This window comes from Cibotium barometz, chromosome 1 (genome assembly GCF_041138505.1).
Source record: "Cibotium barometz isolate CiBa-2024 chromosome 1, ASM4113850v1, whole genome shotgun sequence".
NCBI classification, from domain to species: Eukaryota; Viridiplantae; Streptophyta; class Polypodiopsida; order Cyatheales; family Cibotiaceae; genus Cibotium; species Cibotium barometz.
Genome location: NC_141046.1, coordinates 67354413 through 67426501, shown reverse-complemented (window position 1 = coordinate 67426501; position 72089 = coordinate 67354413). Strand labels below are relative to the sequence as shown.

The 72089-nt window shown below is 43.6% G+C and overlaps 1 protein-coding gene across 5 annotated transcripts; it reads left to right on the top strand.

The window, feature by feature from the left end:
• Positions 1-19169: 19169 nt before the first annotated feature.
• Positions 19170-63522, top strand: LOC147642359 (putative prolyl 4-hydroxylase 3). Of its 5 annotated transcripts, none has more exons than XR_015267017.1 (9): positions 19170-19437; positions 60192-60282; positions 61860-61957; positions 62069-62166; positions 62347-62476; positions 62598-62785; positions 62908-62998; positions 63106-63188; positions 63266-63522. XR_015267017.1 is itself a non-coding variant. In XM_086805638.1 (8 exons), exons 1-7 carry the CDS (start codon positions 19220-19222, stop codon positions 62979-62981), a joined length of 897 nt encoding a protein of 298 aa, XP_086661764.1. In that variant the 5' UTR covers positions 19170-19219; the 3' UTR covers positions 62982-62998; positions 63106-63522. The 5 variants fall into 5 exon arrangements, 2 of the variants coding, with proteins under 2 accessions (XP_086661764.1, XP_086661757.1); XR_015267016.1 differs by having other exon boundaries at positions 62908-63002; XR_015267015.1 differs by having other exon boundaries at positions 62908-63188.
• Positions 63523-72089: the final 8567 nt, after the last annotated feature.

The window sequence follows — 72089 nt, the reverse complement described above, 5'->3', positions numbered from 1 at the left end:
CAGTGTGCAAGTCTATCTTCTCACTCTATCTACTCACTACTTCAGATGTGCACAAGAAAGCACGTTTTGCCATGCAGTTTTAACTTCACATTAAAAAAAGCTTCAAAGATGATAAAGAGTGCACCATGGGGTTAGAATATCAAATCTAATAAAAGCACCCAATGTCTACTTTTGCTATTAATTAATCAAGATGTTTAAAAAAGAAATTATTGGACCTTAGGTGCTTTCAAGTTTTAGACCTTTGACACACAAGATTTGGTAGATTCATGTCATGATGCTAATGTGAAATTCTACATGGGCTTTTTGACACATGTCCCCTTTTCTTTCATTTGTTATCTTGGGTGTAGGATATGATTTTAAAAAACTTGATAAACCTTATATGATAGAAAACAAAAATCCTTAAGTTTGCATGCACACTGCCCCCCCCCCTCTCTCTCTCTCTCTCTCTCTCTCTCTCTCTCTCACACACACACACACACACACACACACACATTCTCATCTATAATAAGCAACTTATAAAGGTTTGAAAACCTATATCAAATGCTTTAAGGACTTTCACACACACACATCCACACAAGCACATTCACACCTTGTCTTCTTTAACCGACTTATCAAAAGGCTAATTTTAGGGATCTTTGTTAAAAGTTTTGCATGTGATTTACATTCAATTCGCTAAAGATCTGCCATTAGTAATAATCTTAGGCATGCTTCTGCAACACCCTTGGCAATACGTGCTAGTGAAGGTATTCATGAGGAGAGTTGGCAGCACCGACCCTACTACACCTATAAAAATAGACGGTGAGTGCTACGCATTAGGATATTTTGGAGGTCATTCGTAGGGCCTTTTGTAGAGAGAGAAAAAGGAGTGCATCCAATCAGGAAGAAGGTAACGTTACGTTGAAAAATAGGTTATTTCATTTTTCTAAATCCAAAAACTCTTCTTTTTCACCTCAAAATGTACTCTACTTACACTTGATAGTCACTTTTTACACCCGAATGCATTAAACACACCTACACTTTTGTAGGGAGGGAAACTTCTATTCGTATCCATGTATTAAATACACATCTTTGCAAAGGAGGGAAAATTCCCTCCTTCTCAAACTTCCTCTTGGGCTTAAACAATATCTCACGCTCTTTTCATTTCCTCTACCACTCCATTTTCTAAAGCTTCAGCCTTTTGTACTCTGTTTCTTCTTGAAAAGATGGGTAGCAAATCTCGTTTTATATCATCCCAATTTTGCCCCACTAATGCCATCATAGATGATTCAATTCCTAGGGCAAGGAGACCAAGATCATCAGTGTTTGTTATACTTGTATCCAACTCTCTCAATGCTATACATCATCAAGGAAGTCCTAGTGCAGCATATATATATGCATAATGAGCTTGTGCTTGAGAATCCAGATGACATAAAATAGCCCTCGCATAGACCAAACTATAAGTTAATCTATCACTTGTCAATCTTTCATTTTCTCATAATGGTCTAATGAACTGTGTAAACTATCTACGTCTATGGTTGCAGATGTGAACCCCTCATAATATGAGGAGTGGGAGCCAGTTCAGTACATCATTGGAATTATGAATGTGGTTCATGCACACATTGGTCGGCTACAGTATGAGGGAAGGAGCAACAAAATCCTTGTAGATGCAGGAATCTTTTTCTATGATCATTTCTACCATTTAATAAATAAGAAACACAATCGTGGCCGCTTGAAAGAGCTACCTTTGCAAGCTAAGTGGAACTACATGGATTGGCCTATCCCAGACCCCTCAATAATAGAGTTAGCAAAGAGCAAGCTCTTTAAGGATATGCAACGCTCTCTACGAGGGAGCATTCCAACTCGTGTAGTAAAAATTATTGTATACCTACTAATTACTGTGTTCGTGGAACTTTTTAGCTTATTTTAGGTGAAGACAGCGAGAACCATGCTCGTCTGCAAAGATTTAGACACATTCCTCTTAGCAAGACTTCTTGATGAGGGATGGCCGAGTAAAGTTTTTGATAATATCCATTGTAACATTGTACTAGTGGAGACAGTACTTGCGAAGTACATGATTGCAACTCAAACTTTTATCTTGTCATTCTGGTATAGTAGGTCCCGTTACATCAATGGAGGTACCAATGGATCAGGAAGCCGCAAGTGTAATGGACGACAAAGTCATAGACATTGAAGTGATTCATAAAGCTTCAACACTGGTGACAATTGTTTCTATACAATAGAAATGCAATTTACAACAGCTAAGGAAGGATATTGTCGAAGAATCCTTGTAAGACACGCCGGCACACTTTAATTTCATTCACAATGGAAGAAAGGTCCTCCTTAGAAGGGAGCGACTAATACAATGTAAAGAATTGTGTAACACGGTCAAGATCATTCCTACTTGACAATACCCACTCCAATGTGCTCTTCTGACATAATTAATCAAGTCTATCTTGTTAATGACACTCCTACTTGACATTACAAATTTGAATGTACTCTTTTAACATAATTAATCAAGAGCCTTTTGTTCGAGACAGTACTTTCAAAAAACAAGACAATGTATACTATTTTCCAAGACACATTACTTGAGTAAGAATAGAACAGTTGAAGACATTACATTACAAAAAAGGATTTCTCATTACATAATCTTGTACAAAGTCTTTTGATTTGTACAGTCCATCTAAATATGGAATCAATTGTTCTTCCAAATAAACATCATCTGCATTACCTTCGAAAGGAAGGGGTGATATCCATGTTCCAATGGGATTATACATAGCCTTCTCTCAGGAGTATCATCAATTAATAATGTATTTGTGGGATTATACGGGTGTTGGATATCCACATAGCGCTTCATAAGAGTAAGGGCACCCAAGGTTTGTTGGGATGAAAAACAACTGGGTCAATGTAACAGTGCAAAGGGTCATATACAAAATACAATTATGTTTCCTCAATCTTAGATTCTCTCAAAACTAGCATGACAAGAGGCCTCAAATTATGCATCATCATTGAGGACCAGATGGCCAATCTAAAGTGCTTAGTTACAAAGTTGATAAATTGATACAGTTTGGGTCTTAGCATGACATGCATTTCCCCGACTTTATAATTCCCTGTAACACTTGGTCCAAAGCTCTTGGACTGTCTTTTGAGCAGTAATCCATTAACATCCAAGATGATAAGCCTCCTCAGTGTCTGGAACCATTATTGGCATGATTCTAATCAGTTTGAATATGATTGAAACTTATAATCATTGTTAAGGGACAAAAACATCTAATAGAAACAATTCTTAAAATTGAGTTGGTTACATTACATCAGGTAAATTAGGCTTGGGATCTTCATCAAGCTTGGGATCATCATCAGACTTAGGTCCCCAGCTCGGCCTCTACAGTCTGCTTCGCATCTGTCTTCTCTTCAGGCTTCGGCTCTGCCTCTTCAGGCTGTTCTACCTCATTAGCCTTGGGATGTTCAATGTTAACCTCCACATTGGACCTTGGCTCTACCTCTATGTGCTTAGAGGGCTTTGGCTCGCCCCCTATAGCCTAAAGGAGCACCTTGACGTCTGCAGGATCGGGGAATTCCAGCTAGTTCTCCTCGGACATCTTTGTGCTATTCTTTAGTATTAATCTTATCATGGTCACTCTGTACCACCGCTCCACATAGTTCCTATCATAATTCTGTAATGCGGTCTGAAAAAACCAAATTCACAATGTCAAACCGCAAATCTAGCTAAATCAATGTCCACCCGATGATTCTTCCACTTACCTTAGGCATGAAGGGATTCATGGAGAAGAGACTTTGGAGAATATATTAGAAATAGAGAGAGAGAGAGAGAGAGAGAGAGAGAGAGAGAGAGAGAGAGAGAGAGAGAGAGAGAGAGAGAGAGAGAGAGAGAGAGAGAGAAGTTTGTGCAGTTTGGTGCGATACGTCTTTTGTAAGGGTAATGGAGTTGCTTTATCGCGCCAAATTACACAAATATAAGAAGGGGTTTCTCTCCTTTTCTAATTTATGCCAGTGTCTTATGTATCAGAACAGAGAAAGCTTAAGCGCGGAGTCACTACGTTGGATCTTGAGTTTAGTGCTTCGGGTAGGAACGACATGCGAATGAAGTCTACAAAGCTGTTGATGAGAACAAAGAAAAGATCTATTGACTTTACTACTGACGACCCTGTTATGGCAAGGATAGATGAGCCACAACTTGTGAGAGGATAGACAGAAGATCAAGGGTTTCCAACTGTGGAGTCGGGAGAATCAAGTTTCCCCCTTTACTTTGTAAAGGATCATAGTGATGAGGAACCCCATTCAGAAGACTAGGATATGGAGGCAGATGAACAGGAGAAAGCAGGTGTTCTTAGTCTAGTGTCCCTTTTTAAGCGACCTGCTTGCCAGAGTCTCTCTGTTACATTTCGATTTCTCAACGGAGGCTAAGGAAGAGATGCCGAAGAGGAAGAAGCAGAAGAAGAAGGAGCAACGTCTTAGTACTGACATGAAGGAAAAGAAGGAGGAAATTTTTTAGAGCAATGATCGTGCTCTAATTGATGAGAAACTTTTCGATTTTGTATGTAACGCAGGAGCTGCTGATGATGACTTTCACATTATTGTTGAGATGTTTAACAAGCCTTTGCCAGTAGAGCCAATTTTGGACTAGCATGTAGAGTACATGTGTCGAAACACAAGGACGGTTTCGAAAAATTAGTATCCAAAGAAAGGCTGTTACTAAATCAATCAAGCTTATGTGCACTTGCTGGATTGTGCACACGAAGTAAGAAGGCAAACAGTTTTCTATACAAGAAGTACCAGGAACTCCCATCCTCCTACAAGCCTACTTGGTGTACCTTGCACTTAAGTTGCTGCAGGCTATTGTATGAGCCATTTGGATTCCTCTGTTACTTACATTGCCTCTATAAAGAGCTTCTTGAAAGGGGTGAAGAACTACTGTATGAAGGTACTATTCAAGATGAAATTTCCCAAGAAGATAAGTTACCTTCTGAGGAGGCAGAAGTTGAAGAAGAGATACAGTTAGTATAGGAGGAAGAGGAGGCAAAGTCTATGGATATTGTTGCTCTTAAGACGTCAATAATACAGAGACCTCTACATGTAAATCTCTTCAAAGTGGACCAGTGTGGTCTAGTATTGCCAGTGCTGCCAGAATTCATTGTGGATAACAAACGTTATGTACTATTATCTGACATTCAGAATATTTTCAGTCTTAGGGAAGATTTGGCTTTATGTGCTATTGTCAATTTTCAGGAAGAGGGTAGTGGTTTTGTCTCAGAAGAGATGATAGTGATGACTTAGCATTGGAGGAAAATTACAATAGTAAAGAGTGTCTCAATATATGTTTGGGCAAAGCACAGAAGTTCAAAGATGATAGATTTGTGCCAGACGATAAAACTTTCATGGAGCTGCAGGCCAAATATGACTTTAATAAGTTGAATGAATCCACAAAGGAGTGGATGAACATAGTAGGAGAAGATACTAAAAGTTCTATTAACCTTTGGCAAGATCAACTGTTGATGATAGATGAGACTCGAGTTCTCTCTCTCTCTCTCTCTCTTTGTGTATGTGTGTGTTGTGTGTTTGTGTGTGTGTGAATGTGATATGTAGACTTATGTTTCCTTAATTATTTTGTTTTGCAGAGTACATTTGAAGTCAATGACGAATTCTTGCAGCGTCATGAAAGGGAGTACTGTGGCCGAGACACAGCTCTCTCTCACTACCTAAGCAAATTGTCTAAAGCAAAGATTATAATCTACCACAATGCCATGAGCTAGGAAAGGAGAGTTGCAAATTTTTTATTCAAGACATTGTCCCTATTATTAGGTGCAATGATTATTCCTAAAAGATATGAGAAGATTATTTTAATAGAGAAGTCTCCTACCTTAGAAATTTTTGGATGCTACCCTGGTTATGCTAGCAACCGAAGGGGTTACTTTCATACATATGCTTCAGTAGTATTGTCTCTAGGCATAGAGAACCCAGAGGAACTAGAAGAGTATAGCAAACACCGTTTGCTAAGGTATAAACGAAAGCCAGAACCACAGGAATTGCCAAAGTCATTAGAATGGAAAGATACATTGTAAAAGACTTATGTGTTACATCTATTTGTCCAACGATGATTAACAAAAATCTTTTGTTCTCTCCATTTGTTTTGTGCTTCTATGGCATCTGAGTTTTTAAATGCTTCGGAACGCTTCAATCTATTCCTTTCCATATGTCTCAGTGTCTACATCAGTTTGGATGATCTCAAGGTTTCTTTTTTATGTGGTTGTTGTAGTATCCTTCTATAGAACCATTGGAACACTTCTTGTAGGCTGTTTGCCTTACTTTTTCCACCACTATGTTGTGTGTGCCTAAAATATGCATTTTGAGCCATATAGTGTGATTTCTTGAGTCCTTGTGTCTTCCAAATAAAGTAAGGCATGTGGTTGTGGAGAATATGCTGCATAAGAAAACATTCAATGTAAGTTAGTATCGAGGGCTAGGAAACAACTGTAAGCTAGAAACATACCATGTAGTGTGTAATGTTGGTGTGTTAGTGCAAGTAGCTCTGAATGCTTGTAAGTTGTCTTGAAAGCTCTTTTTGTCTTGCTAGGAGTAGTTGAATTTCTCACACGTTTGGAACAGAGTAGTTGAATGCCAAACATCTTCTTTGACATTCCTTGAAGCACCTTCATGGTCTTTCACTGCATTATGAAGCTTTTTCCACTGTTGGTATTCAATTCTACTTGTGTAGGTTGTTGTATATTGCTTTCCTAACTTTGTAGGTTTGTGTTGCTGATTATTCATTGGCTTGGAAAGAAATCTTCTTGCCTTAACACCTCCAATGGAGGGCTTCATTGGAACTACCTTTTCATTTGATAACTTTTTAGTGTCCTTCAGAATCTGGACATTACCTCCATGTAGTCTAATTTCTAATAGCACCTTCTCCAATGCACATATGGCTTCTTTCCTCTTTGCTACATTCTTGATCTTCCAAGCAAATCCAACATGGAGATATACCAGTTTCTCTATGATACGACACAAAGCATGAAGCGTGCATATATTCACATTGGAAAGAGGAATCTCAAACACTGGTTTAAAGTTCTAATCCAAAATTTGTCTATTCGGTCTCCACCACTTAGAGTCCATCTCACCCTTGCGGAGTCCATGCAATAAAGGCATGGAGACTTTGCATTGGTCCCTTTGCTGCAATTAAATAAGCACTTGAGAGTCTTCAAGTCACCCACAAGATGCCATTGGACTTGAAATTCCCCCCTTTTCTCTACATGGAGCATCTTGGTTGCATTCATATGTTTTTTGATGAGATTGGGGATATGTGTTTGATGAAATACCCAAAACAAGGATTCATGGTCCTCTGTCTTGACCTCAAATGAACCTAGCCACCATATGTTCGTCTCGGACTGCACACTAAAATACTTTGGATCATCCCTACTGCAATTACAAAGAGCCCTATTCATAAGTGTTATTGTGACCCTTTCCATCTTTTTCTCCTTGATAATCTCGCACTCATCAAGCTTGATGACAAACTAAAGTACACCTCCTATCTCCTCAAATGTAATATCATAAAACTCCACCGTTCTCTTTTGCAAGAGCTCCAAGTCCATGAATATATTGTTGTGTTCATTGTAGAATATGCTGCCGCCTTCTCCCTTAAACTCTCTTACAATGTGGTATGAGTGACCAACATAGTGAAGCTGTTCTGTGTTTAATTCCTCCCTATGTCTCCAAACTTTTGTAGGTGTTGGAAGTAGCTTTGCTTTAATGCCTTTGGCCTCAAGGAGGAATGACACTGACTTTTGGATGGCACTATAACCCTTACGACTGACTCCACTTGAATCCATGGTGGATTGAATATCCGCAGCTGAAACTGTATTGTTGGTTACAAATTCATCCACTATATCTCGTTGAACCACCTTGAACTTCTTCTTTTTTATAATTTCTCTTGCCATTCTTGATGTCTCACGAATGGTTTTAGCTGCTTTGCTGGATTAAGATTGGGATTGATATTCTCTTTGTCAGGATGTATGACAACTCTACTCATTACTAACGTAGAGAACATGTAAATCACAAAGAAGCCCAGCAAATCAAATAATATTAACTGCTAACATAAAAGACATGTGAATGGGAATGTAATCAGTGCAATCTTGCCTTATGGCTTGGATTCTCTTCTTCAGGCCTCCAAAACCGAGCCTTAAGGTCTCGACGTTTTTGAGCTTTCTTTTCCGTATGCGCCATCCAATGATTGTCTTTTTCTCAATATTTGCAGAGGTCACTTCTTAGTTTATTGATTTGACATTCTTGTTCTTCCAATCTAACTTTCCATGTCTTGCATTCACTAGACAAGCTAAGAAGCTCATTTGCTAAGTGTTGTGAATAATGCCTTTCTCTTTCTTGCATGTAAGAAATTGACTTGCAATATCCTAGTAAGCCTGTGGCGCCATCACTTGCAAAACGTAAGAGAGTTGTGGGATTTGAAAAGGGATGATGTGAAGCAGTACGGGGGACAATAGGATAGATGGAGCCATCACACCAAAGGTCTATGTGTTGCTTCCCCAACAACCTCATCTGATCTTTAACATCTGATGAGAGCAATAGTTGTCCACTTCTGCGTTTTTGAATGGATGCATACGCACTATCTAGATCAATGTGCAGATGGTACTTTCTCTTAATGCTTTCATGATTAGACTCTTTAATAGAATGAGCGTGTATATGGTTGTTCTCCATTGGAGTGTTTTAGGAACGCGAGTAAGTATATTATATGATGCAGAGTGAAAGAATATGACTGGCTATGGTGAGAGAAGGCTTGTATTTGTCTTTTGAAATTGAAGATGAAGATTCTAATTCCCTCCAAATTGTCTTCCCTGCAAGAATATCCTCTCCTGAACTAATTTTATTCTTGAAGTTTCGAATGTATCATTTCAAAGAAGGTTCCAACGAACTATAAGACGGCCACCTGGGAGAAAATTTTCCTCTCTGGTTCAGAGACTACACGTTTATGGCTTTTACATTCTCTTTATTTTAATATTTCAAGATTTTTTCTAGAGAGAGGAAATAAGAATCGACTATCTTCTTACAAGGCCCTACGAATGACCTCCAAAATGTCCTAAAATGACACTCACGTAGCCCGTGTCTTGGTGCTTTTCTACCATGTTTATCGTACTTGCATCAGCATGGAGCTCTTCCTCTCAGAGGTAACTCCATAGTGATCATACAGATTAGATATGGCTATATTGTCTATGGGATAGTGACCAGTCGAATGCCATTAATGGATTTCTTAAAGTTCTTGTTTGGATAAAGCATGCGACTCATGATGTATGTGGAGAAGAAATTGTGGTTTTTTAATTAATTAAATCTGTGTGGTCGTTGTGGGTTGATCCCATTTTGGGTATAGATACTCTGATTCTTAATGCATGTGCCTTATATTGTATGAAGTAAAACTATGAGGCTCTGATTATAAGTAGTGGTGGGATAATGACAGTGAGAATCCCATCAGACATCTGATTCTTAATGCATGTGCCTTATATTGTATGAAGTAAAACTATGAGGCTCTGATTATAAATAGTGGTGGGATAATGACAGTGAGAATCCCATCAGACATATATCGATGCTTAGATTTGTTGGAATTAGGGTTGCAGGAATGCACACACAACTTCAAGAAGATGAGGAAGCTTGAGCACAACACAGTAGTGTATTATGAGTGCCAAAAATGAAAGATAACAAGCCCTAGAAGATAATGGGCGTATATACAATGCACGGGGGAAAAAACCTCCTAGTGAGGGAAAAAGTGCCCCGGCGGTCCTAAGTGTGTTCACACACATCACTACTATAATATGGTAACAAATCCCCCCTGGAGTGATGCGGTGAACAAGAGCTAGCACTCATGTATAGGGAAGTGTCTAGCTATGTGGACGAATCCACAAAAGGGAGTAAGCCCAAAGCTTTGCGAAAAGCTTCGAACTTCTCACGAGGCAGAGCCTTTGTGAAAAGGTCTGCAAGGTTATCCTGTGTTGGCACATAAGCCAAACTGATCTCTCCTGCAGAGAGTCTCTCCCTGACATAATGGTAGTGCACCTCAATGTGCTTCGTACGAGCATGGAACACTGGGTTCCGCGCAACTGCCAATGCGCTCTGACTGTCAGTGAAGATGGTGGTGGCAGATGGCTGCCCAACACCCAAATCAGCCATAAGGCGTCTGAGCCACACACACTCAACCGTAGCTGTGAAAGCTGCCCTGTACTCAGCTTCACAACTAGAAGTGGCCACAGTAGGCTGCTTCTTGCTCAACCATGATATGCATGAGCTTCCAAGCATGAAGCAAAAACCACTCGTGGACACGCGTGTGTCATAACAACCAGCCCAGTCAGAATCTGAAAAAGCATGTAAATCTGGCGGCAATGATCCCCCCTTGGGATAAAACAACCCAAGATGCCGAGTACCACTCAAATAGCGAAAGATACGCTTCACTGCCTGCCAATGCTTAATGCCTGGGCTATGCATAAATCTGCTCACCTGTGAGACTGCAAACTGAATGTCTGGCCTCGTAATGCATACATAAATGAGGCAACCAACAGCTGTCTGATAGAGTGTGACATCAAAGTGATCTCCAGCATCATGAAGACTCAACTTCAAACCTGTCTCCATTGGAGTAGCAATAGGCTTGCAGTCTTCAAGGCCAAATCTCCGCAACAATGTTTCAATATACTTTGTCTGACACAAAGCAATACCTCCATCACACTGCTTAAATTGTATCCCCAAATAATGATGCAAATGCCCCAAATCTGACATCTCAAAAGAGGCATTCAAATCAGCCTTAAAATCAGCAATATGACTCTCATTTGGTCCTGTGAGCAGCATGTCATCGACATAGAGAGCAATGATTAGATGTACACCATCCACACGTTTAACATACAAAGTGCTTTCTGTTGGACTATTCTGAAACCCATGTGCAGTCAAATATGCATGTATTTTTTCATACCAAGCTCGTGGAGCTTGCTTTAAACCATATAAAGCCTTTTTTAACCTGCACACTTTGTTTTCCTGCCCTCTTTGAACAAAACCACGAGGCTGCGATACATACACCTCCTCATGCAAATCTCCATTTAAGAACGCAGTCTTTATGTCCAGCTGATGTACATTCCAACCATTATGAGCTGCTAATGCACAGATGCTACGAACAGTGGTCATACGACATGTGGGAGCAAAAGTCTCATCAAAATCAATGCCCTTCTCTTGAGCATAACCTTTTGCAACAAGCCTAGCCTTATGGCGATCCACTGTGCCATCAGGCTTACGCTTCAATTTGTATACCCACTTAGTGCCAATGGCCTTCTTGCCAGGGGGCAAGTCACATAAAGACCATGTACTATTCTTCATAATAGCATCGTATTCTGCTTGCATAGCAGCCATCCAATTTTCTGAACTTTGTGCCTCATCAAATGAAACAGGCTCACTTTCATCGCACATACTAGAAACAGCCAATGCATAACAATCTGACGCATAAGAGGCACCATGAGAGCCAGAACGAGTGCGACTAGACAAAGGGGCATCCAACTTGCTGTCACGCAAAGTCTGCACCAGCCATCTAGGCATGTTCCTAGAGCCCTCAATCTCTTGTCTCTCATCCTCAAGTGCATCATGCACATCTGCATCAGATATAGGCTGATCTGTGCCATCATTTAAAACCTGCATAGGCTGAAAAACTGCCTCATGAGGTATTGCACTTGACTGTGCACCACTGAAAAGAGGCAACAATGTATCATAGACATCACGTGAGCTGATATCTGTCTCCTTAGTACATGAAACCAAGGGCTGAACTGCATCTTCCACAAATACAACATCACGGCTAACCAAAATGCGCTTTGTCTGTGGATGATACAAACGATAGCCTTTGCTCTCAGCACTATATCCAACAAAAATACATTTGACAGCTTTGTCATCCAATTTTCTGCGATGTTGCACAGGCACTAATGCATATGCCAGGCAACCAAAAACACGTAAATGGCCAACAGATGGCTTGCGGCTATGCCAAGCCTCATATGGAGTGACAACCTGTAATGCTTTGGTGGGACACCTGTTTAGTACATAAGTGGCACACATGACAGCCTCAAGCCAAAAACCATGTGGTAGACTTTGACTCTTAACCATACATCTTGCCATTTCCATGAGAGACCTGTTTTTTCTCTCAGCCACACCATTTTGCTGTGGTGTATACGGCACTGTACATTGGTGTTTTATCCCACGCTCAGCCAGAAATGCATTAAATTCTGAAGACATATACTCCCCCCCTCGATCTGAACGGAGGGTGCCCATCTTACTTTCTGACACATTTTCAGCCATAACCAAAAACTGTTTGAAGCACAAAAACACTTCGGACTTTGCCTTCAAAGGATATACCCATGCATGCCTGGTAAAATCATCAATGAAAGTCACGAAGTAAAGGTAGTTTCCAAATGATGGAGTTTGCATGGGACCACAAACATCACTGTGAACAAGCTGCAATCTGCGTTCAGCTCTCACTGATCCATCTTTGGGAAAGGAAGCACGCTGCATTTTACCCAATATGCAGCCCTCACAAACATGCTTGACAGGTGCCTCAAGCTTAGGCAAAGAAGACACCATTTCAGATTTCTGCAGGCGCAGCAAACTTGCAAAATTCAGATGACCAAAACGTGCATGCCACAGTTTTGCATCTGAAATAGCCTGCGTATCCATAATAGCACATGCTGAATCCTCTACACATTTGCCATCCATATTGAGCTTATACAGCCCTCGACATAGTGAACCAGATGCTACAATGATGTCACCACAAGAGAGATCATGAACAGTACATCTGTCATCCACAAATTTTACAACCAAACCTGTTTTGGCAAATGCGGAGACTGACAGCAGATTCTTTTTGATCCCTGGCACATACAATGCATCAAAAAGTGTAAAGGTGTTGCCATTTGCAACATTCAGCACAATCTGTCCAACTCCTTCAACGGGATAAGAGGAGTTATTGGCACAAGTGACAGTATTTCCTGTGGGAGCAGACTCAAGGAAAGTGAATAAACCGCGCTGCGAGGTGATATGCTTAGTGGCACCACTGTCAAAGTACCATACATCTGAATCTACTGCAGACATACATGTGTCATGCAAAGATGGGTCATAACTGCACTGCGCATTGAATGCCCATTCTGTATCTTGAACAACATTAGCAGATTCATTGTTAGAAGGAGAGGCATCTGCAACAGCCATACCAGCCTCTTTCTTCTTAGCCTCTTTCGCAGCCAGCTTAGGACACGCTTTGATGACATGATCATTTCCCTTACAGTACTTGCAAAATGTCTTCTGTTTGTCACCCTTCTTCTCATCTTTGTCTTCCTTCTTTGGTTGCGCAGCATTTGCAGATTTCTGCTTACTAGAAGAAAAGCCAGCTTTACCTTTCCCGCTTCTCTGACTAGCAACGAAAGCTTGATCTGCGACACGCATAATATTCCTGTTTTGCCTTGACTGGTCTTCTTGCAGCAAAACAGAAACTAACTCCTCAAATGATAAGGCATTGGGATTGCCTTTCATCATCAAGCGAAGAGTGGAAGCAAAACCCTGATAAGAATCTGGTAGACCATTCAAAACAGTCTGCACAAGTGAACTGTCTGACAAGATTTCATCTGCAGAAATGAGCTGCTCTTTGAAATCCTTGATCTTTGTCAAAAAGCTATCCATAGAATCACCTTCGTTCATATGCTCACTCTCCAACTGTTTTCGGAGGTAAGCAACACGAGCCTCATTTCTTGCCTGATACAATGTGGCAAGTACATCCCAAGCATCCTTAGAAGTCCTGCAGGAGCGAATATGTGGGATAATGGTACGTTTGACAGACAGCGCAATCAAGGCATGAGCCTGCGCATCTCTACCATCCCAACGAATCTGCTCTGCTGAAAGTGGTGGTTCTCGAACAGCTGCTACAGCACTTGTGCCTGCACCATCATCAACAGTACCTGTTTCTGATGTGTTTGCAGCATTCCCAGCCACAATAGGACGTGCATCAATACCCTGCACAATGTTCCATAACCCCTTTGCTACCAATACATGTCGCATCATATATGCCCACAATGGATAGTTGGTGCCATCCAACTTATCCTCAGCAGCCAACATGCGGAATACATCATTGTTGTCAGCCATGGCCAATGACTGTACTACTAGATGTAAATGCTGTCTGTAAGAGGTAAACCTGTATAAAATCGACCTGTGCTATGTAGCACAGCCCAAAACAGACGAATGGGCACCTGTCCTGCAGATTTTAATCTTGACAGAAAATCTGCACAGTAGGACGATTTTGCCTGCGCAGTACTTGGAATGCAAAAACGGAGGGCGAAATGACTTCAGATCAAAATTCTGAAACGAACAAGCCCTATGGGCTCTCCCACGGCATATACTAACCTGCAGACGCTCGTGAAACCTCGTCGCAATCGGAGGAGATGAAGCGGCAGGTGCCGGTGATGCTGCCCGGGAGGAGGAAGCCTGCTCTGATACCAATTGTTGGAATTAGGGTTGCAGGAATGCACACACAACTTCAAGAAGATGAGGAAGCTTGAGCACAACACAGTAGTGTATTATGAGTGCCAAAAATGAAAGATAACAAGCCCTAGAAGATAATGGGCGTATATACAATGCACGGGGGAAAAAACCTCCTAGTGAGGGAAAAAGTGCCCCGGCGGTCCTAAGTGTGTTCACACACATCACTACTATAATATGGTAACAAGATTCTAGTTATTCACTTGAATATTACGATGATATGTGAAGCCCAAACGACATTTATAGGATTTTCGTGGTTTGGGATTTTTATGGTTGATTAAATCATGTTACTTACAAACTGTGATTTCAAAATTATCGCTCTGTCAATTTTTCTGCATTCGGCTTCTGATGACTTTAAAAAACGCACATTTATTTGATCCTATAATTGCGTTATAGCCAAGAAATATTTCTTAGCTTACATATGCTCGGGTTCTGAGATTGAGAATACTATGCATGTAGATGAATTTGGCACTAATCTTTGTATTTATTGGGATCTTTAATAAACATCTTGTTTGTAGTCTATAACACATTGACTATGTATTATTTTGGGCTGCAATATGTGAACAATAGGTCAACATAATGGTTTAATACCATGAATGCATAAGTTTAACTCAGCCTTTGTTAACTTGATAGGTTGGGACATATACGGAGGATATCTCTTGGTCTTCTAGGAAAGTGAATTATACCGCTTTTGTAGATAACCTCTTTTTGGGCTCAATACAATGGGCTCTATAGAGTTCTTGAGCAACCATCCCAAAATCTAAGAGTCTAATGGGTGATCTTTACTTTGGTAGGAGTGTCAAATGAAACAGTTGATATACTTCTTGGTCTTGGACTGTATAACAAGAGATATAATGAATACCCACTATGTAACCAATGAGTGCAGATTTGGTATTATTCTCTTGGCTATCACTACATGCACTATTGACAAGGATCATCTAGCCATTTTTTACATACTAATGAAAGGACATAGCACTTAACCTCTTTACCTTGGGCTAGTACTATATCTGCAAACCTTACTTATACATAGAAAAATACACTTATGTGTAACAAGGTAACTAACTCTATTATAGCATGAAAGCGAGGTTATTTGGAGTGACATCTATAGCATGTGCTAGATCCTAAGACACCTGTAATATACACACATGCTAATGATTTGTTTGTCTGTCGTCTGGATGGATGCAGGTAACAGGTTTTATTCTCTCAAAATATCTTTAGGTTTATGCTCTATGCCAAATGCTTTCAAATAATAGAGTCACTGGCTCCACTTACTAACATGATTATTGTATACAAATATGCTATTATATAATCATGTTTAAACATTTTAACTAGTCAAGTTGGATAAGGTTCTTGGATTTTTCTAATTGATGTAGAAGACTGAAAACACACACTATAGCTGCAGTATATATCTCTTATAAAAGGGAGATGTATGGAACCTCTAGCTTGATATTTTTGACCTTACAAGTCTAGCTCTCCTCACTATCATTATGCTCTATGAGCTGATAGGTATTAAGTAGGTGGCTTTACTTTTGGGGCGAGACTAGGGCTCACAACAATTTTGCTTTGCATGCTAGTTGAAGGTAGTCCTTATCTCATACTCATCTCAAACTCTAATAAGTTTCTTTTGGTTTTAAGGGGTGTCGAGATTCTGATGGAACATACCTCGTCGAAAGCTTGCCAGCATGTCTTGGCATGTGTAAAGGATGAAGAAGCTCACAACAACAAGATTCTGTCATCTATAAATGCAAAGATTTTCCCTCTTGGATCCATCTTGCATTTCCTCTCATTTAATGATTGGGTTCGTGTCCTTGCAACTCTTGATAAAAATAAGGATAATGGCAACCAAACCATCTTTGACTCATTATTACAAATACCTATTCTCACTAAAACCTACCATTCAGATCTTACCTCCTTTGTTGTGGTGGGAGCAGATATCTCGAATTTCTTTGGGTTGGAACCTTCTTTCCTTGCTGCTCCATCCACACCCAATGTCCCCCTTACAGGAAATATTTTTAATAGGGATTCAATGGCTATAGAGGCTATTAAGTCTTTTCAAACAGACATGTGTACTATGATCGATTCTCGATTATTAGAATTGGTACCAAAGGTGTCCAAAGTATACCCTTTTCTACCTATTTGTCAGGTTAAGGTAGAATCAATGGGGGTTTCACATCGTCTATGGACCCTTGCAAATAAAGGGTTTTTAGCACCCATCCAAGCAGAAACTTAAATATATCTGGCTAATCTACCACTTTCAATGCTTGAAGAATGCAAAAACCATGCCATCAAAGGTGTTCAATATCTGGAACGAGGAGAACTATTAAAATCACCTTTTTCTATGAGTTTTTTGGACCCATCCAAGTGCTCATCACTTGTGGGCATTTATGGGAGAACAAAAGGTACCATGACTTTTTCAAAGGCCAATGCTAGTTATTATTCTAAAACAATCTGGAATATCTATAGGCCATATTTAAAGCGTGCCTCTGTGAGTTTCTTGATCCTAATGCCCCATGTGCCTTTAGTATAATTTGGTTCGACCATGCCATATGATATGTTCTGAATCACTTGGAGGATCTGAATCCAAATAAACCAATGGTGTTCCATCTCTCACTTCTTTGTTCTTGGCTAGGAGGTCAAGCTAGAAACTTGGTTTTAGTACAAATTGCCTTTCTATAATTTAGACAACTCATGTTGGATGTATTGATTGAACTCAAAGGTGTTCAATATCTGGAACGAGGAGAACTATTAAAATCACCTTTTTCTATGAGTTTTTTGGACCCATCCAAGTGCTCATCACTTGTGGGCATTTATGGGAGAACAAAAGGTACCATGACTTTTTCAAAGGCTAATGCTAGTTATTATTCTGAAACAATCTGGAATATCTATAGGCCATATTTAAAGCGTGCCTCTGTAAGTTTCTTGATCCTAATGCCCCATGTGCCTTTAGTATAATTTGGTTCGACCATGCCATATGATATGTTCTGAATCACTTGGAGGATCTGAATCCAAATAAACCAATGGTGTTCCATCTCTCACTTCTTTGTTCTTGGCTAGGAGGTCAAGCTAGAAACTTGGTTTTAGTACAAATTGCCTTTCTATAATTTAGACAACTCATGTTGGATGTATTGATTGAACTCAAAGGAACATAACCACAGGAACCATTCTTAATAGTTATGGTCAATTTAAAGGGATTAAGCTCATAAATGCGCTTCTTACTCCTTGTATTGATAGCGAATCCCCTTCATCTCCTTCTAGAAAGAAACCCAACTCATCGTTTGGGACACCTAGTACTTTTACCTCTTTTCTCTCCTCTTCTTTTGGCTATAGCTCTGCTAGAAATAAATCAAAATCCTTTACTTCAAAGAATCGTAGGTGTGGTTTTCTCGTCCGAAATTTGCAAGACATGTAATTTTGGATTTTGTGTCCACAGATTTCAAAAAGCCCACTGAGAGAAGGATTCTTTGTACCAAAGATGATATGCAAAAAGATAACTTCTCTCATTGCCTTTTCGCTAACAAATTATTAGAATATGCCTCTCCAAAAGAAGTATTAATAATAGCTTTTGACTTGGTTTTAGGAATGTTAAAATAGGTTGGAGATGTACTGCTAGTATAAAGAAGATTTTTTTTGCAAACATGAGTTCTTACAAGATGATGCTAAATCCCAATGTTTTTGTTTTGATTTCATTACATATGCTAAAGAATTCTCTGACTTTGGTTTACATGTTTGCACGACAAATCTGGACATTGTTCTAGATACGAACATTAGAAGTTTACTTTCTAAAGGACTAAATCACATTCCCACTGAACCTCTAAATCCACATTTGGCCATTAGTGCCATACTAGACTGTCTGGCAAACATTGCCAGTAAACGCCAACTGGAGTCTTCACGACTTAATGCAATTGCAGATGTTGTGCCTCACTTATTTATGGAAAAATTTATGAGAGGGTTCTCTCTTGCAAGAGTATAAGAGGTGGGGCTCCTTTTGTCTGTAAATAAGTGGTGACCGGAGATGCACACACAAAGAGAGAAGCATGGGGACCTGGTGGGGGAGGAGGGAACCTGTGTTTGCTTGTTTGTTTGCATGAATAGTGAATGAGGTGGGAGGAGGGGTTTCGATAGGGGAGGGAGATGGGAGGAGGCGGCTGCACACAGGGTCGAGGAGAGGTGGGGGAGGATCTGAGGTATACCTTAGAGGTGTATATCGTATACGTTAGAGGCCGTCGAATTAATTATTAAAAAGAATGAATAGGTACCCGTCATAAAACAGGTCCCTATTCGAGAAATGACAGGCATAATTTCAGCCATGTCATATAATTATCCCTCGTACTTTACATTTTGAATGTACATGAGAAACGACAGGCATAATTGTCCAATTATTCTAGTTACTTGGATGGCCAAAATTCTAACAACATCAAAGAAGCACTTTTTTCCGCGTGGTTTTACTTTCACATTTAAAAAAACTTCAAAGATGACACCATGGACCTAAAATATAATATTTTATATATATAATATTATATATAATATTCAATCCAAAATAGGCCAATGACGTGATTGCAAATATTAATTAATAATAGTACATACGACCGACCTGGGAAGGCCAATAATATTAATTATGGTAATACTAATACATAGATATAGTGTACTTGTTGGGGTTAAGCAACGATTTTGTGTTAAGACAGAGAGGATGGCGAGAGGCGTCCGTAGTCAGAAGAGTTCATCATCGCCGTCGCCATGGACGCTGGCCTTATTTCTTATGTTAGCCTTGTCGCTCACCCTGCTGGTGCTCCTGGCCTTTGGGATCGTGGCGGTCCCAGCCAGCAGACCCTTTACACAAGGACACACCAACGGAGCTGCTGTTTCCTTGCGCTTACCAGCAATCTCGATCGTACAACATGCAACGAGGTAGGTCTTTGTCCTTGCTTTTTTTTTTTTTTTTTTTTGGGGGGGGGGGGGGGGGGGGGGGGGGGGTCTTTTCCATTATCTTGTATAATAATTCTGAATAGTCTCAGATATATGGTCAAATTTCTGATTTTGGCTTGCCTCTTGCAAAAGGAAGAGGAAGGCCTTAGTTGTTGCATTCCAGTTTTTGCAAAAAAGAAAAGGCTAAAAGCTGAATTTGAAGGTTCTCTCATTAGACCTACCATTTATTTTTAGAAAAATCCTATGTTTTTTTTTGTCTTTGTTGAATCTGGGCTGAGTTTAAAAAAAAAGATAGATTAAAGTTACGGTGCAGCAGGTTCTGATGACCAAAAGGATGGTACAGTTCTGTACTGATGGCGTCAGCAGGCTCTGCAGCAGGTAAGGGTACTGAAGGCACAATAGGTAATACTGTATGGAAGGTACAGTGAGTACAGATTGCAGAAAAGTGCAGTGGGCAGCACTGTATGGAAGCTACAGCAAGAGATGTACGGGCTGCAGAAGATGTACAGAATGCATAAAAGGTATGGACTGCAGGGAAGGCACGGATTGCTGGAGATGTACAGATTACAGGTTATGGGCTGTAGAATATTGTACGGGGCTGCTTGTTGTGCCAAGGGGAAGACTGGGCTGCCCCTTGACAGGAAACAACATAAGAAGTTGAAACCCTTAGTTGAATGGACAGCTAGGCTAAGAAAGAAGGCAATGTACGGTGGCTGTACGGCTGCTGTACTGCCTCCTTGTGCTGCCCCTGATCAGCCCATGCTGTTGGCCAGCCTGTTTTGAGCTGGTCGACTCCTTCGAGGGGGCTGTTCTGTACCGCCTCCTTGTGCTCCCCCTGATCAGCCCATGCTGTTGGCCAGCCTGTTTTGAGCTGGTTGACTCCTTCTGGGGGCTGGTCGAGTTGATTCAAGGCTGTTCTGGGTGGCCATAGTACCTGTTTGTGCCGTGTGCAGCGCCCGTGACCAGTCCATTGATGTTTACGCAACATAAATTCATCTACGACTCTGCTGCCACTTGGTTTTGTGCCTGGGAGTGATCTCCGGTCTGAGTTCTTCATTTTGTGATAAGTTTTTTTGAAGATAAAGCCATATGTGATGAGATGAGTGGACAAGCTTCATCCATTGTATTTTGTAGTTGCCGACTACATGTCAGGTGATGGGGTTTCAGCATGATTGCATCTCCTGAGGTTGAACAAGTATATTTTGTGCAAGTTGCATGCAATAAAGCCATATGTGATGAGATGAGTGGACAAGCTTCATCCATTGTATTTTGTAGTTGCCGACTACATGTCAGGTGATGGGGTTTCAGCATGATTGCATCTCCTGAGGTTGAACAAGTATATTTTGTGCAAGTTGCATGCAAATGCTTAGGTGGCAAGCCTTTGCATTCTTTTTGGAAGAGGATTTGCATTCTTTTTGGAAGAGGATTTGTATTTGACAGAGATCAGATTCCATAGGGTCTTTCTGAAAAGGTTCTTTTCTTTTGTCCAGGGAAGTTTGAGTTTAGCTTAGAAATTTCATGCTTGGACGGAATCCGGATGGACAGACAGACAGCATGAACGAGAGCATGATCAACATGTTGGGTTGTCAGCCTTAATTGCAACAGATACTTTGGAATTTCATTGGCACATGCATCTAGTTTTTCATGCTAACTGATTTTGCAGTGTATTAGGGACTGGATTTGACTTCCCCTCTAGATGAAGGCTTACCATGAGCGGTTCAGTTACATTTTGAAACCGGCCTTCAGAAATTTGACGGGCGGTGAGCACACTTAATCACACTTAAATCTTTTTAAGAATTGGAATAATAAACTTGGAAGAAGAAAAAGAATAAGTGGAGCTAGAGTGCTCCTGCACAAAAGACCAATTGGCCCCAAAGCATGGCGCCCCTACGGTATTTATTTATCAATCGAGGTTGGCGTAGCCCTTGCACAATTCCCGAGAAGAAATCCTCTTGCTCCATGTAGAGAAGATCTCCTTGAAGCTTTCACCCAATTTGTGTAGTGGGATACAAGAGCCTTGGCCCCCTATTCATACAAGTTTAGGGGTGAAAAGCTGTGCTTTTCCCCCTTAGAAGAAAACCTACTACAAGTGCTTTTCCAAAAAAAAAAACTCTTTCGAATAGCTTTTCCTCTCTTAAAAAAAGTAATAATAAAAAAATTCACATCGATTAGCGTTTTTCAAAATCCACGCTTTGCTTTTCTCTTATGCGTTTGGGCTGCCCGGCGCTTTTCCTTGCTGCCCATCGCCTTGCGTTTAGCTGCTGCCCGGCGCCTTCACTTCGCTTCTCTCCTTCGCTTGTACGCCTGCCCGCCTATGTGGCAGCCAGACGCCATGTGCACCTGCAGCCAGCCTTCGCTTCTCTCCTTCGCTTGTGCGCTTGTAGGACTGCTTTTTGCTACAGGCCGCCCATGACAAGTGGCAGCGCTTGCAACCAAGCCACGATAGTGCCTACATCAGCCACGTGTCAGCGCCTGTGCAATCAGCCACACGTCAGTGCTAGCAGCTAGGTGTGCCACGTCAGCTGCCTGTGCCACGTGGCAGTGCCACCTTGAGAGAGAAGGAAACTGCTACACGTGCAACAAGGTAAGAGAAAAACACATATACATGCACATGAACAAACACATGAGTACGCACACATGTACACACACACACCAAACATGTATCTCACCAAACATGTATCTGCATCCACACACGTGTACAAACTTACACATGAATATACAGGATTAAACATGATCAGTGAATGCTAAACAGGATTAAACATAATCACAAGGCTTAAGAAAAAGAGGTAAAATACTCAGTCCTGTAACATACCCCCCTCTTAAAACAAAGCAATCGTCCTCGATTGTTCATTCAAAGGATTTGCCAACTGAAACAGAACCTAAGGGACCTGTAACGCGTGGAAGCTCTGGGAGTCTTCTTTCAGTCCTAAATACTCTTGGAAACCATCTGATGCAAAACGCAGATATAGAGAGAGAGTAGAGAGAGAGTAGAGAGAGAGAGAGATGTGTAGGAAAATTCAGTATATTTCATATAGTACAAAAAGGGTACTTTGCTACAGTCCTAGGCTGCCTTCATAAAAGGTGGTGAACACCCTAAATCTGGTCCCTACTTGGACCCCTAAGACCCAATCCCTAGAGGATTGAATGGTTCTAATAATGAGCACATGGTCCCTTTTATAGGACCTCCCTAAGGCTTGGCCAACTGGCCGACTGCTGGTCGGCCAGTTCCACAACCATAAAACACTTCAGCGCTGCCCGACCGGGCAATAACTGCCTTAAACGCTGTCCGATTGGTGGTCTTCTTCGATCATTAGTCGCCGCTATTGCCTTGTCCTTTGGAGCGGCTGCAATCGTCACCGTCACAACTCTGACGTCATCCTTCATGTAGTCGTCAGTCCATTCTGGTAGCCGACAGCCTCTTCCATGCTATGCTCCAAGACCAATACGACCAAACAGCCCTCCTTGCTCCAGTTTTTGGTTTTCGCCGCCGCCGCTGCCCGGTACCGCCGCTGCCGCTGCCGCTGCCGCTGCCGCTGCCGCTGCCGCTGCCGCCAGGTGTTAGCACTGCTATGTATGGATTACAGCCGGGCAGCGGCATGTCACCCCCCTCAGGATAAAGCAATCCAAGAGACAAGGTACCCTGCAAATAACGGAATACACGCTTCACAGCTTGCCAATGTGACAACCACGGGCTGTGCATGAATCTGCTCAACTGAGAGACTGCATACTGAATATCTGGCCTTGTATTACACAAGTAAATAAGGCACCCAACAGCCTGAGCATATGTAGCGGCATCAAAGGAAATACTGTCATCTTGTAGTGACAGTTTCATCCCAGGCTCCATAGGAGTACTATTAGGCTTGCACTCCTGAAATTTAAACTTCTCCAGAAGTTTAGCAACATACGGTGATTGCAACAACCCAATGCCTCTGTTATCCTGCACAAACTGTATGCCCAAATAGTAATGTACAAGCCCTAAGTCAGACATGTCAAATGTCTGTTGCAGTATCTCTTTAAAAGCTGCAATTTTGTCATCATTTGATCCCATGAGCAAGAGATCATCCACATAAAGACTAATGACCAGCAGATCTGTCTCTTCTTTCTTTACATACAGAGTGGCTTCTGATGGAGTGTTCACAAATCCCTGAGTGAGTAGGAAAGCATCTATTTTTGCATACCAAGCTCGTGGAGCTTGTTTCAAACCATACAAGGCCTTTTTCAGCCTGCATACTTTCCCCTCATGACCATGTCCTACAAAACCCATGGGCTGAAATACATAAACTTCCTCCTCGAGGTCCCCATGTAGGAATGCAGTCTTTATGTCCAACTGGTGAACAACCCAACCACGATGTGCAGCCAATGCAATGACACACCTAAGTGTCGACATACGGGATGTAGGAGCAAATGTCTCCTCATAATCAATGCCCTTCTTCTGTGCATAGCCCTTTGCAACTAGACGGGCTTTGTACCTGTCAATGGATCCATCTGCATGTCTTTTCAACCTATAGACCCATTTAGTACCAATTGCTTTCTTGCCTTTGGGCAGATCAACCAAATCCCATGTTTGATTCCTTTTAATAGAATCAAGCTCATACTGCATGGCTTTGTTCCAATGCACATTATCTCGTGCATCCACAAATGAATCAGGCTCATCATCATCCTGTAAACTGGCTGCCATAACCAGATTCAAATCCATGATGTGTGCATGCTCATTGGTCCGTGTCTCCCTACGAGTACGACCAGCAAGAGGACCCTCTAAATGGCTGTCCTGTAATGTCCTCAAATACCATCTAGGTATGTGTCTGACCTGTGGTGCCTGCTGCCCCATATTTGGTTCAGCTTCTGGCTTATTTTGCTGCTGAATTTCTCCACCACCTACATCATTTTCTGGCTGTCCTGTACCCTCATGAGTTGGATCACCAACTGTGGAATGAAACTCCATAGGTAGTAGACCTTCAAACACATCATTTTCAGCCTGATTTGCCTCATAACCAGCCATGGATATTTCTGATTTTTCATCAAAAATCACATCCCGACTAGTGAATATCTTCCTGGATAGTGGGTCATATAACCGGTAGCCCTTGCTCTCACGGCTATACCCAACAAAAATGCATTTTGTGGCTTTATCATCCAGCTTCCTCCTCAACTCTTTGGGTATGTGTGCATATGCAAGACACCCAAAGATACGAAAATGCGATACAGAAGGCTTGCGGCCATGCCAAGCCTCAAAAGGAGTAATGGATACCAATGCCTTTGTGGGACATCGATTCAAAATATGACAAGCACACATGACAGCTTCCACCCAAAAGATATGTGGTAGCCTTTTTGCCTTTAGCATACATCTGGCCATCTCCATGAGTGACCGATTCTTCCTTTCTGCAACCCCATTCTGCTGTGGAGTGTAAGGAGTAGTATACTGATGTTTTATACCTCTACTCCCAAGAAAGGAATTCAGCATATGTGACATATATTTCCCCCCTCGGTCAGAACGGAGAGTCTTGACCTTGCATCCTGACTCTGTCTCAGCAAGTGCTACAAAGGCCAAAAATGCATCATATACCTGGGATTTTTGTGTCAAAGGATAGACCCAGCATATACGAGAGAAGTCATCAATAAATGTTGCAAAATAGAAGCAACCACCTAATGACTTCGTCTGCATGGGACCACATAGATCACTGTGTATAAGCTGCAACTTTGTAGTTGCTCTTAGAGCCTGATCACGTGGGAAGGAAAACCTATGCATTTTTCCCAAAATACATCCTTCACAAATATGATCTGGAGGCTTCTCCATGAGAGGTAGATCTGTAAACATGTTATGTCGCTGCATAAGCATAAGACTACCAAAATTTACATGCCCCATGCAAGCATGCCATAACTCCGCATCAACCATAGCCGGAGTAAGAGTGAATGCATTATAATCAGACTGATCCATTAGCTGAAATGCATCCAACTGATAAAGTCCATGACATAATGTACCAGTAAGCATCAAGGTCAAGGCATTAGCTTTGTCTCTGACCATGCATTTATTATCATCAAAGTGGACTTGCATACCACAATGTGCTAAAGAAGAAATGGACAACAAATTCTTCATTATCCCTGGTACATATAAGGCATCTGTAAGGTGGAGAATGGAGCCATCAATGGCTGTGAGCTGAATCTCCCCAATGCCACGAACTGGATATGAAGCATTATTGGCACACTGAACAGTTTTGCCAACAGGGGCAGGGCCAACATGACTAAACAAATCCCTGCGAGATGTGATATGCTTTGAGGCACCATTATCAAAATACCAAGTACATGCATGCTCTGTCATACTGAGTGCCTGTGAAGACCAAGAGGCATCATAGCTGCATGTATAAAAACAGTAATCCCTGTCCTCAACAAAAGAAGCAGTCTCTGGAGGAGCTTTAGAAGCATCATTAGCAGACATCCCAGCTTCCTTTGCCTTCTCTTTGGCAATCCTCTTCCTACATTCAGTGATGTAGTGACCTGGCTTCTTACAGTAATGACATTGGCCCTTCTTCTTGGGCTGTCCATCACCTTTCTTGGTATCCTGTGAAGAACCACCATCACCTGAATTTTGATTTGAACTCTTTGGCTGAGTTTTTCCTCTCCCCTTTTGACCTGTAGTAAATGCTTGTTCAGCATTTGTGTTCATATTTATATTCTTCCTCATTTGCTCCTCTTGTAGTAAGAGAGCAACAAGTTCCTGATACTTGAGGGGTTCAACAGCATTCCTCATGCTGAGGTTCAAAGAGGTATGAAAAGCCAAGTAAGATCTTGGCAAAGAGTGCAAGATGGTGGACACAAGCTGTGTCTCAGGAATAATCTCATCCACATTGATGAGTTGCTCTCTCAAATCCTGCAGCTTGTTTAAGTGGCTAGACATATCATCTCCTTCATTCATTTTCTGATTTTCCAGCTCTCTTTTCAAAAATGAGATCCTTGCCTCATTACGAGCAGCATACATCTGCTCCAAAGTCACCCATGCATTCTGTGAAGAGCCAGCTGAACGAATATGAGGTATAATGGACCTCTGTACTGACAATGCACTGAGTGACAAAGCTTGTGCATCCCTGGCATCCCATGTCTTTTGAGCATTTGTTCTTTGAACAGGCAATGGCTGCCCTGGAGCCTGTACCTGTTGTCCTCGTCCACGAGCACCCCCTGGAGCCAACGGGCCTGGACGTGGTTCATCACCACTAACAAAATCCCAAAGACCTTTTGCCACAAGCACATTTTTCAGCATAAAACTCCACAAGGAGTAGTTCGTGCTGTCCAATTTGTCTTCTTTAGACAAATACGTGAATACATCACTCTGCTGTTGATTTGCCATTATGCCTACGCACAATGTTGTACCTGTGTATCAAAGAACCCAATAGCAATGGATGGTAAGCTAATGAGAAGTTCAGCTTTGTACCCATATTGTCAAACAATGCGCGCCAAAATAAGCTTGTGGTTCTAGGATCTCTATCCCCCACAATAGATTTAGGCATGCCATGGTGTTTGAATATCTGTGCCAAAAACATCCTAGCCATATGATCTGGCTTTATTGTCTTGCGCACGGGAATGAAATGTGCCTGCTTGCTAAACCTGTCAATGATGGTCCAAATAGCATCATTTCCCTGTGGCGTCCTTGGCAAATCCATAATGAAATCCATAGCAATGCTTTCCCATGGTTCATTTGGTATAGGCAAAGGCTGAAGCAATCGAGGTGTTTTATGTCGATCAAACTTGACCTTTTGACATACCATACATTCACGTACATATGCTTCAATATCCTTGCGAATATCTGGCCAAAAGAAATACCTCTCCAAAGCTTGTGTTGTGGCCAAAATGCCTCTATGACCTGCATATGGAGGAGCATGGCACTCATCCATAACCTTATGGCGAAGGTTCTTTACCACCCACACACGATTTTGCATCATGAGATATCCATCTCTTATGACATAAGATGGGACAGCAATACCCTCTTGTAATTCAGCCCATACATGTGCAAAATCCTCATCCAGATGATAAGTATTACTCATATCCGATAAGTCCTCATGGTATGCAACTGTAATAACATGAACCTGTGGTCGTCTAGATAAGGCATCTGCCACCACATTCTTTTTCCCTGGAGTGTGTAAAATCTGAAAATGAAACATTGAGAGGAAATTTGCCCATCTCATATGCTTCTCTGAGAGCTTACTTTGAGTCAAAAAGTATCTCAAACTTTGATGATCAGTTTTGACCATAAAATCAGCCCCTAAAAGATAGTGTTTCCAAATAGTAAGGGAATGAATTACAGCCAACAACTCCTTCTCATAAACCTGTAAGTGAAGCTCTGCATGTTGCAAGCGTCTGCTCTCATAGGCAATGGCATGTCCTTCTTGGTTCAAAACAGCCCCTATGCAGTCCCCACATGCATCACATTCCAAAACTTTGCTATGTATGAAGCAACGGACTCTCCCTCATCTTGGGACAGCCAATCCCACTCCTTATGTACATCCTTTGCAAAGTTTGGTGGTAAGAATTGATCATAAAACTGAATTTTGAAAGAAGACCAAGTTGGGGCAGCACTTCCATCAAGTATTTTTGCAAGCCACCAATCACTTGCTGTATCCTTGATATGCATTCCCACATGCCTGAGCATAGACTTTTCCGAAAAGTCTTCATTGCAAAAAGCTATCTCAAACTGTCTAATGAAAGCAAGTGCTTTGGTAGAGTCCATCCGTCCCTGAAAGTTTTCAAATTTTACATCCTTGTCACCGGCGGACTTGAACTCTCGAGGCTTCTTCCTTCTATATGCATCCCTATGTACATCCTGTTCATCTGCATGATGATGATGCCGTGATAAAGATTCACGATCCCTCTTCGTTCTTTCTTGAGCCACACTCTCCGAATGAGTGGAAAGCTCAACACGAGAACGGATATGTCTTCTTGGAGCAAAGCGGGAATGAGTAGAGGATCCCTCATCCTTACTCTTCTCTTGACCTGCATCAAGCCTAGCACCAGGGACTCTTGTCCTTTCAGCATTTGGCACTTGCTGTGCTCTTTCTGCTTGTTGTGCATCATGTGCACCACCACGGGCAGCCATGAGGGGTGGCTTCTTGAAAGCCAAACTACCATCTGCTTCAGTGTATACATCACCCTTAACCATTAGGTATGCAAGTGCAAGCTCTCGGGGTTTCTCAACATCCATTTCCTTTGCAGTTGCTTCAAAAGTGACTTCATGGACCGAAGCTTTTGCCTTCGCAGCCAACACCCTTTGTACATCCGGGTCATTTTTCAATGACCTAAGCTCTTCGGTTTCAGCCCTATAGCGTCGCACTTGACGCCTCAAAGATTCCAAATCAGAATGCATAGTGTCATGAGTACCTGCATCTCCATAGACATCATTGCCTGCAGCATCTTTTGCATCCCTTGTACCATGAAATTCACGGTCCTGTGTGTTCTCCACACTGTCAGAAATGTGGCTGTCCATGACACTCAAATCAGGTCACCAGTTATGATTCCAAGCCTCAGACCGTTTTCCAATGAGGGGAAAGACACAGCTCTGATACCAATGTAACGGGAGGCGGACGCGTGTATTGGAATCGTATAAATGTGAACAAGATTCTGAGCACTTAACACTTGAGCATTACAACCACAAAGCTGAAAATGACAGTACACCACATAAAGGGGCCGATGATAGGCTGACCCCCCCCCCTTTTAGGTTATTTTACCAAAAGAGTCTGCAAAGTACAAGATTACGGGTGCCTGGGATTCACCACCAGCCTACACTTGATTCTTCCAAATACATCATGAATGAATACATTTCAAACAAGAGAATCTGTAGGTACATCCGCCCTACACACAGGTACATCCGCCCTGCACAAGCCTCTTCACAGGTACATCCGCCCTACACAAGAGTATCACTATCCTCACAGGTACTCCGCCCTACACAAGATGTAAATGGATCTTTAGGCCCTGTTTCCACGCGAGAAACTGATCCAGAAACCTGTATTCTCCGCGAGCAAGTGTCCCCAATGCTTGCCCTAAGCACGTGTTATACCAGGAATCCTTGAGACACATCCATGCTCACATATTCCATTGCTGTCCGGTCTGTTTTGTGCAATAACCAGTCCAAAACAGCAACTTTCTATCGCGAGAATTCCACCTGTAAAGGGTCCTACAGCCCTGTGGAGGTCCCGAGAGCCGTCCTGTACTGTCCAAGTTGACTTTGGACACCTGTAACCAGCCCAAAACTCGCAATAACCAGAAAGTGCAGGTCTGAAATTTACCAACCAGCCCTTTAGAAGAGTGTGGGGATCGTTATCCAAGCTTGTGTGAGTCCGGGAAGCAAGCAACCAGCCCTGTAGCAACTCCCAAAGCTCCAACCAGCTCTCCAATGTGTTGAATAATGAATAAAACAGCCCAAAAGGCCTCTTGAGGGAGGCGCCTTTTTCCAGTGCTACCTAAGGGGCTTGGTGGGTACACATACTGGCTGACATGTGTCCCCATAAGGTGTCCAGGTAGGTGTCCAACCCATAGTGCTCCATTTGTCCTGTTTGTAAAAGTTTAGGTCCAACCAAATGGGAAATGGCCATAAGCTGTCCGGACTTCATTAATTTTGGTCCAACCAAATGCGAGCGCATTATAAGTTGTCCGGCCACTTATTAATGAGTATGGACCTGCAAACCAATAAACCTTAGTAGTAAATGAAGTAAGCTGTAAATTGAGTGTGGATGCACTTACCACTTGCAAAACCCATAAGTCCACAGTTTTAGGCCCAAACAGGAGTGCACACACGTGTCCACAAGGTGCGTGGGCGTCCCCGGTCCCTCGGACTTCACAAGCCAAAATAACAAGCATTGTCCAGGCAGCAAGACAATGTCACACAAAGTAAAATAAAGTTATGGCATGCATCATTTATGCATTGTGCACATGTAAACTTGGAGAACCACCTATCATCATTCTTGTACTTGAAAATATTCCGCCTGCCATCATAACACACCATGTGTGCATGGCCAGAATCCACACGGGCACTGCCCGAAAGTCCACAAATGTCCTGCCATGTCCTTGGACTCATATGCATCTACTCATATGATCCATACACATGCCCAGGTATAATACATACATGCATCCGCATGTTTCTAGGCCTGACACGCATCCGCATGTCCCTAGAATATAGGGGTTTGTGACATCCCCCCGGCTTCTAATCAGTTGACCGCAATTGAAAAGCCTCCAGATAGGCCTTCAAAAGATCTGGATAATCCTCGAAGTAGGCCTCATCCATCCATTTCGCATCCAAAGCTGAATAATTCTTGAACTTCACAAGGTACCTACGAACAAGTTTGCCTCCCGTAAGCTTTCGTTCCTTGTGAAAAACAATCTGTTCAGGTTGAAGAATCTCTTCCAGCTCATCCACCTCGGGTGGGTCTTCCAAAACCGGCTCAAACGGTGTCGGTCCCACATAAGGCCTCAATAGGCTCACATGAAAAGCATTATGCATGTTCCAATGATCTGGGAGTACAAGCCGAAATGCAACATCATTGATCTTCTCCAAGATCTGAAAAGGTCCATAGTACCTGTTGGAAAGCTTAGGGTACTTTCCCTCTTTCCCTGGCCTCTTCCGAAGGCGTGCCTTTTCAAATTTCAGCAAGACCCAATCACCTTGTTTGAATTTGAAGGCAGAAGGGGTGTTAGGGTTAGGGTTTGGAGAAGCTGCAAACAGGTGTGGAGGCTAAGAGAGAGAGAACACGACTCAGTGTATTATGCTTGATGAAAAAGTGAAGTACAATAGCCACATAATAGTGACCTAAAGTGAAGTACAATAGCCACATAATAGTGACCTAAAGAGATGTGTTCACATGTCCGGCCATAAAATGTGCCGGGTGGACCAAAACACCTATAAACTGAATATAAGTGAAACTAAGCTAAACTGGGGAAAAAACCTCCACTAACTGAAGTAAAAAGTGCCCCAATAATCTACTGATGATCACTAGCACTCCTCTGGGTGCATACACAGCATAAAACCCAACAAACCCCCCCGGAGTGATATGTGATCACTGTACATCATCCACCAAAAGGAAACAAATTCAAAGCACTGCGGAATGCTTCAAATTTTGGACGTGGTAATGCCTTGGTGAAGATGTCTGCCACATTCTGATCTGTAGGACAGTAGATCAGACTGATATCTCCTGCCTGGAGTCTCTCCCGAACAAAATGATAGTGAATCTCAATGTGTTTCGTGCGAGCATGAAACACAGGATTCCAGGCCACCGCAATGGCACTCTGACTATCAGTATAGATAGGTGTAGGCTCCTCCACTGAAATATCCATATGAGTCATGAGACGACGCAGCCAAACACACTCAACAGTAGTAGTGTAGGCTGCTCTGTACTCTGCCTCACAAGACGAAGTGGCCACTGTGGTCTGTTTCTTGCTTAGCCAAGAAATGCATGAAGAGCCAAGAAAGAAACAATTTCCACTAGTGGAATGTCTGGTATCAAAATCACCAGCCCAATCTGAATCACTGTAAGCGTATAACTGCATGTCACCCCTCACAGGATAAAGCAATCCAAGAGACAAGGTACCCTGCAAATAACGGAATACACGCTTCACAGCTTGCCAATGTGACAACCGCGGGCTGTGCATGAATCTGCTCAACTGAGAGACTGCATACTGAATATCTGGCCTTGTATTACACAAGTAAATAAGGCACCCAACAGCCTGAGCATATGTAGCGGCATCAAAGGAAATACTGTCATCTTGTAGTGACAGTTTCATCCCAGGCTCCATAGGAGTACTAATAGGCTTGCAATCCTGAAATTTAAACTTCTCCAGAAGTTTAGCAACATACCGTGATTGCAACAACCCAATGCCTCTGTTATCCTGCACAAACTGTATGCCCAAATAGTAATGTACAAGCCCCAAGTCAGACATGTCAAATGTCTGTTGCAGTATCTCTTTAAAAGCTGCAATTTTGTCATCATTTGATCCCATGAGCAAGAGATCATCCACAAACAGACTTATGACCAGCAGATCTGTCTCTTCTTTCTTTACATACAGAGTGGCTTCTGATGGAGTGTTCACAAATCCCTGAGTGAGTAGGAAAGCATCTATTTTTGCATACCAAGCTCGTGGAGCTTGTTTCAAACCATACAAGGCCTTTTTCAGCCTGCATACTTTCCCCTCATGACCATGTTCTGCAAAACCCATGGGCTGAAATACATAAACTTCCTCCTCGAGGTCCCCATGTAGGAATGCAGTCTTTATGTCCAACTGGTGAACAACCCAACCACGATGTGCAGCCAATGCAATGACACACCTAAGTGTCGACATACGGGATGTAGGAGCAAATGTCTTCTCATAATCAATGCCCTTCTTCTGTGCATAGCCCTTTGCAACTAGACGGGCTTTGTACCTGTCAATGGATCCATCTGCATGTCTTTTCAACTTATAGATCCATTTAGTACCAATTGCTTTCTTGCCTTTGGGCAGATCAACCAAATCCCATGTTTGATTCCTTTTAATAGAATCAAGCTCATCCTGCATGGCTTTGTTCCAATGCACATTATCTCGTGCATCCACAAATGAATCAGGCTCATCATCATCCTGTAAACTGGCTGCCATAACCAGATTCAAATCCATGATGTGTGCATGCTCATTGGTCCGTGTCTCCCTACGAGTACGACCAGCAAGAGGACCCTCTAAATGGCTGTCCTGTAATGTCCTCAAATACCATCTAGGTATGTGTCTGACCTGTGGTGCCTGCTGCCCCATATTTGGTTCAGCTTCTGGCTCATTTTGCTGCTGAATTTCTGCACCACCTACATCATTTTCTGGCTGTCCTGTACCCTCATGAGTTGGATCACCAACTGTGGAATGAAACTCCATAGGTAGTGGACCTTCAAACACATCATTTTCAGCCTGATTTGCCTCATAACCAGCCATGGATATTTCTGATTTTTCATCAAAAATCCATCCCGACTAGTGAATATCTTCTTGGATAGTGGGTCATATAACCGGCAGCCCTTGCTCTCACGGCTATACCCAACAAAAATGCATTTTGTGGCTTTATCATCCAGCTTCCTCCTCAACTCTTTGGGTATGTGTGCATATGCAAGACACCCAAAGATACGAAAATGCGATACAGAAGGCTTGTAGCCATGCCAAGCCTCAAAAGGAGTAATGGATACCAATGCCTTTGTGGGACATCGATTCAAAATATGACAAGCACACATGACAGCTTCCACCCAAAAGATATGTGGTAGCCTTTTTGCCTTTGTTTAGCATACATCTGGCCATCTCCATGAGTGACCGATTCTTCCTTTCTGCAACCCCATTCTGCTGTGGAGTGTAAGGAGTAGTATACTGATGTTTTATACCTCTACTCCCAAGAAAGGAATTCAGCATATGTGACATATATTCCCCCCCTCGGTCAGAACGGAGAGTCTTGACCTTGCATCCTGACTCTGTCTCAACAAGTGCTACAAAGGCCAAAAATGCATCATATACCTGTGATTTCTGTGTCAAAGGATAGACCCAGCATATACGAGAGAAGTCATCAATAAATGTTGACAAATAGAAGCAATCACCTAATGACTTCGTCTGCATGGGACCACATAGATCACTGTGTATAAGCTGCAACTTTGTAGTTGCTCTTAGAGCCTGATCACGTGGGAAGGAAAACCTATGCATTTTTCCCAAAATACATCCTTCACAAATATGATCTGGAGGCTTCTCCATGAGAGGTAGATCTGTAAACATGTTATGTCGCTGCATAAGCATAAGACTACCAAAATTTACATGCCCCATGCGAGCATGCCATAACTCCGCATCAACCATAGCTGGAGTAAGAGTGAATGCATTATAAGCAGACTGATCCACTGGCTGAAATGCATCCAACTGATAAAGTCCATGACATAATGTACCAGTAAGCATCAAGGTCAAGGCATTAGCTTTGTCTCTGACCATGCATTTATCATCATCAAAGTGGACTTGCATACCTCAATGTGCTAAAGAAGAAATGGACAACAAATTCTTCATTATCCCTGGTACATATAAGGCATCTGTAAGGTGGAGAATGGAGCCATCAATGGCTGTGAGCTGAATCTCCCCAATGCCACGAACTGGATATGAAGCATTGTTGGCACACTGAACAGTTTTGCCAACAGGGGCAGGGCCAACATGACTAAACAAATCCCTGCGAGATGTGATATGCTTTGAGGCACCATTATCAAAATACCAAGTACATGCATGCTCTGTCATACTGAGTGCCTGTGAAGACCAAGAGGCATCATAGCTGCATGTATAAAAACAGTAATCCCTGTCCTCAACAAAAGAAGCAGTCTCTGGAGGAGCTTTAGAAGCATCATTAGCAGACATCCCAGCTTCCTTTGCCTTCTCTTTGGCAATCCTCTTCCTACATTCAGTGATGTAGTGACGTGGCTTCTTACAGTAATGACATTTGCCCTTCTTCTTGGGCTGTCCATCACCTTTCTTGGTATCCTGTGAAGAACCACCATCACTTGAATTTTGATTTGAACTCTTTGGCTGAGTTTTTCCTCTCCCCTTTTGACCTGTAGTAAATGCTTGTTCAGCATTTGTGTTCATATTTATATTCTTCCTCATTTGCTCCTCTTGTAGTAAGAGAGCAACAAGTTCCTGATACTTGAGGGGTTCAACAGCATTCCTCATGCTGAGGTTCAAAGAGGTATGAAAAGCCAAGTAAGATCTTGGCAAAGAGTGCAAGATGGTGGACACAAGCTGTGTCTCAGGAATAATCTCATCCACATTGATGAGTTGCTCTCTCAAATCCTGCAGCTTGTTTAAGTGGCTAGACATATCATCTCCTTCATTCATTTTCTGATTTTCCAGCTCTCTTTTCAAAAATGAGATCCTTGCCTCATTACGAGCAGCATACATCTGCTCCAAAGTCACCCATGCATTCTGTGAAGAGCCAGCTGAACGAATATGAGGTATAATGGACCTTTGTACTGACAATGCAATGAGTGACAAAGCTTGTGCATCCCTGGCATCCCATGTCTTTTGAGCATTTGTTCTTTGAACAGGCAATGGCTGCCCTGGAGCCTGTACCTGTTGTCCTCGTCCACGAGCACCCCCTTGGGGAGGAGTCTCTGGAGCCAACGGGCCTGGACGTGGTTCATCACCACTAACAAAATCCCAAAGACCTTTTGCCACAAGCACATTTTTCAGCATAAAACTCCACAAGGAGTAGTTCGTGCCGTCCAATTTGTCTTCTTTAGACAAATACGTGAATACATCACTCTGCTGTTGATTTGCCATTATGCCTACACACAATGTTGTACCTGTGTATCAAAGAACCCAATAGCAATGGATGGTAAGCTGATGAGAAGTTCAGCTTTGTACCCATATTGTCAAACAATGCGCGCCAAAATAAGCTTGTGGTTCTAGGATCTCTATCCCCCACAATAGATTTAGGCATGCTGTCATGGCCCTGTGAAAATGGAGCAGGACAAGTGTGGGCATGGTGGTTGCAGGGTCAGAATATTTTATGATTCACATGGGGGGTGCCCGGACAGTGTTTAAAGATGTGTGGACAACCCTAGGTGTGAAGGGGGAACATTAAAACATTAACTTTTAATGTTTATTAAAGTTGCCCCTAGGCCTTAGTGGCCCTAGGGAACTTATTAAGTTGGGGCCCTAGGGATTAACTTGGGAAGGAAGTTTTCTCTCTCTTCACTCTCTCTCCTCCCTTTTTGGGGAGTCGTGTAGCAAAAGTGGAGAAAGCCCTCATGCGCTTGTATCCTAAGCGTGGAAAAGCTTAAGGAGGAGGAGGCGACTGCTGTAGAACAGTTTGGCTGCTGTTTTTCAGAGTGGAACCAGCCGTACAGCACTGTACGGCCAGAGTAGGACACTCTCTCTCTCTCTCTCTCTCTCTCTCCTCTGTTGCTGGCGGCGCACAGAGCAGCTGCTGGTGGCTGCGCAGAAGCCTTATACAGGCTGGACAGTCTGTTTTCCAGCCCATACTTTACTGTACGACTGCCGTACAGTGTACGGGCAGTCAGATACAGCTCATACAGGTGCAGGCGGTGCTTTACTGGGTGCTGGACAGACCTGTGCAGGCTGATTCAGGCTGGTACAGAAGTGGACAGCAGGCTGTTTTATGCAAGTACAACGCCTGGCACGCATCCCGAGGCGGTACAATCAAGTACAGTGCTGATTTTCAGATCTGTACTTTCAAGGACAGCATAGGAGTGAGCATCAGGAGGAAGATACAGGCAAGTGCAAGCACACGTGTGAAGCAGGATTGTGGATTCAAGTGCCTGCAGGCACAGATTGGTGCTGTTGTTTCCTCAAGTGTTGTTTCACGAGCTGAACTTGGTAAGCCTTGACTCTGTTCATCTATCTCTCTTTCTATTGCTTGATGTGTGCTACAGGTATGTGTTATCTGGCTCCTTGTGAGAGGAGGAGTATGGCAGATTGACAAGGGATTAAGACAGAGATTGAACAGCATGTGTATGTTTGAGCTGAGAAGATGTATCAGGCTCTTGAGTTATGCCAGATGTATGCCCATGGCTGGCCTGCTTTGTGAACTTGGCTGATCAGAGGGAGGCACAGTGTGTTGCTTGAGGACACAGATCTGTGTGAATAGATCCTCTGTGCTGAGAAGGATTTGTGGGCAGTCAGATTGGACTTACAGGTGTAAACTCTTGGCTGGTCTTTGTGTTGTACTCAGCCAGACATATTATTTTAATTGAATAAAGAAATACCGCAAGGGGCGCCAAGCTTTGGGGCCAACAGGTGTCGCTGTGTATTCAGATTTGGGCACTCTAGCTCCAATCTGTATTTTGTTTCTCATCTAGACTACAAGTGGACGGGTGATTGCTCCTACCGCACTCTGGTTTTCTATCAGAGGCCGGTTTCAAGGTTCCGTTGCCGGGACCAATCATCAACTTTCTGAAGGGGGTGAGCTCGTGGTTGTTTTGGAGAAAGCCATCGCTGAAAATTCAGCAATCATGTCTGATACAGAGGAAGAGTATTTCTATCAAGAAGAAGAAGAGCAAGAGTCTTCTCCTGAAAGAGATGTATCTGAGGATATTTTTGCAGGAGAACAGGCTGCAGATGTTGAGCCTTATGAGGATGTAACACAGCCAGAAGATGTGCATAGTAAAGAGGATGATGATGCTCGGTTCAAAGATCGCTTGGCTGGTGTTATGGATACTTTTATGCAGCTCACACAGAGCGAGAGATTTGCTGAATTTATGAGATCTCGCACAGAGCCCCGCACAGAGCCCCAGAAAAAGAAGAAGAAGGTTCGTTCGAAGAATCTTTCTCATGGTCATAGTGGTACCACTCCACAGGATCCATCTCCTGCCCAGTTTCCGAACATGCAGCATGCTTTTGGTGCTAACCCACAGAGTTCCTTCTATGGACAGCCACCTATTCCTCAGCAGAACATGCATCCAGGGTACTTTGGTGGTGGCTCAGTGTTCCAATCCATGACTGGGGGTTATCCTCAGGGAGGCATGGGTATGTATGGGCCTTTTGGAGCCAATTTTCAGCCTGGCATGCAGGGGAATATGTATGGTGGTATGCAGTCCGGTATGCAAGGAAATGTGTTTACAGGCATGCAACCTGGGATGCAAGGCAATATGTTTGGTGGCATGCAGCCAGGTATGCAGCATGGAATGTTTGGAAACATGGCTGGGATGTATGGTATGCCTGGTGTTGGAATGGGAAATGTTGACCCAATGATGGGTATGAATGTTGGGGGCAGCAATCTCACGAAACCACTTCCATATGATAATCTAACGCCTATGGGAAAGGCGAAGGATTACAAGGAAGGGGGAGCTGCAGTGAAGTTTGACACTTTCAGTGGGGCCAAGGATAAATTGAAGGCACTTACCTTTTTACAGCAGTTTGATGCTGCTTTTTCTGGTGGGAATTATACAGAGTCCTCAAAGGTGAGGAAAGCTGCCACTTTTCTCAAGGGCAATGCTTTGCAGTGGTGGTCTACTCTTCTTTTGCAGGGCATAGCACCCACCACATGGGTCCAATTCAAACAGGTTTTCTCTTCCGTATGGCTCACATCTACATTTGAGGTGGATGTTATGACCGCATGGCACAAGCTGGATGCTTCAAAGTGTGATAGTTTGGAGGAGTATAACAAGAAGTTTTGGGAAGCTCTACTCCCAGTGACTTCTTATCGTGCCGTGCCATTATCTGAGCAGGTTGAGAAGTATTGTTGTGGGCTGCCCAAGGAGGTACGAGATTACTGTATAAAGACAAGAGTAACGAACATGTCACAGATGATTGAAAATGCTATGACAGCTAATGCGTTACTCACAGGTGGTTCATCTGGGTTTAAAGGCAGTAAGAAATTGGGCAAGAAAGCTGAAAAATTTGGGCATGCTTCTCGTGATGCTAAAGGGTCTACAGAGACAAAGTATAAGAAGTTGCCAATGCCCAAAAGGACTTCTGAGGAAAGACAGGCTTTGAGAGATGCTCAAAAGTGTTTTTACTGTACTGAAGAGGGGCATATGTCATTCAATTGTCCCAAAAGAACGTCCAAGAAGGACCCTGACAATAAAGGAGAGCCCAAGCCAAAGAAACCAAAGCCTTCTGCAGGCTTAGTTCCTGATCTTGTGGGGGAGCAGCTAAGTGGTGAAGCTACAGAGTTGTGCAGAGCATGGGGCAAAGTGAGAGATCAGAATGCTTTGATCTTCTTTGACACAGGTGCTAGAGCCAACTTCATTTCACCAGATTTGGCTGGCCGATTGGGGATTCGCGCAGAGGAGATGGGGCCGTTACATGAGGCAAATATGGCTTGTCCAGGGTATGCAGAACCCGTTACTCCTATCATTGGGAAGCTTCGGCTTCATTTGCAGGGTTATGTGGACAGCGAGGAGTTCTTCATCATGCCTTTGGATGGCTGTGATGTTTTGTTGGGGATGCCATGGTGCCACAGGGTACATGCGGTGGTGGATACTTACAATAGGAAAATTACTCTGACTCATAGAGGGAAAGAGCATGTATTGGATGTAAAACTCAAAGGGGAATCTGTTCCTATTGTATCCGCTTCGGCGATTTCATCAGTAATGAAAAAGCATCTTTCCGCGTACTTGATTTATGTAAAGGATGCACAGGATGATGAGTCTAAGTCTAATTTGTCAATGCTAGATAAAGACAGGGCTGATTTCTTAAGTGGGTTTCAAGACTGTTTTTCCGAGTCATTGCCAGGAGAATTACCTCCTGAGAGGCCAGAAGATCATGCCATAGATCTGATTCCTGGTAGTACTCCACCGAATAGACCGCCGTATCGTGTTAGTGCAGCCCAACAGGAAGAGATTATGAGTCAGGTGCAGGAGCTATTGAATAAGGGGTTGATACAGCCTAGCTCATCACCCTTTTGCTCACCTGTGCTCTTAGTGCAGAAGAAGGATGGTTCTTGGCGCATGTGTATTGATTACAGGGCGCTGAATAAGAATACCATCAAGAATCGATTCCCCATACCGAGGATCGATGACATCTTGGACCGCTTACAGGGCTCCACAGTTTTTAGTCGTATTGACTTGAAAAGCGGGTATCATCAGATACGCATTAGACCCGAGGATGTGCATAAGACAGCATTCCGAACCACCTTTGGGTTGTATGAGTTCTTGGTTATGCCCTTTGGTTTAACGAATGCGCCTGCCACATTTAATAGAATGATGGACAGGATTTTCAGGCCTCATAGAGAGTTTGTGGGCACATTCTTTGATGATATGATTGTGCATTCACAAAATGAGGAAGAGCATAGAAGGCATTTGGCCATTGTGTTTGCAGAACTCAGAAACCATAGATTGGTGGTTAATGGCAAGAAGAGTGAGTTTTTCTTGCAGGATATACATTTCTTGGGGCATATTGTGTCTGGTCATGGAGTCCGTATGGATCCAGCAAAGGTGGAAGCAATACTTAATTGGCCAGCTTTGAGGACCGTGCATGATGTACGCAGTTTTCTAGGATTGTGTTCCTATTACAGGCGTTACATACGGCACTTTGCTGAAATTGCTTCGCCTCTTCATGCTTTGACGAAGAAAGCAACTCCGTTTAGATGGGCTGATCGGGAAATTATAGCATTCAAAAAGCTCAAAGAAAAGCTTACTTCGGACCCAGTATTGGTGTTACCGGACCTCCGAAAGGCTTTTGTTGTCCAGTGTGATGCATGTGGAAGTAGCATTGGTGCAGTTCTCATGCAAGAGGGACATGTGATAGCCTACGAGAGTAGAGTTTTGCAAGATGCCGAGAAGCATTTACAGGTGTATGAGAAAGAGATGTTGGCTGTAATTCACGCTCTTTCTACATGGAAACACTACTTGCTTGGGGCTGATTTCACTGTGCAGACAGATCATCAGACCTTGCGATATTTCCTCACGCAGACTAAGCTTTCAGAGAAGCATATGCGTTGGGCAAACTTTTTGTCAATGTTTCACTTCCAGATTGTGCATGTGGAAGGCAAAAAGAATGTAGTGGCAGATGCTTTGTCACGCAAGCCACAGGTCTCTGCAGTTTCACTTGCTTATCATCATGAGCTTGATGAAATGAAAGAGCAGTATGTCCATGATGAGGATTTTGAAAGATTGTATGATCAGATGTCTGAGGGTCAGCGGCATGAGCATTACACTCTCAGAGATGGGTTTTTATTGATGCATGGCAGACTGTGTGTTACCAGGCCATTGCGACTCAAGGTTATGATTGAAAGTCATGCTCCACCGTATGCAGGTCATAGAGGTATTGACGCCACGGTCAAAGCAGTGGAGACTTTCTTTTATTGGCCAACCTTGAGAAGAGATGTTGATGCCTTTGTGAGGCAATGCATCGTATGTCAGAAGGTAAAGTTTGACCGTCAGAAGACACCAGGGTTATTACAGCCTTTACCTATTCCGGATAGACCTTGGGAGAGCATTGCCATGGATTTTGTATTTGATCTTCCACGGACACAAACGGGAAATGATGGGATCTGGACTATCATATGCAGGTTCAGTAAGCAGGCTCATTTCATTCCCGTGAGGAAGACAATTAAAGTGGATCATATGGTGAAGTTGTTCATGGCGAACATCTTCAAGTATCATGGCTTGCCTACGTCTATCATTAGTGACCGTGATCCACGGATGACGAGTTTGTTTTGGAGAGGGTTGTTTGACAACATGGGTACAACTCTCAAGTTTTCATCGTCATTTCATCCACAGACAGATGGTCAGTCAGAAGAGGCTAACTCTACAGTGTTGGATCTTCTCAAGTGTTATGTGTCAGAGCACAAGCACCAATGGGAAAAGTATCTTCCTTTAGTGGAGTTTGCATATAACAACACTGTACATAGCTCGACAGGCAAGGCGCCTTTTGAGATTGTAGAAGGAGGAAAGAAGGTTCCGCCCATTTTGCATACAAAGGATAAGATCTTTGAGGCTGATCAGTATGTGGAGAGCTTGGATGAAGCTTATCGGAGAGTTAAGTTGGCCCTCCAGAAAACTCAGCAGAAGCAAAAGAAAGCCGCAGACCGTCACAGACGTGATTTACAGTTTGCATTGGGTGATTGGATTCTTTTGCGTTTTGAAAAGGCTAGACTCAAGAAGATGAAGGGTAAAGAGCGCTTATTCCCTAAATTGAGCATGCGATATTATGGGCCTTTTCAGGTTTTGGAAAAGATTGGTGAGGTAACCTATCGATTGAAGTTACCAGATCACTGGAGGATTCACAATGCTTTTCACGTGAGTCTTCTTCGACCTTTCCGTGGGGATGTGCCTGAGGATGTATCAGATGAGGCTCAGCCGGAAGTTGAGGAACTTGATGAGGTTCTGATTCCAGAGCAGATACTGGCACATAAAGAAAGGAAGGTACGAGGTAAAGTTTCCCGTCGCTATCTTGTGAAGTTCCAGAACTATTCACCGATGGATGCGAAGTGGATGGAGGAAGGTGACTTAACAGATTCACCTCAGGTTTTGCAGCTTTATCTCGATGCCTTTGAGTTAGAGCCGACTCTTATTGTGGCTCATTCAGGTTCAGCAGAGCATGGGTCTGGAGCATTACCTGATGCTCAAGAGGGGGGTAGCACCTCCACTCCCTTGATACAGACAGGCTCAGATGACATCTAGAGGTCGCTTGGTGCAGATTTTATCTCATCCGAAGGTACTGAGGCTGACAGTACATCTGTTTATGGGACTTCTATGATATATGTGTACTAGTCACATGGAGATTTTTGTGGATATGTATGGTTCACAGTGGTATACAACTTGGACTATTACTATGCCATTGGTTTGCAGTGAATGTTGATACATGTGTATGGCTCAGAGAGATTGGGACGCTGATCTTGCCATATTGTATATTTCACTTTGGATATTTTGATGCATCACCAGAATGCAATCGAGGACGCTTGCCATCTTTCAAGAGGGGGGTATGTCATGGCCCTGTGAAAATGGAGCAGGACAAGTGTGGGCATGGTGGTTGCAGGGTCAGAATATTTTATGATTCACATGGGGGGTGCCCGGACAGTGTTTAAAGATGTGTGGACAACCCTAGGTGTGAAGGGGGAACATTAAAACATTAACTTTTAATGTTTATTAAAGTTGCCCCTAGGCCTTAGTGGCCCTAGGGAACTTATTAAGTTGGGGCCCTAGGGATTAACTTGGGAAGGAAGTTTTCTCTCTCTTCACTCTCTCTCCTCCCTTTTTGGGGAGTCGTGTAGCAAAAGTGGAGAAAGCCCTCATGCGCTTGTATCCTAAGCGTGGAAAAGCTTAAGGAGGAGGAGGCGACTGCTGTAGAACAGTTTGGCTGCTGTTTTTCAGAGTGGAACCAGCCGTACAGCACTGTACGGCCAGAGCAGGACACTCTCTCTCTCTCTCTCTCTCTCCTCTGTTGCTGGCGGCGCACAGAGCAGCTGCTGGTGGCTGCGCAGAAGCCTTATACAGGCTGGACAGTCTGTTTTCCAGCCCATACTTTACTGTACGACTGCCGTACAGTGTACGGGCAGTCAGATACAGCTCATACAGGTGCAGGCGGTGCTTTACTGGGTGCTGGACAGACCTGTGCAGGCTGATTCAGGCTGGTACAGAAGTGGACAGCAGGCTGTTTTATGCAAGTACAACGCCTGGCACGCATCCCGAGGCGGTACAATCAAGTACAGTGCTGATTTTCAGATCTGTACTTTCAAGGACAGCATAGGAGTGAGCATCAGGAGGAAGATACAGGCAAGTGCAAGCACACGTGTGAAGCAGGATTGTGGATTCAAGTGCCTGCAGGCACAGATTGGTGCTGTTGTTTCCTCAAGTGTTGTTTCACGAGCTGAACTTGGTAAGCCTTGACTCTGTTCATCTATCTCTCTTTCTATTGCTTGATGTGTGCTACAGGTATGTGTTATCTGGCTCCTTGTGAGAGGAGGAGTATGGCAGATTGACAAGGGATTAAGACAGAGATTGAACAGCATGTGTATGTTTGAGCTGAGAAGATGTATCAGGCTCTTGAGTTATGCCAGATGTATGCCCATGGCTGGCCTGCTTTGTGAACTTGGCTGATCAGAGGGAGGCACAGTGTGTTGCTTGAGGACACAGATCTGTGTGAATAGATCCTCTTTGCTGAGAAGGATTTGTGGGCAGTCAGATTGGACTTACTGAAACCGATCCCGTCAAGTGGGAAAGACTCAGTTGGACACCTACACGTTTAATAGCACAACTTTAAAACCACAAATATGAAATGGACAACTTAAAACAACTTGAAATTTAAATGAACAGAAATGGAAAGATGGACACCAGCACTGGGGCCGGAACGGGCCGACCCCCCCCTCAATATATGATATATTTATTGGGAGTATTTAAAGAATACAATGCTCCATGGGTTCTGAGAACCAGATCATGTCCATGTACATATGAAAACAGTACTAAACAAATAGCTCGAATTTCGATGTAGAAGCTCGAAGCAGATTGACCACTAGTGTGGTCCAATCGCTACGGTCCTGTGCTTTCACTGGACTCCGCGGAGAGCACCACACTGGTGTTCCGAGACCACGCACAGACAGGCGCTCTCGTACTAACGCCTGGCTCTCCCGATCTCAGCACCTTTGGACCGAGGTTCGCCCATGTAGCTTGGACAACCCGGCACCGAACGGGTGTAGGCCGAGCGGGACGAATCTTTTACCAGATTTAAACATTAAATGCTTTACTCAAATCTGAAAATCACTTACTTGTAATTGGTTGATAAAAGACCAAAGCTTGTGGTTTGATGAAGTCTTCCAGGTGATGAAGAAGCAGTTGCCTCGTGTTGAGCCACCAAAGCAGATACCTCCGTAAAAGAAAACCACAGCCACCTTATAGAATGCACAGCCTGCAACAAGAAGGTACAGCCTGCAGTACGGAGGGTACAGAGGCTGTTGCAGCCAATCTCTTGTGGAAACACAAACGTAGGAGAGGTGTAGGGCAGCCACCAGGGAGTATAGTCGTAGCAGAGGGTACAGAAGCTACACAACCTGCAGCAAGTAGGTACAGAAGGTACACAGCCTGCAGCAAGAAGGTACAGAAGATGCGACCTGAACTGGGGGCAGCCGCTTGTGTGGAAGGTACCACATCCTGCAGAAAAACAGGCGCAAGGAGAGGAGCAGCCGCCTGTAGTTGCAGCCCCTGGGAAGGGTAGCCGCCTGCAGGGCAGTAGCAGCCAGCAGCAACAATCTCAATCGCCTGTAGAGGGGCAGGTACAGCAGACGCCTGGGGTAGTAGGCGCAGCAGCAACAGGGTCAGCCGCCTGTACTGCTGTGCAGTTCGCAGCCAGCCTGTAGAGAGAGTGAAAGCAGCCGAGTAGGAGGTGGTTGCCAGCAGAGATGCACTCAGCCGCCTGCAGCAAGCTAGTCGCCAGCCGGAAGAGCAGCCAGCGCCGGTTGATGAAAATCAACGCCAAAAAGAAAAGCGATTGCCTCCACGCTTGAATGAGGGAACTTTTTTTTAATAAGATTAATGTGGAGATAACCTTAGTGATTCTACGCATGCATGTGGGGACTAGTGGGGGTTGGTGACCATGCCCACCCCCACACTCACTTAAAAGTGAGGCTCCCCACCTTGGCCCCAAAGTGGGTGCCCACTTTTAAATAAGTGTGAACCCCTAACCTTATAAATGAAAGGGTTAGAATTTAAAACATTAAAACAACGTGTACCATATACTTACCACCTGTTCACATGCACTGAAACTCGTCAGAATACAGGGCAGACTTCACGACTCACTGGCAGGCGTCCCCGCTCAGTAAGTAACACGTCAAGCAGGCAAACACACGAATACATATCATGCGAAAACAGTTTCAAGCATGCAAATCATGTGTGCATGTGCAAATAGTAACATGGACATATCTCCCGTTCATGGAACATGTACAAAATATCTGTCGGCACAAAACTGGCACGACATAAAAACATAAAATCCTGGTCTTCCTATGGAGTGACAGTCCCATAGGTAAGACACAGTTCCAGGCACGAGTTTCCCTAGGTGTGACAGTCCCATGGATCGAACACAGTCCAGGTCATACACGGGTGGCACTGATCTGGCTCCCGTCCATACGACACCATCCTGCTAACACACGGGTGGCACCAGTCTGGCTCCCGTCCATGTCAGCAAAATACTGGCCTCTTCACATGAGACACCGGCCTGGCCTCAGGTGAACGAGACGCAAAAATGTGGGAATGGACCAAATGGTCGGCCAATTGGTGACATCCCCCCGGGCTTCTAAAGAGTTGACCTCAACTTAAAAGCCTCAAGATATGCCTGCAACAATTGCGGATAATCTGCAAAATAATCCTCATTTACCCATTTGGCATCAATAGGCAAATAATTTTTAAACTTCACAAGGTATCTCCTGGAAAGCTTTCCTGCAGGTAGCTTTCTCTCCTTGTGAAAAACAATCTGTTCTGGCTGGAGGATCTCCTCAAGCTCTTCAATTTCTGGCGGATCTTCTGTGACAGGCTCATCAGGATCTGGCCCCACATATTTCCGAAATAGACTCACATGAAAAGCATTGTGAATCTTCCAATGACTAGGTAAAGCAAGCCTGTAGGACACTTCATTGATCTTATGAATCACCTTGAAGGGTCCATAATAGCGAGGAGAAAGCTTAGGATATGATCCTTCTCGTCCTGGCCTCTTCCGAAGCCTAGCCTTCTCAAATTTCAGCAATACCCAATCACCTTCTTTGACTTCCATGTCCCTTCTATGCTTGTCAGCAGCCTTTTTATGCTTATCCTGAGATCTTGCAATGGCTGTCCGCACCTGACCAAAGGCAACATCCAAGTCACGAACATATTCATCAGCTGCAAAAATCTCATCCTTGGTACGAAGGATGGGTGGCAAGACCACTCTGCCATAAATAATCTCAAACGGAGCCTTTCCTGTGGAAGCATGGATTGTATTGTTGTAGGCAAACTCAACAAGTGGAAGATACTTCTCCCATGCACTCTTTTGATCTGCCACATAACATTTCAATAAATCCAACACAGCTGAATTTGCAGCTTCACTTTGGCCATCTGTTTGGGGATGATAAGCTGATGAAAACTCAAGCTTAGTACCCATATTATCAAACAAAGCCCTCCAAAATAGGCTTGTAGTCCTGGGATCTCTGTCCCCAACAATGGATTTAGGCATACCATGATGCTTGAAAATATTAGCAAGAAAAAGCTTTACCATATGATCAGCTTTGATGGTTTTCTTGACGGGCAAGAAATGAGCTTGCTTGCTAAACCTGTCCACAATAGTCCAAATAGCATCATTCCCATGCTGGGATCTAGGCAAATCCATAATAAAATCCATCGTGATACTTTCCCAAGGTTGCGAGGGAATAGGCAATGGCTGAAGCAAACCTGGAGGCTTTTGCCTATCAAATTTCACCTTTTGGCAAGTGATACATGCACGCACATAAGCCTCAATGTCTTTACGCATGCTTGGCCAAAAGAAATACCTCTCAATCATGCGAGTAGTAGGCATAATACCTCTATGACCAGCATAAGGTGGAGCGTGACATTCGTCCATAACCTTTGGACGCAAATCCTTCACCACACATAGGCAATTGTCCTTCATTAGATAACCCTCATTGATAACATAAGAGGCATGTGAATGACCAGCCATCAAATCAGTCCATATATGGCAAAAATCAGCATCCAAATGATACAAATCTCTCATAGCAGATAGATCTCCATGAGAGGCCACTGAGACTGCAGCAATATAAGGCCTCCTAGATAGTGCATCGGCCACCACATTTTTCTTTCCTGGAGTATGCACAATCTGAAAATGAAACATGGAAAGAAAATTCGCCATTCTCATTTGCTTCTCTGAAAGCTTGGTTTGAGATAGAAAGTATCTCAAGCTTTGATGATCTGTCTTGACTACAAATTCAGCCCCAAGAAGGTAGTGTTTCCAAATCTTTAAGGCGTGAATTACAGCCAAGAGCTCTTTCTCATAGATATCCATATGAAGCTCAGCATCATGCAAACGACGGCTCTCGTATGCGACTGCATGCCCTTCTTGATTTAGGACAGCTCCTATGCAATCACCACAAGCATCACATTCAACCACGAATGACTTGTGCAAGTCAGGAACAATCAATACTGGACCACATATGATCGCATGCTTGAGCTGCAAGAAAGCATCCTGTTCCTTTGAAGTCCATTTGAAAACAGTTTTCTTCTTCGTGAGATCATGTAGAGGAGTGGCAATCATAGCAAAATGCCTTATGAAACGCCTGTAATACGAACATAATCCCAGAAAACTACGTACTTGATGTACGTTTTGCAATTCGGGCCAATTCCGAATAGTCTCTATCTTTGCAGGATCCATTGTAACTCCATCTTTGGATACAATATGTCCCAGATAATGAATCTCTGAAAGGAAAAACTCACTTTTCTTGGCATTGACGAAAAGTTTATGCTTCCGCAACTCTTCGAACACTGTGACCAAATGAGTTCTGTGTTCCTGCTCATTCTTGGAGAAAACCAAGATATCATCAAAGAAGACTCCTGTAAACTTGCGATGGGGTCGGAATATCCTATCCATCATACGATTAAAAGTAGCAGGAGCATTGGTGAGACCAAAAGGCATTACCAAGAATTCATATAATCCGAAGGCTGTCCTGAATGCAGTCTTATGGACATCTTGTGGCACCACGCGTATCTGGTGATAACCACTCTTCAAATCAAGTCTGCTAAAGCAAGCTGAACCATCAAGCTTATCCAAGATATCATCAATACGTGGAATAGGAAATCTGTTCTTGATGGTAAGCTTGTTCAAAGCTCTATAGTCAACACACATACGGAATGATCCGTCCTTCTTTTGAACTAGAAGCACAGGAGAGCAGTAAGGTGAGGAACTGGGCTGAACCAAACCTTTCTCTAAAAGCTCGTTTACCTGCTTCATAATTTCTTCTTGTTGTGCAGCACTCACTCGGTATGCGGGTTTGTTAGGTGGAGAACTACCTGGCACAAGATCTATGCAATGATCTTCGGGCCTTTGGGGAGGTAATTCACCTGGCAACGAGTCAGCAAAACAGTCGTTGAATGCATTAAGAAAATTCAGCCTATCATTAGACATAGCATCCACACTTTGATGATTTGGCACAAGACTATCACGCACAAAAACCAAGTACGCTGAAAGACTCTTTTTCATTGCTTTATTAATTTGGATGTGTGATACAACTGGGATAGAATCCCCTTCTTTGCCAGCATCAATAAAGTGCATGCGGCCTTTATGCATAAAAGAAATCATATTAGACTTGTAGTCTTTGCGGGGCTCAAGCCTATGATGCCATGGCTTGCCCAACAATACATCACATCCATTCAGAGGAGCAACTAGGAAATGCTCATTATCAAGATAGCCCTGTATATGGATACGCAACTTCCCAATCAAAGGGGTAACCTGCACCTCTTTGCCAATAAATGCAGCTTCAGCTTCAATCTGAGGTCCCATGTTTTCAACCTCAATACCCAATGCAGCTGCCATTTGCATAGAGATGAAATTGTCAGTTGCACAATCATCAAACATGAATAATGCGGGCTGATCCTTGATTTGCCCCCAAGCCTTGCAGACCATTCTCTCTTTAGCATCATGACCTGTATTACCTTGCACATCAGGAACTGCATGAACATTTGCTTTGGTGTGCTTGTCCTCGTGCTTTGGTTTGCGATCTGGGCATTGCCGAAACATGTGGTCTTTGCTACCACAAGAAAAGCATTTTCCATCCTTAGCATATTGCTCTCTTTGCTCCGGGGTTAATCCAAATTTGTTCTTTCTTGGGCCCTGTTCTTTATTTTCAGCTTTACCACCCTTGTAAGGCTCCCGGAAGTTCTTTTTAGATGGCTGTCCGCCCTTTTGCTGATTTGGGACAGCCTTGTCCTTCGCCTTGGAACCTCCTTGATCTTGCTTGATCTTGAGCACCAATTGCTCTGTAGCAAGGGCAGAAGCTGTGAGTTGTTGCAACGTATGTTTTGGGTGCAATTCAATACCCGATCTGTAAGCAGGTTGCAATCCAGAACGAAACTTCCTCTTTCTTTCCTCCTCAGAGATTAGCATGAAGGGAGTCACTTCCAGCAACACTTTCCAAAATTTGTTAACATACTGTTGCACACTCTCGTTATCTTTTTGTTCCAGCCTATCCCACTTTTGAGTGAGAGTTTGCTCTGCATTGGGTGGCAAGAACTGAGCATAAAATCTATCTTTGAATTCCTTCCAAGTAGAGATAGGATCCTTGGTGATCTTTTCGGTGATCCACCATTGGGCAGCAGTGCCTTTCAGAAACATGCTAGCATGGCGCACCTTTGACTTTTCTGTAAAGTCCTCATCGCTAAAAGCAATGTCGAACTGTGCCACAAACGCTAACACCTTAGAGGCATCATGTTCACCATGAAAGACATCAAATTTGACAGATTTATCACCTGCTTTGAACTCCTTGAGCTTCCTGGCATGAGGCTCATGGTCCTCTCTTTTTCTTTTCCCCTTATCCAACGGGGTAGCCCTGTCTGCATGGGCTCCATGGGCCGTCATAGAAGCTTCATGGGGCACGGTGGCATGTGCTCCACGAACTCGAAGCTCAGATGCATGTGACTTACCTGCATATGGCATGGTCTCTCCATGAGACAACTCAGAAGGCAAAATTTTTCTGGAAGCAGACCTGTCACCATGAGATACATATCTTGCATGCATGTGACTTTCGTGCCCTCCATGAGCACTGGCATACATAAATCTGTCAGGCTTAGTGCCTTGGGGAGAGGATGCATGACGAGAAGTGACAGTCACCTCTTCCTTTTGCATATAAGATTTCAGCCTCTGGGATGCGGGATCTCCATGCTTTAAACGAGGTGGATTTCTGAATTTTAGTTCTCCGTCATCCCCCTCTTTGATATCACCTTTGCGAAGGAGATAGGCAAGTGCCAACTCCCTTGGTTTCTTGCCCACTTCACGAGCCATTGATTCAAAGGTTACATCAACCATAGCATCAGCCTTCCTGGCTTCAATAGCACTTTGTAGATGAGGATCTTCATGCAAAAACTTCAATTCTTGCTCTTGAGCCTGCAAAAGTTTTCTCATATGTTCCATTTCAGCCCTCATAGCATCAGGGTCTTGTTCAAGCATAACTGTCTTTCCTGGAGACAGTTGACCTTTGGATTCACTATCCAGAACCCTTTCAAGGGGCTTGTGTCTACCTCGCAGGGCATCAGACCCACGAGAAGCACTAGAGGGACCCCTCGAATTTGGCACTTCCAAAGGGTTGCCTTGGCTGTCCATTGTGTTCAAAGTTCGCTAAAAGCGGGATGTCCAGTACACAGGTTCGTTTCCCCACTAGTAAGAGGGAAACAACCGTGCTCTGATACCAATGAAACCGATCCCGTCAAGTGGGAAAGACTCAGTTGGACACCTACACGTTTAATAGCACAACTTTAAAACCACAAATATGAAATGGACAACTTAAAACAACTTGAAATTTAAATGAACAGAAATGGAAAGATGGACACCAGCACTGGGGCCGGAACGGGCCGACCCCCCCCTCAATATATGATATATTTATTGGGAGTATTTAAAGAATACAATGCTCCATGGGTTCTGAGAACCAGATCATGTCCATGTACATATGAAAACAGTACTAAACAAATAGCTCGAATTTCGATGTAGAAGCTCGAAGCAGATTGACCACTAGTGTGGTCCAATCGCTACGGTCCTGTGCTTTCACTGGACTCCGCGGAGAGCACCACACTGGTGTTCCGAGACCACGCACAGACAGGCGCTCTCGTACTAACGCCTGGCTCTCCCGATCTCAGCACCTTTGGACCGAGGTTCGCCCATGTAGCTTGGACAACCCGGCACCGAACGGGTGTAGGCCGAGCGGGACGAATCTTTTACCAGATTTAAACATTAAATGCTTTACTCAAATCTGAAAATCACTTACTTGTAATTGGTTGATAAAAGACCAAAGCTTGTGGTTTGATGAAGTCTTCCAGGTGATGAAGAAGCAGTTGCCTCGTGTTGAGCCACCAAAGCAGATACCTCCGTAAAAGAAAACCACAGCCACCTTATAGAATGCACAGCCTGCAACAAGAAGGTACAGCCTGCAGTACGGAGGGTACAGAGGCTGTTGCAGCCAATCTCTTGTGGAAACACAAACGTAGGAGAGGTGTAGGGCAGCCACCAGGGAGTATAGTCGTAGCAGAGGGTACAGAAGCTACACAACCTGCAGCAAGTAGGTACAGAAGGTACACAGCCTGCAGCAAGAAGGTACAGAAGATGCGACCTGAACTGGGGGCAGCCGCCTGTGTGGAAGGTACCACATCCTGCAGAAAAACAGGCGCAAGGAGAGGAGCAGCCGCCTGTAGTTGCAGCCCCTGGGAAGGGTAGCCGCCTGCAGGGCAGTAGCAGCCAGCAGCAACAATCTCAATCGCCTGTAGAGGGGCAGGTACAGCAGACGCCTGGGGTAGTAGGCGCAGCAGCAACAGGGTCAGCCGCCTGTACTGCTGTGCAGTTCGCAGCCAGCCTGTAGAGAGAGTGAAAGCAGCCGAGTAGGAGGTGGTTGCCAGCAGAGATGCACTCAGCCGCCTGCAGCAAGCTAGTCGCCAGCCGGAAGAGCAGCCAGCGCCGGTTGATGAAAATCAACGCCAAAAAGAAAAGCGATTGCCTCCACGCTTGAATGAGGGAACTTTTTTTTAATAAGATTAATGTGGAGATAACCTTAGTGATTCTACGCATGCATGTGGGGACTAGTGGGGGTTGGTGACCATGCCCACCCCCACACTCACTTAAAAGTGAGGCTCCCCACCTTGGCCCCAAAGTGGGTGCCCAAAGGGGGTGCCCACTTTTAAATAAGTGTGAACCCCTAACCTTATAAATGAAAGGGTTAGAATTTAAAACATTAAAACAACGTGTACCATATACTTACCACCTGTTCACATGCACTGAAACTCGTCAGAATACAGGGCAGACTTCACGACTCACTGGCAGGCGTCCCCGCTCAGTAAGTAACACGTCAAGCAGGCAAACACACGAATACATATCATGCGAAAACAGTTTCAAGCATGCAAATCATGTGTGCATGTGCAAATAGTAACATGGACATATCTCCCGTTCATGGAACATGTACAAAATATCTGTCGGCACAAAACTGGCACGACATAAAAACATAAAATCCTGGTCTTCCTATGGAGTGACAGTCCCATAGGTAAGACACAGTTCCAGGCACGAGTTTCCCTAGGTGTGACAGTCCCATAGGTAAAACACGGCACGAATACTGGCTCTTCCATGGCGTGACAGTCCCATGGATCGAACACAGTCCAGGTCATACACGGGTGGCACTGATCTGGCTCCCGTCCATACGACACCATCCTGCTAACACACGGGTGGCACCAGTCTGGCTCCCGTCCATGTCAGCAAAATACTGGCCTCTTCACATGAGACACCGGCCTGGCCTCAGGTGAACGAGACGCAAAAATGTGGGAATGGACCAAATGGTCGGCCAATTGGTGACACTTACAGGTGTAAACTCTTGGCTGGTCTTTGTGTTGTACTCAGCCAGACATATTATTTTAATTGAATAAAGAAATACCGCAAGGGGCGCCAAGCTTTGGGGCCAACAGGTGTCGCTGTGTATTCAGATTTGGGCACTCTAGCTCCAATCTGTATTTTGTTTCTCATCTAGACTACAAGTGGACGGGTGATTGCTCCTACCGCACTCTGGTTTTCTATCAGAGGCCGGTTTCACATGCCATGGTGTTTGAATATCTGTGCCAAAAACATCCTAGCCATATGATCTGGCTTTATTGTCTTGCGCACGGGAATGAAATGTGCCTGCTTGCTAAACCTGTCAATGATGGTCCAAATAGCATCATTTCCCTGTGGCGTCCTTGGCAAATCCATAATGAAATCCATAGCAATGCTTTCCCATGGTTCATTTGGTATAGGCAAAGGCTGAAGCAATCCAGGTGTTTTATGTCGATCAAACTTGACCTTTTGACATACCATACATTCACGTACATATGCTTCAATATCCTTGCGAATATCTGGCCAAAAGAAATACCTCTCCAAAGCTTGTGCTGTGGCCAAAATGCCTCTATGACCTGCATATGGAGGAGCATGGCACTCATCCATAACGTTATGGCGAAGGTTCTTTACCACACACATACGATTTTGCGTCATGAGATATCCATCTCTTATGACATAAGATGGGACAGCAACACCCTCTTGTAATTCAGCCCATACATGTGCAAAATCCTCATCCAGATGATAAGTATTACTCATATCCGATAAGTCCTCATGGTATGCAACTGTAATAGCATGAACCTGTGGTCGTCTAGATAAGGCATCTGCCACCACATTCTTTTTCCCTGGAGTGTGTAAAATCTGAAAATGAAACATTGAGAGGAAATTTGCCCATCTCATATGCTTCTCTGAGAGCTTACTTTGAGTCAAAAAGTATCTCAAACTTTGATGATCAGTTTTGACCATAAAATCAGCCCCTAAAAGATAGTGTTTCCAAATAGTAAGGGCATGAATTACAGCCAACAACTCCTTCTCATAAACCTGTAAGTGAAGCTCTGCATGTTGCAAGCGTCTGCTCTCATAGGCAATGGCATGTCCTTCTTGGTTCAAAACAGCCCCTATGCAGTCCCCACATGCATCACATTCCAAAACTTTGCTATGTATGAAGCAACGGACTCTCCCTCATCTTGGGACAGCCAATCCCACTCCTTACGTACATCCTTTGCAAAGTTTGGTGGTAAGAATTGATCATAAAATTGAATTTTGAAAGAAGACCAAGTTGGGGCAGCACTTCCATCAAGTATTTTTGCAAGCCACCAATCACTTGCCGTATCCTTGAGATGCATTCCCACATGCCTGAGCATAGACTTTTCCGAAAAGTCTTCATTGCAAAAAGCTATCTTAAACTGTCTAATGAAAGCAAGTGCTTTGGTAGAGTCCATCCGTCCCTGAAAGTTTTCAAATTTTACATCCTTGTCACCGGCGGACTTGAACTCTCGAGGCTTCTTCCTTCTATATGCATCCCTATGTACATCCTGTTCATCTGCATGATGATGATGCCGTGATGAAGATTCACGATCCCTCTTCGTTCTTTCTTGAGCCACACTCTCCAAATGAGTGGAAAGCTCAACACGAGAACGGATGTCTTCTTGGAGCAAAGCGGGAATGAGTAGAGGATCCCTCATCCTTACTCTTCTCTTGACCTGCATCAAGCCTAGCACCAGGGACTCTTGTCCTTTCAGCATTTGGCACTTGCTGTGCTCTTTCTGCTTGTTGTGCATCATGTGCACCACCACGGGCAGCCATGAGGGGTGGCTTCTTGAAAGCCAAACTACCATCTGCTTCAGTGTATACATCACCCTTAACCATTAGGTATGCAAGTGCAAGCTCTCGGGGTTTCTCAACATCCATTTCCTTTGCAATTGCTGCAAAAGTGACTTCATGGACCGAAGCTTTTGCCTTCGCAGCCAACACCCTTTGTACATCCGGGTCATTTTTCAATGACCTAAGCTCTTCGGTTTCAGCCCTATAGCGTCGCACTTGATGCCTCAAAGATTCCAAATCAGAATGCATAGTGTCATGAGTACCTGCATCTCCATAGACATCATTGCCTGCAGCATCTTTTGCATCCCTTGTACCATGAAATTCACGGTCCTGTGTGTTCTCCACACTGTCAGAAATGTGGCTGTCCATGACACTCAAATCAGGTCACCAGTTATGATTCCAAGCCTCAGACCGTTTTCCAATGAGGGGAAAGAGACAGCTCTGATACCAATGTAACGGGAGGCGGACGCGTGTATTGGAATCGTATAAATGTTAACAAGATTTTGAGCACTTAACACTTGAGCATTACAACCACAAAGTTGAAAATGACAGTACACCACATAAAGGGGCCGATGATAGGCTGACCCCCCCCCTTTTAGGTTATTTTACCAAAAGAGTATGCAAAGTACAAGATTACGGGTGCCTGGGGATTCACCACCAGCCTGCACTTGATTCTTCCAAATACATCATGAATGAATACATTTCAAACAAGAGAATCTGTAGGTACATCCGCCCTACACACAGGTACATCCGCCCTGCACAAGAGTATCACTATCCTCACAGGTACTTCGCCCTGCACAAGATGTAAATGGATCTTTAGGCCTTGTTTCCACGCGAGAAACTGATCCAGAAACCTGTATTCTCCGCGAGCAAGTGTCCCCAATGCTTGCCCTAAGCACCTGTCATACCAGGAATCCTTGAGACACATCCATGCTCACATATTCCAATGCTGTCCGGTCTGTTTTGTGCAATAACCAGTCCAAAACAGCAACTTTCTATCTCGAGAAGTCCACCTGTAAAGGGTCCTACAGCCCTGCGGAGGTTCCTAGAGCTGTCCTGTACTGTCCAAGTTGACTTTGGACACCTGTAACCAGCCCAAAACTCGCAATAACCAGAAATTGCAGGTCTAAAATTTACCAACCAGCCCTTTAGAAGAGTGTGGGGATCGTTATCCAAGCTTGTGTGAGTCCGGGAAGCAAGCAACCAGCCCTGTAGCAACTCCCAAAGCTCCAACCAGCTCTCCAATGTGTTGAGTATGAATAAAACAGCCCAAAAGGCCTCTTGAGGGAGGCGCATTTTTCCAATGCCACCTAAGGGGCTTGGTGGGTACACATACTGGCTGACATGTGTCCCCATAAGGTGTCCAGCCCATAGTGCTCCATTTGTCCTGTTTGTATAAGTTTAGGTCCAACCAAATGGGAAATGGCCATAATGTGTCCAGGTAGGTGTCCAGCCCATAGTGCTCCATTTGTCGTGTTTGTATAAGTTTAGGTCCAACCAAATGGGAAATGGCCATAAGCTGTCCGGACTTCATTAATTTTGGTCCAACCAAATGCGAACGCATTATAAGTTGTCCGGCCACTTATTAATGAGTGTGGACCTCCAAACCAATAAACCTTAGTAGTAAATGAAGTAAGCTGTAAATTGAGTGTGGATGCACTTACCACCTGCAAAACCCATAAGCCCACAGTTTTAGGCCCAAACAGGAGTGCACACACGTGTCCACAAGGTGCCCGGGCGTCCCCGGTCCCTCGGGCTTCACAAGCCAAAATAACAAGCATTGTCCAGGCATCAAGACAATGTCACACAAAGTAAAATAAAGTTATGGCATGCATCATTTATGCATTGTGCACATGTAAACTTGGAGAATCACCTATCATCATTCTTGTACTTGAAAATATTCCGCCTGCCATCATAACACACTATGTGTGCATGGCCGGAATCCACACGGGCACCGCCCGAAAGTCTACAAATGTCCTGCCATGTCCTTGGACTCATATGATCCATACACATGCCCAGGTATAATACATACATGCATCCGCATGTTTCTAGGCCTGACACGCATCCGCATGTCCCTAGAATATAGGGGTTTGTGACAGTTTGTTTCACCGCCCGTCAGATTTCTGAAGGCCGGTTTCAGTCTCTTTCAAGTCTAAGACAGTTACCGAGCAGGAGAACAAGCACAAAAGGAAGTTCTCCGCACCGATGGCTAACACGACAATTCACGACTACAAAGATACTCTGGAATGCTATATTATGCACCTAGAGCATGTAGACTTGTTATTAGGGATTGAGTGGTTGAAGACTCTTCAAGTCCAGACAGATTGGTCTAGTCATATTTTTTCTTTTGAACATAGGAACACCCAGTATAGTATCTTAGGTGATTGTATACATCCCTCTCAGGGACCTCTTGTAAATACAGTTGATTTTGGTAATATAATGGATTCTTCTTTGTATACTGCTTTCCATTGTGTCTTGATTCCACTTTCTTCATTTCTCATACCTTCTATGGATGTCAATGAATTAAGTGTGTTTGAAACCAAAGAATTAAAGAAGATACTTGATTTGTTTCAAGATGTATTTCCTAAGGAACTGCCATTGGGCTTACCACCCGAAAGGGAAGTAGATCATCGTATTGACCTGATCCTTGGTGCTCACCCTGTTAGTATTTCACCTTACAAGATGAGCCAAGTTGAGGAAGATGAGTTGGCCAAACAACTCGAAGATTATTTGAGGATGGGCCAGATCCGTCCAAGTAAATCACCTTGGGGTATACCTGTGTTGCTTAGGAGAAAGAAGGACAACACCTGGAGAATGTGTATAGATTACAAGAGATTGAACAAGATGACAATTAAGAACCGTTATCCTCTCCCTAGATCAGATGACTTGAATGACCGGTTAGCGGGAGCGAAATATTTCACAAAGATAGATTTACGTACTGGCTATCACCAGATACGAATTCATGAAAGGCATGTCGAAAGAACCGCCTTTCGGACTAGGTATGGCCATTACAAATTTCTCGTATTACCTTTTGGGTTAACCAATGATCCAGCCTTTTTCCAGCAAATGATGAATGATCTTTTTCGTGAACATTTGGAAAAATTTGTGGTTGTGTTCCTGGATGATATTTTGATATATAGTCGTACTCTTGAGGATCACGTTAGATACCTCACGATTGTCTTAATTATTTTAAGACAGAATAGACTGTATGCTAAATTAAGTAAATGTGAGTTTTTCATAACAGACATCATTTACTTGGGACACAAGATCACTAGAGATGGATTGAGCATTGACTATGACCAAGTTCAGAAGGTTCTGGCGTGGCCTATACCGCAAACAGTGAAACAACTTTGTTCTTTTCTCGGTTTTGTTGTTTTTGGTCGGTACGTCCATCTAGTTAGCTCAGCTCGTGGCTCGGTGGGGACAACCAAGACTTGTGGGCTTGCCCACGGCTGTCAAGGTTGGGAGTTGAGTCAGGCCTGCATCCCCTCCATGTTTGTTTGGTTTGTTTGCAGGTTTCAAGTCTTGTACCAGGAGCGTTCTACGAGGAGATCCTATGGGGATTTGACAAGCGTGCTCCTGCACAAAAGGCCCCAAAGCGTGGCGCCCCCGCAGGTATTTATTTATCAATCGAGGTCGGCGTAGCCCTTGTACAATTCCCGAGAAGAAATCCCCTTGCTCCACGTAGAGGAGATCTCCTTGAAGCTTTCACCCAATTTGTGTTGTGGGATGCAAGAGCCTTGGCCCCCTATTTATACAAGTTTAGGGGTGAAAAGCTGTGCTTTTCCCCCTTAGAAAACAAACTACTACAAGTGCTTTTCCAAAAAAAACTCTTTCAAATAGCTTTTCCTCTCTTAAAAAAAATAAAAATAAAAAAAATCACATCGATTAGCGTTTTTCGAAAATCCATGCTTCGCTTTTCTCTTGCGCGTTTGGGCTGCCCGGCGCTTTTCCTTGCTGCCCGTCGCCTTGCGTTTAGCTGCTGCCCGGCGCCTTTGCTTCGCTTCTCTCCTTCGTTTGTACGCTTGCCCGCCTACGTGGCAGCCAACCGCCATGTGCACCTGCAGCCAGCCTTCACTTCTCCCCTTCGCTTGTGCGCCTGTAGGACTGCTTGCTACAGGCCGCCCATGACAAGTGGCAGCGCTTGCAGCCCAGCCACGACAGTGCCTACATCAGCCACATGTCAGCGCCTGTGCAGTCAACCACACGTGCAGTCAGCCACACGTCAGTGCTAGCAGCCAGGTGTGCCACGTCAGCTACCTGTGCCATGTGGCAGTGCCACCTTGAGAGAGAAGGAAACTGCTACACGTGCAACAAGGTAAGAGAAAAACACATATACATGCACATGAACAAACACATGAGCATGCACACACGTACACACACACACCAAACATGTATCTGCATCCACACACACGTACAAACTTACACATGCATATACAGGATTAAACATGATCAGTGGATGCTAAACAAGATTAAACATAATCACAATGCTTTAGAAAAAGAGGTAAAATACTCAGTTCTGTAGCAGATTGCATGGTGGGGTGTGGTTGTGTTGGTGGAGCTGAGTCTGTCACTCCTGGCCACATGGATTAGTCAGAGGGGAGCTTGCCATCTTAGATGAAAAAGTAATCTTGTTGCAACATGAATGACGCATACTAATACTAGTAATTGGGTCATCTTGATTATTTTTCAGATCGTAATATTGTTTGTGCCACACCATCGTGAAGCATTAAGGGTTAGGGTGTTCAAGGCCTCTCATGTGCATCGATATATTAGCGGCCTCGATGTTTTGGTAGTCCTCGTGTTTGTAATAGAGCTTGTATAGGTTTATAAGGAACTTCCTTTAAACTTCTGTCATGTTTTTGTTTGAGAAGAGTTTGGCAACATTTTAATGTTGCAAAGCTGTTAATTTTTAATTTGTGTGCTCTTATCTTGCCCTATTATTTCAGGTCTGACAGGGACGAGGAACGTTTTGATGGCAAGCCGTGGACAGAAGTCATTTCTTGGGAACCACGTGCTTTCATCTATCACAATTTTTTGGTACTATATCATGTCCATAACTCTGCTAGTTTTTTATTTTTTCCGCGAGAGTAATGGGTAGACATGAGATAACTATTGACATGGTATAAGTTTGTGCTCAATATGAAATGGACAGAGGTGCTCTTTGCTTTATGTTTGAATGTTAATTTTTGTACTCCTTGGTGATAAAGGTTTGTTTATAATTGTGCAAAAGGGAGTGTTCTTGATCCACGAAAGGTACTCATTAAAGATGCTGAAACCAAGGCTTTTAATACTGGAGCCCTGATGGCTGTTATGCAACCTTGCTGTGCAACCACGCGGATTGCTTGCATCCAGGCCCCTGGATAACCCAAACAGGTCGGCTACAAATTGAGGAGTCCATTTGTGCTTCTTGTTGCCAGCGGGGTGTGAGGCCAAAAGGACGAAAGGGCCAGATGTACGAGTGATCAGAGCAAATCAACACAGCATGAAATGGGTGACTAGAGGCCCTCTGATGTGAGTTGACTCTGAGTAGTAGACCAACGCCGAAGCATAGACGAGGTTGTGGCTCGCGTCGATGTGAGGCCAAGGCACTCCGAGAGGTGGTCGGCGTTGAAGGCTCGTGTCGGTGGATGCAGGGGCACTCCGAGGTGGTCGGTATTTGTAGTGGGCAGCGGAAGGTGAGGTGGTGCAGGCTCTGGTGACAAGGGTGTGTGGTACCTGAGGGGTGCAGACTCTTGTGACAAGGGTGCTGTAATACCTGAGGGGTGGTGAAGAACAGAGAGGGTTGCCATCCTGAGTGGTGTCGAATGAGCTAAGAGGGCTGCCATCCTGATGTCCAATGATGATGATGATGAGCAGAGAGGACTGCTGTCCTGACGATGTGAGCTGATGAGCAGAGAGGGCTGTTGTCCCAATGATGTGAGGATGATGAAGTAGAGAGTGGGCTGCTGTCCTAACGATGTGAGTTGTAGAGAAACGCCGATATGATGGAGCAGAGAGTGGGATGCTGTCCAAAGATATGTTGCAGTAGGAAAAACACAAACTGCTGGATGCAGAGAGGGCTGCTGTCCCAAGGATGTGAGCTATAGGAGAAAACGCTGGAGCTGATAACGATGATGATATTCTGATGTAGACCAGGCAATAACTTTTGAAATGCAACGTTTCTGACATATGATAATTAGAAACAATATGGAACATAACATACCTCTCACCTCATTTGACACGCTATTCGAAACAATGATGATTCCAAGTCCCACAAGCACGTCCATGGTCTCTCTGCCTGGGCTAGGTATCTGCAACAGTAGCCTGGTGATGCCCAAAGAAATCAGTGATGGATGTCTCAGTGGTGTCCTGCTGATCCTGTCTCCCTTCGTGTGGCCTCAATGAGGGCTCTTCTGTGATTATGCAGAAGGGGCCAATGCCCAGACATCTTTGATCTTAGCAATTCATCACTCATGTGAAGGGACCAAACCCCTCACTGAAGATACAGTGAAACCTCCCTCATCTCATAGTATACAGGGCATCTGAACAGATAGTGCTTCTTAGTCTCTACCTGTCTTGTCATGCATAACCTGCATATCCAGAGAGAGATTGACTTTTTTTGGTTTTCTTTTCAGTCGAAGGAGGAATGCGAATACTTGATAAGTCTAGCTAAACCTCACATGGTGAAATCAGCAGTAGTGGATAGCGCAACCGGCAAGAGCAAAGATAGCAGGTTGTTTGTTTTCCTTGTTCTCATGTCTTCATCCTACAATTCGAAATTCTTGACCTTTTCAATGTCTTGACCTTTACAAATTCTTCCTCAAACCCTCGTATGGCCATGTAGGGTACGCACAAGTTCTGGGACATTCTTGAGCAGAGGTCAAGACAAAATCATCAGAGCAATAGAGAAGAGGATTTCTGAATTCACATTCATCCCAGTAGGTATGAATCTCTCCTTTTGTGTTTTACTTCTTAAAGATGGACATAAGCACTTGAAGTGTGCACATCATGGTGTATCTATCTTGTAGAAGACACACACAGCTTTATGTAGTCAGTACCCATGTATAAGATTTTAGGATCTTAGTGAGTTTTAGCTAAGCTTCTTGGCCGTGTTGGAAGCAGAGCACGGGGAAGGAATCCAAATCCTCCATTACGAGGTCGGGCAGAAGTACGAAGCACATTATGATTACTTCCATGATAACTTCAACACGAAGAATGGGGGACAGCGTCTTGCAACACTGTTGATGTATCTGTAAGACTATTATCTTCTTGTTTCTTAGCATCTTCTTGTTGGACAAAATGGTTTATTTCTCTTACACTACTAATGATGGATCCAGAAAATATCACCTATAGTGAGGCTTTGATGTGTGCAGCTCGGATGTAGAATCTGGTGGTGAGACCGTTTTCCCGTCTGTGAACATGAACATCAGTCTGATTTCTCACCAGAATGACCTGTCAGAATGTGGAAAAACTGGTTTGTCTGTCAGACCCAGACTTGGGGACGCCTTGCTATTTTGGAGCATGAGGCCCGATGCATCGTTAGACCCATCAAGCCTTCATGGTAGGGCATTCAATTTTCACATTTGATTGTCTCTGTCCAACTATTTACCTATCTTCGTAAGTAGCACTTGAAAAAATATAGACTACCTTTTCCTGGTGTCCTTTATATCTGTTATTTTACAGGTGGCTGCCCAGTCATAAGTGGTAATAAGTGGTCAGCTACAAAATGGATGCACGTTAATGAGTACAAGATATGATGGTTACACACAAAAAGGCCGGTTTGTACCTCAGTTTGCAAGGCATTTGTTTGTTCAAGTACAACAAAATTGCAGGGTCATATGATCCCGCTGATGTTGTTTAACTATATGAACTTGATTACAGCTTGCTTGGGCAGTATAGAGATTAATTTTGAAGGAAAAAGATAAATGATTCAAGATGTTGCGGAAAGCTTATACAGGAAACAGGTGAAAGCCCTTTACCAAAGGCATCAGGAAGCCTCATATTTTCATAATTATTAAAAAGTAGGTGTCATCTGCACCAGATAGGGTGGCATGTTCTCTCGCCGTAAGTTCAAGGCATACGCATGTTGCTGATCGGTGCCAGCCAAAACCAACCTCATTTGGTTATCCACGGTCAGGGTTTTTTTTTTTTTTTTTTTGGAGAGAAGATATTTGAATTTGTAAATTGAAATTTGAAGGGGCATCAAATCGATAGCTTTCCTTATCATGTTGAGCTGGAGTCTTGCTTGCAACCATGTGTTTGTAGTGTGTCCGAAAATGCCATCCAACCTACTGATGCTAATATGCTGTTGTGCATGCCTCACACACGCGCGCGCATACACTGTAAGCACAGACTTAAGTTGTTTTGTATTTTGCTTTTATATGCATTTATGTTCAAGGGGCCATGCTAGGTCTTTGGAGAAATAAACGTGGTAAGTCTTTTTGTCACGGGAGCAACCATGTCATGCAAGTGATTTCTACTCATCTTCTAGGATTTGCTGCTAAGAAATGAACTTAAGATATTTGAGGTGAAGGTCGTCATATTGTATCCTCTGTGTATAGCAGCAGTTGTTTAATGGGAGCAACGTACCTTAATAGGCAACCACAAGCTGGCTACATATGAGCATGCATGTCTTGCAAATGTTCTATTTTTTTTGAGTACATGTGACAAATTTGTTGCCTCCCTACTTCAGCCCTGTGTATAGCAGAAATTTGTGTACATTTCTAGAAACCTTAGTGGTACAGTCATATAAAATTGGATTCAGGCAGTATGCAGATAAAATTGGATATAAGCCTTTTCTTAAGAAGGGAGAAAGCACACAACTTTATTGAGTTCAACAGATTTAAGGGTCTACAATAACGGTATGGATGATAGACATGATTGGATATCATTGACTTGGAGTCTATGACAGGGAGGTGAGCAAGCATGCAACTTGCATTGCGTTTGACAGATTTAAGGGTCTACAACAAGGGTATGTATGATAGACATGAATGGTACAAGGGAAGATTTATTTTACCCTATGCTTTCGTATCTCTCTATTTTTTAAGCAGTTCAATTTGAGCTTTTCATATTTGTTGAAGAAACAGTCAGTTTTTGTACAAAAAAAAAAGCAATCTCAAATTTATTCTCAAGATTATCAGTGTGGTGTATGCTTGTTTTAAACCACTGGTCCATTGGTGGTCACCATGTGAAGGAGTGGGGGCCTAGTGTGCGTATGCTTGTTTTAAACCGCTGGTCCATTGTAGTCACCATGTCAAGGAGTGGGGGCCTAGTGTGCGTATGCTTGTTTTAAACCGCTGGTCCATTGTAGTCACCATGTCAAGGAGTGGGGGCCTTGTGTCCAGCCTAGAAAAAGCGTAGGGGTATTGCTTGTTACGGTGACACGAGAGAGAGAAAGCAAGAAAGAAGAAAGATTTATTAACGTCTTCCAAAAGACCGAACTCGGCCCATGAGACAAATCAGTGTACCTGTGTGGGGTATCCTCTGTCATCCCAACAAAATGAAAAAGTATTGAACTAAAAAAAAAAAAGTTGAATCTGGGTGTGCAATAAGTACAATGAGTGGGGGGGAGGGGATGGAGCTCTACTACTAGGAGAATGCAAAGCTATATGCATGGAGTATACAATCATGATATGCAACCTAGCTAGCTCCATCCTGCACCATACTGGGGGTATAAAATGGTATACATCAATGAAGGGGGTGTCCACAGCTCCTTGAAGAGAGAGAGAGAGAGAAAGAGAGAAAGAGAGAGAGATCCATATGATGGCTGAAAGAGGGTTCGATTCTAGAAAAAGAGACTTCACGTTAAGCCTTTATATAAACAAATATGTGCTGAAAACCTCCTCATCATACACTAAGGTTGTAGATAGTTCTCACATATACGTATTGTTGTGAGCACCGAATCTTTGCACTCGAGGATGGGTGGGGTTCCCCCTTTGTATGGGTGTCTTGTAATTTTTAGAATATTGTGCATGCTTCTGATTGACACACTGTCAAAGTAGTATATGACCGTAACTAGACAATGCCAAGAAAAGCGTTTTGAAAAAAGAGGTGGAAGATTGGAAACCACTAGGGTTGATGACTTTTTGGTGAGCCTTGTAGTTGGTACTTGTTTAAACTTAGAGATTCCATGAAATCCGATGCTTTTAGGCACAAAGGAATTGCGTAAGGGTTATCAACCCGTGTGTGCAACTTGTATAAGCTTGCATAGTCTTCCATATGTTATAGAAATAAATAGTTTTATTGGTGGGTTGTCTTTGCTCATAAGACTACAAGAACTTTACTCCTTTTGTGACTTGAGAGAAGTCCTTGCCTATTGTTCTGTCTCCTTGCCTTCCATCTTTATTCCCCTCTAGCTTTTTCTTCTCCCTCAGTGGGCAAGCCCAATAGTGTTGGAAGTCAAGCTCCAGCTCCACCCCGCGTGTGTCGTCTTTATGCTGTGTGATCATGACCGACACCAGCTAGGTACAGCTGGACATGTGTGTTGTACTAAATAAGTCGGTAGACTTGACTTGACCTAACCACAGTTAGATATTGGTTAGTGTAAAGCCTAAGTGTAAGTCTCTTTTGACACTTGTACTTGTTGTCCATGCACTGATTTGTGCCCGTATGGTTATGTTTGGACTGCTACATGTACTAGCAGATGTCTATGAAGGTTTGGGACATGTATGACATGTATACGACTCAGTTTTGGTACTGAATAAGCTGCTGGTCACTGACAGTTTACAGTTTACAGACTGCATGACAGTAAGGTTGCAGGAGATAAAGCTGAAGCAACTACATAGCATATGTATTGACCATTGTACCTACAAGTGGGACTACTTATTTATGGATTGTTTTGAGCTGCTGAAGGGCTGAAATACCCTAGTTTTGACAATGAACTTGTTGCAGAAAAACTGTCAAACAGTTAAGGACTGCACTTGGTCAGTCATACTTGTTGGCTTGCAGGAAGTCAGGCATTTGACAGACATAGTCTACTGAATCATGGCTAATGCACAGGGCACCGACAATATTACCCAGATCGTTGGAGAGAAGTTGGATAACAAGAATTTTGCCTTGTGGAAATTGAGAATGAAAAACTTTTTGGTTGGCAGAGGATATTGGGACCTATGTACAGGTGATGAACAACCTGAATTGCCTGAACGACCGACACATGATCAGAAAAGAGCTTATAAGCAGTGGACAGAGAGAGCATGCAAAGTACTACACTGGTTTTCTTTATGTATATTTGATGCTATGGCAATACAGATCACTGGATGTGAGTCCCCAAAGGATGCTTGGAACATACTCATGAAGAACTATGGAAATGTAACACATGCAAGGAAGATTCAGTTGAAACTGCAGTTCAACATGTCTAGAAGTGGCAGAAGCATCCAGGTTTATACGACAGAGGTTAAGACCATAGCAGACCAGCTTGCCACCATTGGATCACAGGTATCTGAAGATGATATGATTGCTGTCACACTGAATGGACTTGGCAAGGAATACAAAGCATTTGATACATCTATTTCTGTTAGAGCTGAACCCCCTGACTAGGATGAGCTAGTTGCTTTGCTGTTGCATGAGGAGGTAAAGCTTGGATTGAATACAGGTTCTAGTGCGTCTCAGAGTAGAGACTGTTTTGTACTCTAGCCAGCGTGGCAGAGGCGGCAGAGGCCGTGGTTCGTTTCGAGGTCGTGGTGATACTCGAAACACCTATGGACAGCAACAACATAGTAATTGGCATGGCACAGATACATAGGGCCAGCGTGGATTTGGCGGCTTTAGAGGCAGGGGGAGATCACCCCGTGGGGCAGAGGTGGTGGATCATGGCAGTCGAATGATCAATCCAACAGGGATAAGGACTGTCATCACTGCAGCAAATATGGGCACATTGAAAAGGATTGTTACAAGAAGCAGAGAGATATGAAGGCAAAGGGCAAACAGCATGGGCACTATGCATCTTCTAGAGGTGCTCATGATGAGCGGGTTGACAGATTGTTTGCCATGCAGCATGTGTCCAAGAATGCACCTAGACAGAATAGAGATGAGAGATGGTACATTGATTGTGGGGCTTCTAATCACACGACACCCCACGGAGAGTGGTTCGATGAGTTGGTTGCAGGTTCACATGGTTATGTGTGTACTGGGGATGACGCCCAGCACGATATTCAGCACATAGGAGTTGTTCCGTTGATGATGCCTAGTGGCAAGAAGAAAAGCTTGCATGATGTACTACATGTACCGTCAATAACCAAGAATCTTTTGTTTGTGGGACAGATGGCAGAACAAAATCTGCAAGTGAGATTCAATAAAGATGGATGCTTTATTGAAGAATACGGTAATGGCTGCAAATTAATTGCTAGAGGCAGAAGGGATGGTAAGATGTTCACCTTGGATGCATCCATTCCTGAACTTAAGGCAGCCATGTTTGCACATGATGAGGGTGCTATTCGGGATGTTGAGATTTGGCACAAGAGGATTGGCCATGTCAATGTACAAAAGCTGAAATCTATGCAGCAGAAGGAAGTGGTACTTGGATTGCCCAAATTCAAGTATAATGACTTTGGTCATGTATGTCCTGCATGTCAGTTTGGAAAGCAGGTGAGATTTTCCTTCATGAAGCATGTAAAGAATAGCTCGAGACCCTTACAGTTGGTGCACTCTGATGTTTGGGGTCTGTCACATAATGCTTCGTTTGGAGGAGCTCGTTACTATGTATCTTTCATTGATGATTTCAGCAGGTACACTTGGCTGTACATACTGAAGCATAAAGATAACGTGTTTGATGCCTTCAAAGACTTCAAACAGCATGCTGAAAATGAGTTGGGCTGCTACGTATCTTGTCTTAGGTCAGATGGAGGCGGAGAATATGTCTCTAAGGAGTTTGACAGATATCTTGCAAAGTATGGGATAAGAAGGCAGCTCACTTGCAGCTATACACCGCAGCAGAACGGTGTTGCAGAGAGGAAAAACAGGGTACTGATGGAGTCAGCTAGAGCTATGCTGAATGAAAAATGTCTGCCTAATGCTTACTGAGCTGAAGCAGTGATGACTACTGTCTATGTGCTGAATTGAACCCCTACAGCAGGGATTCATGATGTTACACTTTATGAGAGGTTGTATGGTCATAAACCTGACATTAGGCACTTCAAAGTTTTTGGCTGCATTACGTATGTGCATATACCATATGAAAAGAGAAAGAAATTGGATCCTAAGGCAGTAAAGAGCGTGTTTTTGGGTTATGCACAGGAAAGAAAAGCCTATAAATGCTATGTGCCGTCTACACATGAGACACTGATAAGCAGAGATGTTGTCTTTGACGAAGTAGCTTCCTGATATGGGAATCCAGTTGTTGTGCCTACTGATGGATCAGCCAGCACAAGTAATGCTGAAAATACCCCTGCAGTTAGTACAACCATGAGTGGTCAGACAGGTGATGTATAATCTACAGTGAGTCCTTGGTCTGGCAGATTGCGGAATCGTACTCCTACGTCCACTGACACGGACATGTCAGTGAGGGGGAGATTGGATAAGGGAAAAGAAAAAATGTTTGAAGATGTAACATGACCACTTACTGCTGCAGGTTATGAGTCGTCCAGCAGTGATAGCTTGGACAGTGAGTTGGGGATTCCGTCTGTCATGACGCCAGGTGCTAGGCAGAATTGTTATGTGCCGCCTCATGAGAGGCAAGCTCAGAGTGAGCCACAGTTGAGGAGACCTGAGAGGGTCAGGAGACCCGTTGACAGGTACACTTATACTGGATATTCAGCCCGTCCTTATGCTTACATGACGAAAGTGACAGGTTTTAAAGAACCCACTAAGTTTGATGAGTGGTGTGCTGCCATGGATGAGGAGTATTCAGCTTTGGCTGAAAATGGAACATGGGATTTAATGCAGTTGCTGGATGGCAAAGTCCCCATTGGCTGCAAATGGGTGTACAAGGTTAAGTGCAAATCAGATGGGTCATTAGAGCGCTACAAGGCCAGGCTGGTTGCAAAAGGGTATGCGCAGCAGTATGGTCTTGACTATGAGGAGACTTTCAGCCCTGTAGCTAAAATGGCTACGGTCAGAACTGTCATTGCGTTGGCAGCAGCTAAAGGCTGGAAGTTATGGCAGATGGATGTGAAAAATGTCTTTCTGAATGGTGAGTTGCAGGAAGAGGTTTATATGGAGCAGCCTGAAGGCTATGTGCATCCGGATTTTCCAGCACATGTATGCAGGCTGAAAAAGGCATTATATGGGCTGAAACAGGCACCCAGAGCATGGAATGCTCGAATTAGCAGCTATTTACAGCAACGTGGGTTTAAGTTGGGTGATGCAGATCACAGTTTGTTTGTGAAGAAGACAGATCATGGCTATGTATTTCTGGTTGTCTATGTCGATGACTTAATCATTACTGGAGATGATGAAAGCGGGATTGCTGAAATTAAATCATGTTTGCAGGCTGAATTCAAAGTCAAAGATCTTGGTGAGTTGAAATATTTTCTGGGAATTGAGGTAGTGTCGACACCTCAAGGCATATGGTTGCTACAGAAGCAGTATGCTCATGACATGTTACAGAAGTATGGTATGGCTGAATGCAAGGCTATGGATACACCCCTAGAGCAAAATGTCAAGCTGCAGATTGATGTTGGGGCTGAAATAGAGAATGTAACCATGTATCATCAGATGGTGGGCAGCTTGATCTACCTGACTATTACGCGACCTGACTTGAGTTATGCTATGGGGCTGATCAGTCAGTTCATGCAGAAGCCTCGCAAGCCGCATTTGGATGCAGTCAACAGAATCATGAGATATGTAAAGGCTACGACAGATTATGGGCTGTTTTATGCATATGGGAAACCCCTTGACTTGACAGGGTATATTGACGCTGACTGGGTTGGTTGTGCCTATGACAGAAGGTCAACCAGTGGCTATGCATTTGGATTGGGCAGCAGCATGATCAGTTGGCAGAGTAAGAAACAGCCTACAGTTGCATTGTCTAGTACAGAAGCTGAGTACCGTGGTGCGGCCTTAGCGGCCTGTGAAGCTGTTTGGTTACAGAAGTTACTGAATGACTTTGGGATCCACTTGGACAGCAAAGTGAAGCTACATTGTGATAATCTGAGCAGTGTTATGCTTGCAAGAAATCCCGTCTACCATGCAAGTTCGAAACACATTGAAGTTCATTACCATTTCATCAGAGAAATGGTACTAGCAGAGCAGATTGACTTGATGCATGTGAAGATTGAAGACCAGGTGTAGCGGACATCTTTACCAAATCACTTGGTAAAGATAAGTTCATCTATTTTAGGCAGCTACTTGGAGTGTTGCAGATGGTTTGAGCTTGAGGGGGAGTGTTGGAAGTCAAGCTCCAGCTCCACCCCGCGTGTGTCGTCTTTATGTTGTGTGATCATGACCGACACCAGCTAGGTACAGTTGGACATGTGTGTTGTACTAAATAAGTCGGTAGACTTGACTTGACCTAACCACAGTTAGATATTGGTTAGTGTAAAGCCTAAGTGTAAGTCTCTTTTCTACTAGTCAGTGTGATGAATAATGAGAAGTAGAAGATGAGCCTGTAGGCTCTTGGTTCTACTCCATTCTTTGTCTGTCTCTCCCTCTCTTCCAATAAATAGATGATTCATCACTTTGATGCTTGCGATTAAGGAAAACTTCAAAACTCTGAAGATCATCTCTATTGTCAGCTTGCCTTACTTGTTGCCTACTTGCTTACTTCGCTAATTGCTTGCTTTCCAACCTTGTTGCTTCCGTTCTTGGTTGCTCTTCATCCTGCCTTTGTCTAGCCCTTGCACAACCTCCTCCCCTACTTTCTTTCTCCTTTGAACTTGCTATCATCCTACCCTCTCTCTCTTTGCTCTTTTGTCACAAGTTTGCTACATGTTATGGAACATTCAAGCGAGAGTTCTAGTCGTGGCCTTTCACTCAATTTGTGTAATGGCATTAGCCATAACTAATTCTCTTTTGTCACTCAGTGACATAGATCAATAGTTTTCAAACTATTTGGTGCAAAAGTGATCGTCAAAATTGTCGAGCTAATTTTTTGCATGTTAATAGCGTGAACTCGGTTTCGTACAATGTATTCTGTTTGCTGAGTTGTCTACTTCCTAGTCTCCATGTGATGAGCCGGAATTGCCTTGAAGCCCATTTTGCAACCCACCCCCACCAATCGAGAGAATTATTATTATTTTCCAAGTTGAGCTTTGTATTCTATCCCAAGGCTCAGACCATGTAATTGTTGCCACTCTTATTGGACGAATTTGTGGTTCTCACCTTTCAAGAAGCCAATGAGAGATCAATTGTCGGTGGCTTTCCCATTTGATGTGGTTGAGCACTTCTAAGACAAGATTGTTGGTATGGGGGGAAATTCCAAGTGGATTTAGATGCCCCCAAAGGTACTAGAAAAGTGTAAGATTGCAATGCTATCATTGTGGTTCAAAAGATCTTGTTTTTCTAGGTTTTAACATTGTGGAGGAGAAGCATATAACATTAATCTGACTGAGATTCCCAAGCATGCCCGGTTGGCTCAAGGAATCTCAATGAGATTATAGATGGCCTAACATGCCACATGGTGGAAATCACAAACATGAGCCCAAGTGACCTGAACCAAGTGGACGGCCATTGCATATGATTGCAAGAAATCGAGACATCATTTTTTTGGGGTCATCATAGTCCTCAGATCTTCCCCTCAGATCTTCCATAAAAGGTCACGTGTCTTTTATCCTCGAGAAAATGGGTAGGCCAAAAGCATCAAGGTTCTCTGTGAGCCTCTCATGCACAACCTACAAAGCCACCACCTAGCATTGCCCCACCCCTCCTATGGTCATCCAGACCATGCCACCCACCCCCACATCTTTGCACCCTTCCTCCTAATCTCTCTGTGG

Excerpts from the sequence above, each read along its gene's own strand:
- LOC147642359 (XM_086805638.1), top strand. The coding sequence starts at position 19,220 with ATGGCGAGAGGCGTCCGTAGTCAGAAGAGTTCATCATCGCCGTCGCCA. Across the intron at positions 19,438-60,191 it reads ATCGTACAACATGCAACGAG|GTCTGACAGGGACGAGGAAC; the intron begins GTAGGTCTTTGT and ends CTATTATTTCAG. Across the intron at positions 62,786-62,907 it reads AGACCCATCAAGCCTTCATG|GTGGCTGCCCAGTCATAAGT; the intron begins GTAGGGCATTCA and ends GTTATTTTACAG.